The sequence below is a fragment of the Neoarius graeffei genome, chromosome 20 (assembly GCF_027579695.1).
Source record: "Neoarius graeffei isolate fNeoGra1 chromosome 20, fNeoGra1.pri, whole genome shotgun sequence".
Taxonomy (NCBI): domain Eukaryota; kingdom Metazoa; phylum Chordata; class Actinopteri; order Siluriformes; family Ariidae; genus Neoarius; species Neoarius graeffei.
In genome coordinates, this window is record NC_083588.1 from 4,231,992 (window position 1) to 4,292,939 (window position 60,948).

Genomic DNA, 60,948 nt, shown 5'->3' on the forward strand with positions numbered 1-60,948 from the left:
TCTCTGAATCAGAAAGAGCCAGAGAATGTCTGAATCACAGAGCCAGTGAATCTCTGAATCTGAATCATGGAGCCAGAGTGTATCTGAATCATATCTCCAATGAATCTCTGAATCAGAACCATAGAGTCATAGTATCTCTGAATCATCTCTCCAGTGAATCTCTGAATCTGAATCGTGGAGCCAGAGTATATCTGAATCATATCTTCAGAGAATCTCGGAATCAGATTTGTAGAGCCATAAAATGTCTGACTCTGAATCACAGAGTTATAGAATATCTGAATCATATCTCCAGTGAATCTCTGAATCATCGAGCCAGAGTCAAGTCAAGTCAACTTTATTGTCAAATATGCTATACATGCTCGACATAACAGCACAGATGAAATTTCAGTCCTCTCTGACCCACGGTGCAAACAGGCAATGGAATAAATAAAAAACAGAATAATTGAAATAAACAATATAAACAGTATAAACACTCTAGATAAGAAATAGACATAGACTAAACACACACACACACACACACTATATATATATATATATATATATATATATATATATATATATATATATATATAAAACCCTGATTCCAAAAAAGTTGGGACAAAGTACAAATTGTAAATAAAAACGGAATGCAATAATTTACAAATCTCAAAAACTGATATTGTATTCACAATAGAACATAGACAACATATCAAATGTCGAAAGTGAGACATTTTGAAATTTCATGCCAAATATTAGCTCATTTGAAATTTCATGACAGCAGCACATCTCAAAAAAGTTGGGACAGGGGCAATAAGAGGCTGGAAAAGTTAAAGGTACAAAAAAGGAACAGCTGGAGGACCAAATTGCAACTCATTAGGTCAATTGGCAATAGGTCATTAACATGACTGGGTATAAAAAGAGCATCTTGGAGTGGCAGCGGCTCTCAGAAGTAAAGATGGGAAGAGGATCACCAATACCCCTAATTCTACGCTGACAAATAGTGGAGCAATATCAGAAAGGAGTTCGACAGTGTAAAATTGCAAAGAGTTTGAAAATATCATCATCTACAGTGCATAATATCATCAAAAGATTCAGAGAATCTGGAAGAATCTCTGTGCGTAAGGGTCAAGGCCGGAAAACCATACTGGGTGCCCGTGATCTTCGGGCCCTTAGACGGCACTGCATCACATACAGGCATGCTTCTGTATTGGAAATCACAAAATGGGCTCAGGAATATTTCCAGAGAACATTATCTGTGAACACAATTCACCGTGCCATCCGCCGTTGCCAGCTAAAACTCTATAGTTCAAAGAAGAAGCCGTATCTAAACACGATCCAGAAGCGCAGACGTCTTCTCTGGGCCAAGGCTCATTTAAAATGGACTGTGGCAAAGTGGAAAACTGTTCTGTGGTCAGACGAATCAAAATTTGAAGTTCTTTATGGAAATCAGGGACGCCGTGTCATTCGGACTAAAGAGGAGAAGGACGACCCGAGTTGTTATCGGCGCTCAGTTCAGAAGCCTGCATCTCTGATGGTATGGGGTTGCATTAGTGCGTGTGGCATGGGCAGCTTACACATCTGGAAAGACACCATCAATGCTGAAAGGTATATCCAGGTTCTAGAGCAACATATGCTCCCATCCAGACGACGTCTCTTTCAGGGAAGACCTTGCATTTTCCAACATGACAATGCCAAACCACATACTGCATCAATTACAGCATCATGGCTGCGTAGAAGAAGGGTCCGGGTACTGAACTGGCCAGCCTGCAGTCCAGATCTTTCACCCATAGAAAACATTTGCCGCATCATAAAACGGAAGATACGACAAAAAAGACCTAAGACAGTTGAGCAACTAGAATCCTACATTAGACAAGAATGGGTTAACATTCCTATCCCTAAACTTGAGCAACTTGTCTCCTCAGTCCCCAGACGTTTACAGACTGTTGTAAAGAGAAAAGGGGATGTCTCACAGTGGGAAACATGGCCTTGTCCCAACTTTTTTGAGATGTGTTGTTGTCATGAAATTTAAAATCACCTAATTTTTCTCTTTAAATGATACATTTTCTCAGTTTAAACATTTGATATGTCATCTATGTTCTATTCTGAATAAAATATGGAATTTTGAAACTTCCACATCATTGTATTCCATTCTTATTTACAATTTGTACTTTGTCCGAACTTTTTTGGAATCGGGGTTGTGTGTGTATATATATATATATATATATATATATATATATATATATATATATATATATATATATATATATATATAAATTGGAGCAAAAGGACATAAACAGTCAAGGGCACTTGAGGTATAGCAGGTAAACATGAAGGCAAGGCAAGTTTATTTCTATAGCGCATTTCATACACAGTGGCAGTTCAATGTGCTTTACAGAGGTAAAGGCAAAACAGTAAACAATAGAAAATAAAATTACATAAAATAAAGGGGGAAGAAGAGAGAAAAAATAATAAAAAATGAAGTAAAAGTTCAGTAAAAAACAGCAGAATAAAATAGAATAAAAGTTAAGTAAAGTTTAAAACGTAAAGATGATGATATTTATCAGTGAGCAGAAAGCATCTGAGAACAGCTTGGTCTTTAGTCTAGATTTGAAGCTGCCAACAGCAGGAGCATTTTTGATGTCCTCTGGCAGTTGGTTCTATAGCTGCACTGCATAGTAGCTAAAAGCTGCTTCACCACACTTTGTTTTAACAACAGGTTTTAACAGTAAATTTTGCTGCTGCGATCTGGTAGATCTGATTGGGTTAGGCCGCTGCAACATATCAGAGAGGTAATTGGGCCCTGTACCATTTAGAGATTTGTACACCAGCAGCAATGCTTTAAAGCCAATTCTGTAGCTTACTGGAAGCCAGTGAAGGGACCTTAGAATTGGAGTAATGTGCTCTGTTCTTTTTGTTCGTGTGAGAACCCTTGCCGCTGCATTTTGAACCAGCTGAAGTCGTTTGATGGTCTTTTTTGGCAGGCCTGTGAAAAGGCCATTGCAGTAATCAACCCTACTAGAGATGAAGGCATGTATACGTTTTTCCAGATCATTTTTTGACATAAAGCCTCTTAGTTTGGAAATGTTTTTTAGGTGATAAAATGACGATTTAGTGATTGCTTTCATGTGAGTGTCAAAGTTTAGCTCGCTGTCAATGAAAACACCAAGATTTTTAACCATATCTTTTGTTTTAACCCTTTGGTGACTGACCCCTTGAAAATGGTTCCTCCAGGAACGATGACTTTTCAGTTGTCAAAACAACGGAAAAACTAAAATGCAAAAACAGAAAGATACGTCACAATGCTCTTGTGCACAAAACAAAATGCTCTTGTATTTTAGTTTTTCCGTTGTCTTGACAACTGAAATGTCATCGTTCCTGGAGGAACCATTTTCAAGGGGTCAGTCACCAAATTAATCCCCTTTGTGTCAAGAATAGTGGTAATCCTGAGTCTTTCATCTTTTTTCCCCAAATAGAATTACTTCTGTTTTATCTGTGTTCAGCTGGAGAAAATTTTGTGACATCCAGTTGTTGATTTGGTCGATACACTGGTAGAGACATTCAAGGGGGGCATAATCATTAGGGGATAGAGCAAAATACATTTGGGTGTCATCTGCATAGCAGTGATACAAAATTGAGTTGTTCTTGATAATTTGTCCAAGTGAAATAACCAGTATAAACAATAAACTAATAGCTGTTAAGGTGAGGTAGTGCGGAATAGTGCAAATGAGCGAGATAAAGTGAAATGTGCAGTCCCTGAGTTCAGTGTGCGAATGAATGTTGAGAGTGTGTGTGTGTGTGTGTGTGTGTGTTGGGGGAGGGAACTGTGAGGGTGACATGATGTCAGATGCTGAAGGGGGGGCAGGGGGGTGTGCGAGCAGAATCTGTGGCAGGGGGCAGAAGGGGGAGGAGGGGCAGAACAGGGAGGGAGTTGAGCCTCTTGACCGCCTGGTGAAAGAAACTGTCCTTGAGCCTGCTGGTTTTGGCCCGGAGACTCCGCAGTCTCCTCCCTGATGGCAGCAGGCTGAAGAGGCTCTGAGATGGGTGGGTGGGGTCACCTGCAATCCTGATGGCTTTGCGGGTGAGGCGGGAGTTATAAATATCCATTAGAGAAGAGAGAGAGACACCAATGATCCTCTCAGCTGCTCTCACGATGCGCTGCAGAGTCTTGCAGCAGGACACGGTGCAGGTGCCGTACCACACGGTGATGCAGCTGGTCAGGATGTTCTCGATGGTGCCTCTGTAGAATGTGTGCATGATAGGGGCTGGGGCTCTTGCTCTCCTCAGTTTGCGGAGGAAGTACAGACGCTGTTGGGCTTTTTTGGCCAGTGATGCGGTGTTGTTGCTCCAGGACAGGTCTTCAGAGATGTGCACACCCAGAAACTTGGTGCTGCTCACCCTCTCCACTGCAGCACCATTAATAGTTAGTGGAGCATGTTGGGTGTGCGCTATCCTGAAGTCCACAACAATCTCCTTCGTTTTCTCCACGTTCAGGCGGAGATTGTTGTCCTTGCACCACATGGCCAAGCGGCTCACCTCATGCCTGTAGATTGTCTCATCGCCATTGTTGATGAGACCCACCACAGTCGTGTCGTCCGCAAACTTAATGAAGAGGTTGGAGCTGGATGTTGGTGTGCAGTCGTGGGTCAGCAGAGTGAAGAGGAGGGGGCTCAGCACACATCCTTGGGGGGCCCCCGTGTTCAGTGTGATGGTGCTGGAGGAGTTGCTGCCGACCCGTACAGACTGTGGTCTCCCCGTCAGGAAGTCCAGCAGCCAGTTGCACAAGGAGGTGTTGAGTCCCAGCTGGTCCAGTTTATGAATGAGCTGCTGAGGAATGATTGTGTTGAATGCTGAGCTAAAGTCTATGAACAGCATTCTGACATACGAGTTTTTTTCTCCAGGTGGGTGAGGGCTGAGTGGAGGGTAGTGGAGATGGCGTCATCGGTCGAACGGTTGGACTGATATGCAAACTGGAAAGGGTCCAGGGTGGGGGGAGGGCAGACCTGATATGCTGCATGACTAGCTGCTCAAAGCACTTCATGAGGATGGGAGTGAGTGCAACCGGGCAGTAGTCATTGAAGCAGGAGGGAGACGGCTTCTTCGGGACCGGGATGATGGTGGTGGCTTTGAGGCACGTGGGGACAACAGCCTGGCTCAACGAGATGTTGAAGATGTCTGTAAAGACATCTGTGAGCTCCTCGGCACAGTCTCTCAGGACACGACCAGGAATGTTATCAGGACCCGGGATATCTGAATCATATCTCCAGTGAATTTCCAAATCTGAATCATCGAGCCAGAGAATATCTGAATCATGTCTCCAGTGACTCTCTGAATCTGAATCATGGAGCCATACAATGTCTGAATCTGAATCACAGAGTCCAGCGAGTCTCTGAATCTGTATTGGATCCAACAAAAGAGGCTGAAAGTTTGACTTGGAATTAGCAGGCACACAGTCACTTCTTCTATTGATGTTCTGATCCATGGTGTCGCATCAGTGCTCTGTGGAGTCAAAGTTCAGGAGAAGGTGATCACTGCTGTTCTGCTGCAGAACGATTTATAATCAGAACACGGCTTTACTCCATAGTGACTGGCAATGATGGCCATGACATGGCAACCTTTCATGTGCCATTGGGCTTCTCTCCATCTCACTTCTCCCGACATTCCAGTTTTTATGGAATACACAGAAAATGAACTCATTGTGGCCCTTTTTTGTGAAGATTTAAACCTTTTTTTTTAAGGACTAAAAAAGTAGCATCATTCCACCTGGACCTCATTAGGGAGAAAAGTGCACTCAGTGAATAATGGTTTCGATCCAGTTAAAAGCATTGAAGCACCATGGTTTTCCTGTTCATATCTTCTTGCCATGGTGACAATGCCCTGTAGTTCCTTTGGTTTCTGTTCTCATCCTTTCTCCACCTCTATCATGTGTTTGGTTTGTTACCTGACTGTGTTCACCTTTTCTGTGTTTGGTTTGTCTTTTTACACCCCAGTGTGTCAAAATCTATTTTGCAAAGTTTTATCATGTGTTCAAAGTTTGCAAAATCTGAAAATCCCGCCTTGTTTGTTGTATTTCGAATTATTACATCCTTTCACACTTTCCTGGTTTAGAGTTTTGCTTGCTTCTGTTTGGGTCTGATGATGGGTTTTGACTCATCCTACCTGTGTTTTACTCTGGATATGGATTATGATTGGGTTGTCAATTGACTCAGAATAAAACCTACATCAAACAGAAAGTTCTGGGAAAATATTCCCCCGGGTTTGGTCATAAAAACTTCGCAAACTTTGAACAGTCCTCCATGCGTCATTAAATCCAATATTAAAACCAGAACGAATATGGCACAACGATGACTCTTCTGGAGGAGGCCATCCACTAAAAGACAGTAACAGGGTAAAGAGAGGATGAAGCAGAAAAGCAATCAAGAAGCCAAGGATAACGCTCAACACCATGCTCCCACCACCATGCTTCATCAATCCCAATGAATTTGATTTCAGTTGGTCATGTTACAAAATGTGGAAATGTTCAAGGTGGGGTGTGAACACTTCTATCAGCCACTGTATCGAGAACTAAAAGATGAAAGGTTTTTCCTGTTACTGTGGGTGGAACCGCAGCCTCAGCAGCCACCCTGTGGTTGTCAATCACAACTTTGCAGGCTGAACTTGAGAAGAATGCTGAGATGAATCAGGTTGAGATGAATCTCGCACTGTATATCTTTGTACTTTCAGATAAAATCCAAGCTTTTGATTTTGAGAGGCACGAATAAAATGTCAACTGATGATTATTACCTCATCTGCAATGGAGTAAGTGGGGCGAGGTATTGTTTTCGGTCAGGTTTCTTTGTTTGTTTGTTTGTTTGTTTGTTTGTCTTATTATTAGCAACATTACAGGAAAATGGCTGGACCAATCTTCATGAAAATTTCAGGATAGATGAGCATTGGTCTCAAACAGAACCTCCAACATTTTGAGGGTCATCCGGTCAAGGTCAAGGTGACCAAAAAGGTCAAAATAATTTTTTCCGTGATATCTTCCTTCATATTCATCACAAGTGCTACCGGGCGAGGTTTGTTTTGCCTGGCAACACTTTTTGTTTGTTTGTTTGTTTGTTTGTTTGTTTGTTTGTTTGTTTGTTTGTTTGTTTGTTTGTTGGCAACATTACAGGAAAATGGCTGGACCAGTCTTCATGAAACTTTCAGGATAGATGGGCATTGGTCTCAAATAGAACCTCCAACATTTTGAGGGTCATCTGGCTAAGTTCAACATCGCCAAAAAGGTCAAAATCGTTTTGTCACAATAGCTTCCTTCATATTCATCATATTTACTTCAAACCAATTCTAAAATGTTCATCTTTCAATTCTGCTTCCATTGATATGTTACATAATGGGGTATCTCTCATAGTTTTTTTTTAGCATTTGAGAGTTAAATGTCGGGGGGGTCAAGGTCATTGCTCAAATTTGCATATTTTCCATTCCAACTTGAAAACGGTTAGAGACAAAGAGGTGTTTATCATGATCAACATATGGGAAGTCATATATGGGCTTTCATTTGGCACAATGACCTTTGACCTTGGGTGACCTTGAAAGGTCATATGCAGGGTCATGGATTTTCAGAGGCTCATAAGTGGGAAACAGTTCAAGATAGAGAGATACTTAATATTATCGGCATATAGGAAGTCATATATGGGCTTTCATTTGGTACCATGACCTTGTTTCTTTGGGTTTTTTTACCTCCACCAAGGAGGTTATGTTTTCGGTAGCATTGGTTTGTTTGTTTGTTGGTTTGTCTGTTAGCAACATTACGGAAAAAGTTATGAATGGATTCCTCTGAAATTTTTTCCAGAGGTGTGACTGGGCACAAGTAACAATCCATTAAATTTTGGCGGTGATCCGGATCACCTTTTGGATCCCAGAATTTTTTAAAGGATTCTTGGCGGAGGTCTGCGCTCTCCGAGTGCTTTTCTAGTTTTTGTTGTTGTTAGCAACATTACAGGAAAATGGCTGGACCAGTCTTCATGAAACTTTCAGGATAAATGGGCATTGGTCTCAAATAGAACCTTCAACATTTTGAGGGTCATCTGGTCAAGGTCAAGGTCACCAAAAAGGTCAAAATCATTTTTTCACGATATCTTCCTTCATATTCATCAATAAGTGCTACCGGGCGAGGTTTGTTTTGCCTGGCAACACTTGTTTTAATTATTATTATGATAATTATGAGCTGAAATTTGGTGTCGTAAGTAGACGGCAACGTGTATGAGTGAAATAAAAAACATGGCCGACATCAGATGATCAGATTTCAGGATGTATTTCAGTGTTCGCATTAAACTTACCATCACGAAACTTTGCATTCTGTGAAACTTGGCAGGAACTTGGCACTGGGGGCGGTGTTTATGAAGCATGCTTGACCCCTGCAGATTGGCCCTATTTATGATTATCATACTGTATGCTGCTGATGATTAACCATCATGGAATTTGGTAGCTGTGTTCGTTAGGGCATGTATCAGATAGAGGTGACATGTTAATCTTATACAGTCTCACAACAGAGGTTTTTCTTTCGCTCCTTAAGCTCCTGGAGCTCTATCAGGATGATGGATCTGAATTTTCTCCCAGGGTTAATTAAACAGTAATTAACCTACACATTTAATGCTGCAGGCTCGTCCTTACTCCTCACTCCTCACCTGGCGATATGGCACGACAGCTGTTTTCTTCTACCTTCCAGCTCACCATTTAGGAGATTCACTCACAGACACACACACACACACACACACACACACACACACACACACACACACACACACACACACACACAGATGCAAGAAAACCTTTCCACAGCAGGAATGTGTTTGCTTCACCCAGCCTTCCGGAGCTCAGAGTGACAAAAACCTAATTAGAATTGACTGGTGGGCATCGATTAATTTATTTCTGGAGGATTCCGTTTTATTTATCAAGCCGTAATCAGTTTGTGTGCTGAATTTGATTAACACTAATCATACAAGCTCAAGTTTTATATTATTCACACCAGAGGGCTGCGTTTGTCATGCATAAATGAAACCGGCGCGATGCCTCGGAGACAGAGACGTCAAGGAAGCTGATAAACAACCAATAAAGCAGCTGCGGTGAAAAAACAAAAAAACCTTCAAAGTATTTTTGAAGCATCGGAGGAAACAACAAAAGAAATCAATTTAAATAAGAGTTTGAGAGGACACTGGCTTTGGAGGAAGATCAGAAATGTTCCATCAACTCAAACATATCATAATTTTTGAATGAATAATTAAAAAAATATAAGCATATATTGATTGAGAAGCTATATAAAGCTAAGCATAGATTTAATTTTAAATCATAAATCTTGCAACATTGCAGCATTTCATATTATTTTTATGCATCAAACTCATCCATGATTAAAAAATACATAATCTTGTAAAAAAAAAAGAAGTAGGAAGAAAGCTGAATATAAAGTCTATCATTGAACACAAAAAATTTCAGAATTAGAAGCATATTGGATAATATTTATGCATATTAATAATGTCTGCAAAATTGAATTTAAAAAATGTTTAAATTTTAAAAATGAATCATTTAACATTTAATTCATTAATTGTTAAGCTTTCACTTTTTTCAAGCAAGAATCTTGAGATATTTATTGAAATGGTATTTATTAATTCACATATTAGTTTGTTAAAATGTTTTTACATCATTTTTATAATATTGTTAATGATTTCTGTTCATGATTATTTTTACGTTGCTGTATAATGATGTTTTGATGATCTTCATGGCCCTGGATTTGTTTCTGGATCAGTTTCATATGTTAAGTCAAGAATCAAACACTTTGGAGCAACTTGTGTTGGTGTGATGAAGTGAAGTCACCTTGAAGTTGTCGATTTTCCATGAACAGCAAGTTCTGAAGTGTTTTATTCCTCTTACGCCAAAGTACTTTGCAAATTATTTCAATTTTTTTTTAACAAAGAATGTGACCTTCTTTGTGTCGTCACCATTTTCCAGTGACATTTTACTTTCCAAATGAATGAGAAATCCAAAGTCGTGGAGACGTTGGCACAAACATGATGCTACGGTGAGGTATCCATCATCAGCAAACTGGACTGACAAACAGGCTAAAGTGCCGCTGCATCGTTTTCTTTTCATGGATGCTTTATCCCAATGGTGCTTCTGTCAACCAAAATGGATCTTGGTTGTGATTGAAAATGACATATTAAAGCTGGACAGCCTTTCGATTTCATAAAACTGGTGAAATTTAGTTATTTAATTTGAGGGCATTCCAGAGCAAAAATCATGTCCTCCATTTTTCTCTCCTTTTTCAAATTTGTATCCCACAATGCTTTGCGTGAACGGGGAAAGCCCACCACGTGGTGTGATGCATGCGTAGTATCTTGAACTGGGTCATGGTGAAGCAGGAAAAAATAGCAGAGAATTTAGGGCCATGTGGCTCTAAATTCATTGATTATTTTTAAAAAACGAATGAAATTGGAAGTCTGTGATTCGAATTCAGTAGCTTTCGGTCACTAAACAAAAATAACTGGGTGTCAGGAAAATTCTTTTTATGATCTAGACTTAAACTCTGAAAGACTATACAGCTTTAATTGTAAAGATGAATATTTTAGTCATTCATGGTGGGGTTTTTTTACCTTTAAGTGAGATGAGCAACAGAGAAAAGGAACGCTGGGAGATTGCTTCAAGGCTGTGTGTCTGTTCTTCACAGATGAACTAATTTCAACTGATTTCGATTCAACTTTACCAAACATTTCAGCATCATTAACAAATAACAAATGAGCTGGAGTGTCGCTCATTATCATTTGGAAGATGGGGGCAGATTGATCTCTCTGAGTGAAGTGGATGGGTAGGAGAGACGAGAGTAAAGGTGTCCATTCAGTTCATGCTAATAAAGATATCGATTGCGTATCAGCACTGGAAAAGAGTGTCTTGTTGTAAAAGTCCTTGGACATCAGGTCAAAGTGGCAGATGACTCGCATCAGGAGGGACTTAAAGTCTCGATGGTGATGATGTCCTTGAGGCCTCAAATAATTGTTTCAACACAAGCTCATTCCAGTAAGTATTGAAAATCAAGAAATCAGGGACGGACTGAAGAAGGAATTTTTTTTCTTTGCTGTCAAATTGATTTGATGGAAAGATTGATCTGATATTTACGCATATTAATCAGTTTAATTGAAAAAAACAGCTTCGACACTAATTATCGAGCAGCACATTAAAATAGCACTTGATCCAGCGCATACTACAATTTTGAATCTTATTGAAACTCATGAAGCTACGAGATGCTAAATCGAGATCCTGAAATCGTAATACAATCCCAATTTCAAAAAAGTTGAGACACTGTATAAAACATAAATAAAAACAGAATGTGAAGATTTGCAAATCATGGAAACCCGATATTTCATTGAAAGCAGTCCAAAGACAACATATCAAATGTTAAAACTGAGAATTTTTTTTTTTTTAATCTATGCTCATTTTGAATTTGATGTCAGCAGCACGTTTCAGAAAAGTTGGGACGGGGCAACAAAATATTGAAAAAGTTGTGTAATGCGAAAAAAAACCCTAATTTGGTTAATTGGCAACATGATCGGGTATAAAAAGAGCATCCCAGAGAGGCGGAGTCTCTCAGAAGTAAAGATGGGGCTGGGTTCAGCGCTCTGTGAAAGACTGCGTGGGCAAATAGTGCAACCGTTTAAAAATAACGTAACATTCTCAATATAAAACTGCAAAGAATTTTGGGATCACATCATCGATGGTCCATAATATCATTAAGAGATTCAGAGAATCTGGGGAAATCTCTGTATGCGAGAGACAAGGCTGAAAACTGACATCGGATGCCTGTGATCTTCAGGCCCTCAGGAGACACTGCATTAAAAGCAGACATGTATCTGGAGTGGAAATCACTGTATGGGCTCAGGAACACTTCAGAAGACCATTGTCTGTGAAAACACTTCATTACTGCATCCACAAATGCAAGTTAAAACCAGATATAAACAATATCCAGAAACCCCACCCCCTTCTCTGGGCCTGAGCTCTTTTACGATGGACTGAGGTGAAGTGGAAAACTGTCCTGAGGTCTGACGAATCAAAAGTAGAAATTCTTTTCAGAAATCATGGACACCACGTTCTCCAGGCTAAAGAGGAGAGGGACCATCCGGCTTGTTATCAGTGCACAGTTCAAAAGCCAGCATCTGTGATGGTATGAGGGTGCATTAGTGCACATGACATGGGTAGCTTGTACATCTGGGAAGGCATCATTAATGCTGAATGATATACACACGTTTCAGAGCAATATGCTGCCATCCAGACAAAATTTTCTTCAACGAAGGCCTCCTTTCTTTCAGCAAAACAATGCCAAACCACTTTCTGCACAGATTAAAACTGCATGGCTCTGGAGTAAAGAGTCGGGGTGCTAAACTGGCCTGCTGCAGTCCAGACCTGTCTCAAATATTTGGTGCATTATGAAGCACAAAATACGACAAAGGAGACCCTGAACCGTTGAGCAACTGAAATTGGCAAGAAATCAGGCAAGAATGGGACAACATTTCTCTTTCAAAACTATAGCAACTGGTCTCCTCAATTCCCAAACGTTTAGAGTGTTGTTAAAAGTAGAGGTGATGCAACACAGTGGTAAACACGCCCCTGTTCCAACTTGTTTGAAACATGTTGCTGGCATCAAATTCAAAAAATTATAAAATTTCTCAGCTTGAACATTTGATATGTTGTCTGTACTATTTTCAATGAAATATAGGGTTTCCATGATTTGCGAATTATCGCAGTCTGTTTTCATTTACAGTTTACATAGCGTCCCAACTTTTTTTGGATTTGAGATTGTACGTGTACAGGATATAGTCCAGTATTCTCACACTTCTTCTTTTCAGTGATTTGTATTTGTTAACTACAATGCCAATGGTATTTCTTTAAACTAGTTGACGTATTATTGCAGAATAATCAGGACGAGCGTCTGTGTACACATTTATAAATCTTCTCCATCATTCAGCAGGGGTCAGTGATGCAGCGCAACACAAAGGGTGAAGCATTGATGCAAACCCGATCACAGCAGATGATCGTGTATCATTTGAAGAAGGTTTTTCTGATTAAAAAAAAGGTCGTTGTTGTGGCCCTGCGACGATCTGGCGACTCGTCCAGGATGGACCCTACCTCTCGCCTATAGTCAGCTGGGATAGGCTCCAGTTTGCCCACAACCCTGCACAGAATAAGCAGTGATGGATGGATGGTTTTTATTGTTAAATAGCAAGAGTTTTTCAACTCGGTTCATTTTTAGCCTTGAGTTTGGGAGCGCAACTGTCCAAGTCCAGGCAGGTCCCTGTATAAGAGCGGTTATGATGGAAATGATCATTTCAGAGCTGCTGTTGGAGAAAATGAATCGACACCTTCTGGCCAATTGGATTTGAGAATTCAAGAACAGTTCTGTTGTCCAGTAATAAAGTACTTCATCCTGAATGAAAGGAAGCTTCTGATTGCATCTTCATTCACACTAAACCTGTTGACTTTGACACTGGTGATGGAAGACACTTATGTATGAATATTAGTTGGTGATACTTTGGAAAATAGACTTGTATGAATGAATTTTGTGCATTTTTGATTTGTAGTACTTACTTACTGACTTACTGAAACTCCCCGAATGCTCCTTGCAAAAGGTTGAAATCAAACAAAAAAGAAAACTTGATTTCAAAAGATGTTTTGTTCGTACTTAATATTCTGGAAGTCGAATAAAATCAGTGTCCAACTGTGTATTTTAAGAACAAGATTTCAAGTCAATGTATTTCTGTATTTGCAGCATGTACATCCTCCCACCTGCCAAATGGTGAGAAGTGTCTTCAACTAGTGGAGCAGTTTGACCTCCGAGAACTGTGGAGAACCTTCCAGGATTTTCAGTTTTGAAGAATTTTATCTTCCTATAATGCTGTACCCTGATAAGAGAGTCAAGGAAACGTGTCCATGCAAGCAAAAAGACCACACTAGAAATTAATTTGGAAACCGTTTCATGCTAATAGGCTGCATTTTTCATATCCTGCGAGCACTTTGTCATGGATCCAAATGAACTTTAGTTCGCAGAAGTGAAAATTATTCGTCACATAACGCAACCATGATGAATTTCCCTTCATTAGGACTCTGTCTGCGATCTTAAATGCCACCCCATTATCGGTTCATCTCCAAGACTGAAACTGAGCAGCAGTATCATGAGGTCTAATGAAATGAAATTTGCACCATTTCAGGATGTAAAACTCAACAGAGCTAAATGAAGTCCTCTTTATTTCTGTGCTCAGAGATAATCGTCCATCGTTGTTGTCAGACTCCATTTCTTTAATTGGAACAATTCCCTCGGTTGTTATCACGCCTCAGTCGGACAAACGGTTCCTCTGTTTCTCGTTAAGCTGTGGATAAAATCTGACAGTTCAGGCATGGGTCAAATACTGAGACGGTGCTTTAAGAGGCGAACACGACACCGTTTTCCAGTTCAGTCTGATTGTTGCTCAAGTCAGGAATAACACACACTGTGTCATGCTGTTCGAGGAAAAGAATCAGCGACAGGATGGTGTGACAAAGCGGAGTCACTCTTCCCACCCTGTCAGAGCATTTCTCATTTTCTCTTACCGGTACACCACAACTTTCTGCCAATGCTTACAATTTTAGTTTGTTGATGAAGGGTGTATTTTTATACATTTTTAGCTACATTAATTGTTTTGAAACGTCCACAAAGGAGCGGGTCTTCTTCTACAGAGACTGCCATGTTGGGCCTCCATGTTTCTACAGGAGCCCAGAATGGACAAAACTCTCAAGAGTACCTTTTGCATTCCGCGTTTTGACAAGTAGCAGCATGAATCCAGAAGGAAGTACGAGAAGGAAGATGAAGAAGAAAGAAAAGGAATCGGTGCTTGCTGGTGCTGGCAAACAAGTACTGTATAAGAACCCAAATTTTGAAAAATGGAGGCTCATACTTATTAGCACGAGAAAAAAACAAAGGAACATGAATGAGTATTGAGAAGTTTGCGACTGGCACCTTCGCGTTGGAATACACACTTAGAGGAGTCATTCAGGGGTGTTCAATTGATTGAAATCTGCTGCCTCACCACTAGATGCCACTAGATCCTACAGAGTATCTCATCTCATCTCATTATCTCTAGCCGCTTTATCCTGTTCTACAGGGTCGCAGGCGAGCTGGAGCCTATCCCAGCTGACTACGGGTGAAAGGCGGGGTACACCCTGGACAAGTCGCCAGGTCATCACAGGGCTGACACATAGACACAGACAACCATTCACACTCACATTCACACCTACGGTCAATTTAGAGTCACCAGTTAACCTAACCTGCATGTCTTTGGACTGTGGGGGAAACCGGAGCACCCGGAGGAAACCCACGCGGACACGGGGAGAACATGCAAACTCCGCACAGAAAGGCCCTCGCCGGCCACGGGGCTCGAACCCGGACCTTCTTGCTGTGAGGCGACAACGCTAACCACTACACCACCGTGCCGCCCCCTACAGAGTATACTTAAAGCCTAGGTCACAACCGGACGTACGATTTTTTGGCCGTGCGATTTTTGCCGTTTCCCAAATCGCTGCGTTTTTTTTTTTTTGTTCGTGGCGAAAGACGCACGTTGGCCGTAAGTTTGTCTTGCAACCTGAAAAAAACGTAAGCACCCGTAGAGTTTGTTTGATATGACAAAGAACCTCTGCGGCCGGTCTGTGGCCAGTCTACGGCTCAAAAATCAGCACGTCACACGCGTGCCCTCCGTGCGTTTCTTGTGTTTTTTGCACGTAGACCAGCCGTAGGAGCACGTACGGTCAGTTGTGACCGAGGCTTTAAAGAAATTCCCAACTAACCAAATAATGTTATGATATAAGCCATGATGTTTCCATGTCAAGTGTCTAAGTTTCGTGGTTGCAACGTAAGGTTGTGACAATGTCACGTTGCTACAACGAGAAAAGTGCAAATCTGAGCAACAACGTACTGTATATCCAGTGTTGTGGCCTTAAATTCATTAATTGTTCCATTAAAAAAAACCTAATAAACTTGGACGTCTATGATTTGAATTCAGTAGCTTTCGGTCCACTAAACAAAAATAATTGGGTGTCAGGGAAAATTCTTTTTATGACCTACACTTGAAAAATCGGGTGGCACGGTGGTGTAGTGGTTAGTGCTGTCGCCTCACAGCAAGAAGGTCCGGGTTCGAGCCCCGTGGCTGGCGAGGGCCTTTCTGTGCGGAGTTTGCATGTTCTCCCCGTGTCCACGTGGGTTTCCTCCGGGTGCTCCGGTTTCCCCCACAGTCCAAAGACATGCAGGTTAGGTTAACTGGTGACTCTAAATTGACCGTAGGTGTGAATGTGAGTGTGAATGGTTGTCTGTGTCTATTGCCGCTTTTCCACTACCAACGCGACTGAGTTGGGCCGTGCCGTGCTGAGTTGGGCTGAGTCGAGCTGAGTGGGGCTGTTGGAGTTGCATTTCGACTACAACCGCGCTGAACCGTGCTGGCTGGAAGTGGGTGGACACATTGGGTGGAGTTAGCGAAGGTGGGTGGACGTCAGGTGATGTCGTTAGGCAGCGCAAACAGTGACATCAATGACCTTTTAAGCGGTAGTCTCACAACCCGGAGAGTAAACAATAAACATGGAGGACATGGAGTCGTTAGTGTTGCTGGTCTTGGTGCTGTGGCTTGTTGTCGCCGACAACGCCAACAGATACTGGCAAGAGCGTATAGATGAGGCGAGGCGCATAAGGCTTCATAATTCTCGTAATTCTCCTTCTTCCGGGTTTACGGTGTTTACAGATCCCAGCATGCTCGCGGGGCGTGTGTGGGCGTGTGAGGACACTCCTCCTCACCAATCAGTGCACAGGGGAGTGTCTCCTCACGCCCCCAGCCTCACTCAGCTCGGTTTGGCTCGCTTCAGCCCCACTCCAAAACCGTGCGAGTTTTGGGGGCTGAGCAGGGCTGAAGCGAGCTGAGTCGTGCTGTTCTTAGATAGTCGAAACGCGAGCCGTGTCGGGCTGAAGTGAGCTGAAAAAGGGTAGTGGAAAAGGGCCATATGTGTCAGCCCTGTGATGAGCTGGCGACTTGTCCAGGGTGAACCCCGCCTTTCGCCCGTAGTCAGCTGGGATAGGCTCCAGCTTGCCTGCGACCCTGTAGAACAGGATAAAGCGGCTACAGATAATGAGATGAGACTTGAAAAATCTGAAAGGCCGTTTACCTTTAATTCTTCCTTGGACATTTCAGTTCTGTGATTTTCAAAGTTCTTTGAGCTTTTGAATAAAAAAAAAAAATCAACAAATTTTAATGCTTAAAGATGAAGAATGGAAACAAACCGGCGAAATGACAGGAGCAATTTGTGAAAAATGCTATAATAATAATAATTCTTGAAAAATAAAAGACATGTTCTTACCATCAAATACTTTCATTCTGTATTTTGTTGCTTTTTGTTTTGTATTTTTTTGGGTTTTGTTTTCGAGTAGAGTTTTTATTTCGTCCTCAATTGGTTCAGTAACATGCGCCGCCATTTTGTTTTTCTCTGCTCATGGTATATGAGCTGATAGTCTCGTAGTAGAGAAGCCAATCAGAGCATGTGATTGCTCATATCCAGTGAACATGGATTGAATAAAATCCTTTCGCTAAGTTATTGCATTTGCAATTTGGAAAAGAACTCAGTCGACTAAAATTTACAGTTTGTCATGAATTCCCTTCTCAGCACAAACCGTAGGTTCCAGTGTGATGAGTGCTGCTTCCTTGTCACGGGTTGTGTTTTAGGTCCTTGGTGTGCTTTTGTTTACACTGTCATGTGCCTTTGTTTCTGTTATTTGTTACCCTATTGTGTTCACCTGTTCTGTGTTATAACCCTCAATTAATTTATCCGTTTATATCCTGTTGCGTCTTTGCATTTTTTGCAAAGTCATTTTTGCGTGCGTTTCGATGTCAAGTTCCGAGCCTTGCTTTCCTGTTTTTTTGTCGTTTTTGACTCTTGGTCAGCGGCAATGATGTTTTTCGATTCGCAATAATTGATTACATTATTCTTGCAATTTATTGCACATGCTGACTGTTTGCACGTGTATTCTGCCTTTAACAGAATGAAATACAAGAGCTAAATGACAAAACTTGTACAACTAAAACTATTATATATTTCTGCCAGAGATTAAGATTACAACTGAAACCAGTTAGCTGTTAAAGTGAACATTGGGAGGACTGATAGATAATCAGATGAAGAGATGAAAGGACAGATCAGGATTTCAAGGTTTGAGGGTTAAGATGATACACACAGTTTCCTCAGCAGCAGATCTTCGCTGTATGACCATAAAACATGACAACATCATGCGTCCTCATCAAAATCCCTCGGCTGGTCCACTATGAGTGTGTGTGTGTTACACAGTGATTGAGAGCAACTGATGAAGCGAGAGGGAATGTAATCAAAACAGCCCAAGAGGATATTCATCAGCCTGACAGTTGCTTTGTGAGCATGACGGGACAAAATATGCCACCATCTGTGTCACAGGTGCGGGAAGGATTGTTCGTTTCTGGCACAAGTTCCGTAAACTTCTGAAATCGGAAGCAATCGTATTCTCGGTCCAAGTCATCAAGATAAAAATGTTTTCATGAAAACTGCTCAGTTTGCTTGGACACCAAAAGCCGCACCCATCATTGTGCTGAAGCTGCAACCATTTGTATGAAATGGTCTCCGCACCAGTGATTGTTGAAGATTCTGTTTCTTGTATTCGTCCCCTTGAGCTTAAAGGTAGACCGCCTTTCAGATTTTTCACGTTCAGGTCATAAAAAGAATTTTCCCCAACACCCAATTATTTTTGTTTAGTGACTGAAAGCTACTGAATTCAAATCACAGACTTCCAATTTTATTCGTTTTTTTTTTTTTAAACAGAACAATTCATGAATTTAGAGCCACGTGGCCCTAAATTCCCTGCAATTTTTTCCTGCTTCACCATGGCCCAAGACAAGATACTACATCATGCATCACATCACATGGGGGGCTTTCCCTGTTCGCGCAAGGCATTGTCTCATCTCATCTCATCTCATTATCTCTAGCCGCTTTATCCTTCTACAGGGTCGCAGGCAAGCTGGAGCCTATCCCAGCTGACTACGGGCGAAAGGCGGGGTACACCCTGGACAAGTCGCCAGGTCATCACAGGGCTGACACATAGACACAGACAACCATTCACACTCACATTCACACCTACGCTCAATTTAGAGTCACCAGTTAACCTAACCTGCATGTCTTTGGACTGTGGGGGAAACCGGAGCACCCGGAGGAAACCCACGCGGACATGGGGAGAACATGCAAACTCCACACAGAAAGGCCCTTGCCGGCCCTGGGGCTCGAACCCAGGACCTTCTTGCTGTGAGGCGACAGCGCTAACCACTACACCACCGTGCCGCCCGCAAGACATTGTGGGATACAAATTTGAAACAGGAGAGAAAAATGGAGGACGTGAGTGTGCGAATGAAACGTGAAAGACCGACTACAGTAACGGAAAGAAAGCGAGAAGGAAAGACGTTATGTTATATACGAAGGAAAGGAAACACAGGACCAAACTAATAAATATCGGCGGTTAGTGAGCACCTCGGCGTGGTTTCATGCATATTATTTGCTTTAATCCCCTCAAATTAAATAACTTCCCAGCCACAGAATGGCCTGATATTTTGTGATATATTACAGAAATAAACATATATCACAATGACCACATTTCAGATGGAACTAAATTTCACCGATTTTATGAAATCGAAAGGCCGTCCAGCTTTAAATGCGTTTATACTCTGTATGTTATGAATCGACACAAAATAACCTCTAATATTCAAATGAAGGGAGAGGAAACTGTCAAAATTTGGCCATAAACACACATACAAAAAAACAAACAAAAAAAAACTGACTGGGTAAAATTGGGATTACCCAAGGATAATGCTGAATGTGATGCCGCCACCACCATGCTTCATAAATCCCAATTAATTCCATTTCAATTCCAGGATGTAACACTGCAAATATTTCAAGCAGTTCATGTAAACCCAAGATGACGTTTAGTCTGCACGGTTCTGCTGAACACATGCTGCTTCTCACTACTTTTATGCCTTCCTGTAAATTTTGTGGAAAGCAAGGGCTCACGTGCGATAAATCCTTTTTAGAAATGAAACACACACACACACACAAACAAGTATTACTTGGCTGGAGATTCCTGCATGTGATAAATTTAAGGGATAAACATTCGCAGAGCTGGAAGAGAAAGGTGTGCTCGAAATCCAACGTGAAATGTCGTGACGTGACATAAATTCTGTGTATCTATTAAACATATTTCACACATGGGACACTTTAGAAGAAAAAACACAAAAGCGAGAAGTCATTCTGAAAGGTTTTTTTCATCAAATGGTTGTAATGCATACATAGATAAATAGATTTGAATACGTTCGAAAGCAGAAGAATGTATAGTATTTTTCATGACTGATACATGAACAAGAAGATCATAAAAACCATTGGAAGTCAATAAATAAATAGTTCAATAAATAAACAGGCTTGGGCACTGAGCGCCGTTGGTCAACCATTCAACAGTGCATATGAAAGTCACAAAATCAAGAACAGGCTAATCTAATCAACGATGCTAATCGAGATGCTGAAACGATCAAGTCTTGGGTTGTTGTGGCTCACAAACACCGCACGCTGTGCTTCCTGTGGAGATCGAATGTAAACACGTGGCGAATCGTCTATTTTCTGTTTTCAACACAAAGGCATATTCAGCGATGGAGGACATTCGATATATATATTGATATATATTTAGAGAGAAGATAATACATGAAGTGCTTGCATGTTTGGCAGTGCCGAGAAAAGCGTTCTTCAGATTTCTGTCCAACAGGGTGCCTGCAGGGAACCTCAAGATATTTTCATGAAAGTCAATTTTTTTTTAAAAATGGCGTCCTGAGAACATCCTCAAACGCTGTCTCAAATTAACTTGCATTGAAAGAAAGGGTTAAATTTGACGATTTAGTCTTTTATGCTGTGAACTAAGAACCTGCAGGCACCCTGTCCTGTTTGCCTTCCCAATGCTTTATTTGTGTGGCAGTGTTGGTGCACTGTTCAGTTCCCAAACCGTCCCTGTTCTCAACTCAGAATCAATCAACAATCGATTTGTCACACTTTCAGCCTCATTTTCATCTCCTTCCTTTTCACATATGCAGAAAATATTTCACCTTTTGTTCATAGAATCAAATATAAACTCGTTTTTGTACCCGTCCCTCGAAAATAGGTCTCATAAATCAGAACTGTCTTCCGGAGAGTTCTCAGTCCTTCGTGCTTTTTTTTTCCCACGACTCCATGTTGGAATATATCCAGACCATGAAAAGGTCCTTGTGAGGAACCTCAGCACTGCTCCTCTCCGAGAGAATCTACGTTTTCTGGCATGTCCATGGAAGCTGAAGGAGCACGCATTTTCCCCCGACTGCTATAAGCGCTGCTATGGGCGCTCGTGTGGCCTGGGAACAGGTCCACCGAGCTGGAGACGGACTGCACAGAGCGATCTTGGAAGTAGTGGAAGGCTTCTTGGTCGAGGAAGGCCTGTTCTTCACGGAGACCCTGCTCGAAGAGCTTGCGCTTGTGCCTGAACTCGATGACTGTCTTCGTGTAGGAGTTGAGCGTGGTGACGGAGGCGGCCATGCAGCAGGTGAAAGATCCCCATGCCATGCTGAAAGAAGACAAAACAGAGAGATTTTTCATCTTAGTATCTCGGTCATCTGGAACTTGTGTGGATGATTCATGAAAAGCGAGTGGAGTTAAGTCGATGGTGCAATCGGAACTAGGGTTAGGGTTAACCCTAACCCTAACTAACTGCGACGAAACCATGAAATGTTTTCAAAGAGCTGGAGATGACCAATCGTTCAAGCTTGTCAGTATTCAGGCTTGAGGTGTAACAACAGATTTGAGCAGCATGAAGAATTTTATTTATGCATGCTTATCCTTCAAATTGTATTGTTTGTTCTCATCACCTAAGGTTTTTTTTTTTTACTTACAATTGCTTAATACTGAGTTATAGTCAGCAGGATCAAACCTGACAGTCACTAAATTAAAAGAAATTAAATTCTTGCTTTGTTTCCTTCAACTATTTTTTTTTTCCTTGATGAAAAAAATCTGTCTTGCATGACTTGAGTCCACGCTTGAGAAATTCACCCTGTCTGAAAGACCCGAAAGTGCCGGAATAGCTTGCGAGTTTGAGAAAATTAACACAACACCCTGACGGATTTCAAGCAGCTTGAACTGCAATTACGTCCTGATTTACAGGTTGCGAGCTTACAGCTTTCAAAGAGGCAGGGAAAAAAAACTCACACGTGAGAAAGAAGTGAATGAGAGGGGGAAAAAACCCCAGAAAGAAATTGGCCAGATGGCAAAAAAACCAAATGAAGCAATTTTATCCTGGGCTAATGGGTAGCAGGAGAGCATCTGTGGTAATTCAGCCAATGTAAATACCACTTTCATGCCTGTCAGAACCCAGTGCGTGTCTCAAAAGCTCTTATCCAAGCAGCAAAATAACACAAATCATTCGCACAATACAAGTTTCATCGCTATATGGACGTATATTTTCTCTGCTGGATTCATTTCCTCCTTTCGTTGATGGTATGTGGCATCGATCCGAGAGAAGCCGTCCTGGGGTTAATCCTGGAACGGTCAATTCAAGATGAAACATCAGAGATTTTTGAATTAAACTTTTTTTTTTTAATGCTCGACATTTTATAATACTTCAGGGCGGCATGGTGGTGTAGTGGTTAGCACTGTCGCCTCACAGCAAGAAGGTTCTGAGTTCGAGCCCAGTGGCCAACAGGGGCCTTTCTGTGGAGAGTTGCATGTTCTCCCTGTGTCTGCATGGGTTTCCTCCAGGTGCTCCAGTTTCCTAAGTTAGGCTAATTGGTGGCACTAAATTGACCGTAGGTGTGAATGGTTGTTTGTCGGCCCTGCGATGACCTGGCGACTTGTCCAGGGTGTACCCTGCCTCTCACCCATAGTCAGCTGGGATAGGCTCCAGCTTGCCCGCGACCCTGCACAAGACAAGCGGCTACAGATAATGGATGGATATATATTTGAAGAATGCTGTAATTCGGGATGCACCGATACCATTCGTGCAATTTGTGAGCAAAGTGTCGATCCTGGGCATGAACTGCTCTCATTCATTATGTGTACAACCCCGATTCCAAAAAAGTTGGGACAAAGTACAAATTGTAAATAAAAACGGAATGCAATAATTTACAAATCTCAAAAACTGATATTGTATTCACAATAGAACATAGACAACATATGAAATGTCGAAAGTGAGACATTTTGAAATTTCATGCCAAATATTGGCTCATTTGAAATTTCATGACAGCAACACATCTCAAAAAAGTTGGGACAGGGGCAATAAGAGGCTGGAAAAGTTAAAGGTACAAAAAAGGAACAGCTGGAGGACCAAATTGCAACTCATTAGGTCAATTGGCAATAGGTCATTAACATGACTGGGTATAAAAAGAGCATCTTGGAGTGGCAGCGGCTCTCAGAAGTAAAGATGGGAAGAGGATCACCAATCCCCCTAATTCTGCGCCAACAAATAGTGGAGCAATATCAGAAAGGAGTTCGACAGTGTAAAACTGCAAAGAGTTTGAACATATCATCATCTACAGTGCATAATATCATCAAAAGATTCAGAGAATCTGGAAGAATCTCTGTGCGTAAGGGTCAAGGCCGGAAAACCATACTGGGTGCCCGTGATCTTCGGGCCCTTAGACGGCACTGCATCACATACAGGCATGCTTCTGTATTGGAAATCACAAAATGGGCTCAGGAATATTTCCAGAGAACATTATCTGTGAACACAATTCACCGTGCCATCCACCGTTGCCAGCTAAAACTCTATAGTTCAAAGAAGAAGCCGTATCTAAACATGATCCGGAAGCGCAGACGTCTTCTCTGGGCCAAGGCTCATTTAAAATGGACTGTGGCAAAGTGGAAAACTGTTCTGTTCTTTAAATGATACAATTTCTCAGTTTAAACATTTGATATGTCATCTATGTTCTATTCTGAATAAAATATGGAATTTTGAAACTTCCACATCATTGCCCGAGATACTTAATGCCTGAGAGACCATACCTATGGTCATGAGCTTTGGGTAATGACAGAAAGAACAAGATCGCGGATACAAGCGGCTGAAATGAGTTTCCTTCGCAGGGTGGCTGGGCGCTCCCTTAGAGATAGGGTGAGAAGCACAGTCACTCGGGAGGAGCTCGGAGTAGAGCCGCTGCTCCTCCACATCGAGAGGAACCAGCTGAGGTGGCTCGGGCATCTTTTTCGGATGCCTCCTGGACGCCTCCCTGGGGAGGTGTTCCAGGCATGTCCCCCCGGGAGGAGGCCCCGGGGAAGACCCAGGACACGCTGGAGGGACTATGTCTCTCGGCTGGCCTGGGAACGCCTCGGTGTTCTTCCCGAGGAGCTGGCCGAGGTGTCTGGGGAAAGGGAAGTTTGGGCTTCCATGCTTAGACTGCTGCCTCCGCGACCCGGTCCCGGATAAGCGGAAGAAGACGAGACGAGACGAGACACATCATTGCATTCCGTTTTTATTTACAATTTGTACTTTGTCCCAACTTTTCTGGAATCAAGGTTGTAATTCCTGGCACCTTGTACTCATCTTTTAAAGAACACGATTCACTTTTATCTGCGTCGTGCTTTTAACCAATACTTTTTATTCAACTCCAAGCTGTAACATAACTCATTGAGGAAAATATCATAACTTTACGTCGTTTGGTTCACAGGTTACGTCAATTTAATCTGAAAACTCGCACACACAATCTGTATGTCCATTTCCACCAATTATTTTCACTTTTATAAATACTAAATATTGTCATTAAATAAATGAATTATAAATATTAATCATAACAAGAGTCATCAGGAGATGACGTATCCCCCCCGGCCCCCACATGAAACCCCACTCCAAATTTTCCAAAGTTGAATTGGTTGCCATGGAAATACGGAAAAGATAAAAATCACAGAAATCCCACAATGGCAAAAGGCGCAACTCCTCAAGTCACTTAACATAACTGTCAGGTTTCGTGAAAAAAGTTCCGAATAGTTTTTGAGTCATGCTCCGGAAACTAAAACGTTTATGGACAGACAGAGTGATAGCTACGTATATCCCCTCCCACACTATATGCCAAGGGGATAATAAATGATATTTGTTTTGTTTTATAAATATTTTTGTCACGATCAGTCGTCATGAAGAGCTTACGCAGGTGTTATGTCGCCCTATGAACACGACCCTGAGTGGAAAGTGTGATCATCTCATCTCATCTCATTATCTCTAGCCGCTTTATCCTTCTACAGGGTCGCAGGCAAGCTGGAGCCTATCCCAGCTGACTACGGGCGAAAGGCGGGGTACACCCTGGACAAGTCGCCAGGTCATCACAGGGCTGACACATAGACACAGACAACCATTCACACTCACATTCACACCTACGCTCAATTTAGAGTCACCAGTTAACCTAACCTGCATGTCTTTGGACTGTGGGGGAAACCGGAGCACCCGGAGGAAACCCACGCGGACACGGGGAGAACATGCAAACTCCACACAGAAAGGCCCTCGCCGGCCCCGGGCTCGAACCCAGGACCTTCTTGCTGTGAGGCGACAGCGCTAACCACTACACCACCATGCCGCCCTATGATTCAAAATCTTTTTCAAAAAGTTTTTTTGTCCAGTTTTCAAGCTTTTCTCAAAAAGTGCCGTCAGAATGAGAAAAAAACCCAAACTATTTAAACCTGCACTTTATGATGTGAGTGTTTTATTCTTGGTCACGATTGTGAGGAAGGTGCATTTAATCCACGGGAATGGATTTTCAGCGATAGAAGTCCGTTCGAGCGAGATGCGTGTGCTGCACAATCAGATCCAAACACCCACGCACTTGTGACTGCTCCTTCTTTAGCATGATTCATTAGCCCAGATTTTCATTCAGCGTGTGGCACAAAACGCCTTTGTACTTCTTTTCCTTAGCGGTGAGATGTTGGCACTCGTCGGGTGGAAATAAAACTTCGAGCCGGTTGCCAATTCAGAGTGCATCTGAATCAGAGACACTGCTTATATCAAGAACCAAATTTATGATAAACAGCGCTTAAAGTGAGCTGTATATATTGAAGATGAATGCTCGGTCAGCTTTTCTTTCAAACTGTTGGCAGGTTTGCTTTCGAAGAGAGTGCATCGAATGAACAAAAACATTTAAAAGCATTAAAAAATCAATTGTTATCCATGCAAGTGTTATGTTGATCTTTCATGATGCTGATTTAGTATCTATGAGCTTCACTTACATATGGGTCCGTCTCAGAAACTGCTCTCTCATTTGGGACCTTATGGTCAAAAAATCATTCATCATCTCTAGCCGCTTTATCCTGCTCTACAGGGTCGCAGGCGAGCTGGAGCCTATCCCAGCTGACTACGGGCGAAAGGCGGGGTACACCCTGGACAAGTCGCCAGGTCATCACAGGGCTGACACATAGACACAGACAACCATTCACACTCACATTCACACCTACGCTCAATTTAGAGTCACCAGTTAACCTAACCTGCATGTCTTTGGACTGTGGGGGAAACCGGAGCACCCGGAGGAAACCCACGCGGAGAACATGCAAACTCCACACAGAAAGGCCCTCGCCAGCCCCGGGGCTTGAACCCGGACCTTCTTGCTGTGAGGCGACGGCGCTAACCACTACACCACCGTGCCGCCCTGGTCAAAAAAAATAAATTTTCTAATTTTACTATTTTTTTTTTTTTGCATTTACCTAACACTCAATGTTTCTTTTGTCATGTTTAATAAGAATAAAGATAGCATCTTGCTTTATCTAGCCTCCACTGTGGAAATTTTTTTTTGATTACAATTCAAATGCTTTTGTAAAATTGAGTTCCATATAAAATAACTCGGGGCGGCACGGTGGTGTAGTGGTTAGCGCTGTCGCCTCACAGCAAGAAGGTCCTGGGTTCGAGCCCCGGGGCCGGCGAGGGCCTTTCTGTGTGGAGTTTGCATGTTCTCCCCGTGTCCGCGTGGGTTTCCTCCGGGTGCTCCGGTTTCCCCCACAGTCCAAAGACATGCAGGTTAGGTTAACTGGTGACTCTAAATTGAGCGTAGGTGTGAATGTGAGTGTGAATGGTTGTCTGTGTCTATGTGTCAGCCCTGTGATGACCTGGCGACTTGTCCAGGGTGTACCCCGCCTTTCGCCCGTAGTTAGCTGGGATAGGCTCCAGCTTGCCTGCGACCCTGTAGAACAGGATAAAGCGGCTAGAGATAATGAGATGAGATAAAATAACTCCATCATGAAGAATTAAAGCCCCTCCTTCACAGATGAGTGAAAATATTGAATAAATTTCCTCTTTTTGATTGCTTCGGTTAAAAATCTCAAGTTATGATGACTGAATTGATTATTCACTTAAATATGAATAATATGATACAGTTTGGGTATTTGATACGGCGAAATAGGACACAATGGAAAAATCAAGAACACACCGGAAAGACGAGAATAACGGTGGTGGTAAAAGAACAGCGACTGTACCGGCTGAAGGTCGCGCGGGTCTCTGCTGCGGCGCGCGAGCAATGGGACATCACTACCGCACCGGACGGAGCGCGAGGTGGGGGCGGGGCAAAATGACTGGCCGTAGATTCTATCAAAAGTTCGATCTAAATTGACCATGGTTGCAAAATATTGGCCAAAAATATGCAAACAATACAAAATATGAAAGTAAGATGAAAAAGAAACATTCCATTGCCTTATACTGCAAGACTAAAACAAAATAAAACTGTCAAAACTCACCTTTTCAGTGATAACGTACGAACAGATCACCCGCGTAACAGAGAGACCGCAAATGGAAGCACGATCAACTTCTAACTGTTGGAGTGGAAAATTCCATTCTGCACATGCAAATTGTTAATGTGTGTCCTTCCCCGCACACAAATAACACGCTACGGTAAAAAATAGACCACGACTCATTTTATAGCTCAGAAATTCATACAAGACCAGCTACCATCGTAACATATTCTGTAAGAAACATATTCTATACCTAACTTTCAGCTTTCGTTTTAAAAAACAAAATCACAGATTTATAACTAAATGTTTATACGGCGTAGTGATTTTAAGTTACTCCTTTTGGTGAGGTCGTGACCTCGACCCTGAGGCTTTCCGTTTAGATCAAAACACACGATCGTATTGGTTTTGGGTCTGCGGAAAACGGAGTTATGACGGTAATCAAATATTTTGCATAATGTTTTATTACGGTTATGATTATTCTGTGAGCGCACCAATCCTTAGGTGTATAAAGTTACAACTTAAAATACAATTAGTGATAACTGTAGACTCTTCAGTGGACTACAACCTTTTTAAGGGAATGCGATGTAGTCGACCGTTTATCATGTCCCAGATCAAGCCGCCATTTTTCCACAAATCTGCAGAATTTTTGCCAAATTCTGAATAGAGTATTCACATCAATGGTTTAGTTTTATCTGTATTATTTCTTTCATCATTTTATTTCAAATTAAAACCAACATCACCATTCAAAACCGTATAGTTTATTGACTGTGAGTATATTTAGTGGGGGCCCCCACAGTACCCAGTTTCTGAGACAGACCCGTATTTAAAGACTGGTTACCGATATGAATACGGATGAACTCCATTTCATTCAACATAAAAATGTTAATGCGACTGCATCCAGAAACAAAGTTGTTCAAAGTGTCTGGTGTGTAACACTGACCAGAAGGACCAGCCGTAGTCCCAGGTGTGTGGTCTCCAGTCTTCAGGTCCCAGACTGACTGTGATCTGGAACACCTGGGTGTACATCATGTGAGCCACCATTCCCAAAAGACCTGGAGGAGAAACATGCAGTGACACGTGACCCATTTATAATTATACATCAGTTCTAGTTAAAGAATTAGCAACAATCTGAGAGTTAAATTGACACCAAGAGGCCGGTTTATATGGATGGACAACCAACGAGTGTCAAAAAAAAAAATCATCAATGGTGTAGATGCGTGCCTTTCCTTTCTGTAAAAATGATGCCAAAATTGCTTCGTTATGTTGTCAAATTTGGAGCCAGAGTTTACACAGTAGAGACAAGAGCCAAATTCAATTGGAAGCCCCACCCCCTTCTCCAAATACCAAGGTCCAAGACTGTCAGTCACTTCATCCCAAGTGTGTCCGGGCCATTCTCAGAAAATGTGACATTCAGTTTTCAACATGAAGTTTGTTTTTTCTCTAAAACCATTCATTCTGGCGGTCTATTATACATTTACTTTAAGAAAGAATTTAACAGAGCAGTAAAAAAAAAAAATACTGAGGCAACTTGTCTGCATTTGCAAGAATTTTATTTTGCCAAAATATACCAAAATATCATTACCGCCATGTGTCGAAATGAGGATTAGTGAAATTTGAATGAAAATAATTCCTTTGTTTTTAATTTTATTTTCACTTTTCTTTCTGAAATATTACCTCTATACCTTCACTTTTTATTCTGGAAAATATCACGATCTTTGCTTCAACGGTTTTTGCTGTATAGCCTAAAATATATGCGCAAGAATGTGTACTTTCTTGATGTCTTTACCGTTACCCAAATAGTAAAATCATGCTGTAACTCAGGGCTTTGACAATAGAGGGCAGTGCAGCTGCATGAGGAAGGACCAGGATGTTGAGCAGCCATTTTGAAAAAAAAAATCACTGCTGCATGAATGTTGGAATCCAGGATACTGATCGGGTAAATATGAAATTTTGAGAGGTCAGGAAAATTAACTGTCTTTGCCGTTACCCCCCGAATGATAAAGATAATGATGCTGTATTTTGAAAAAGTTTAGTTCGCCAAGTAGCAAGGTAGGATGGGATAATACATGCATATTTTGTAATTTGTTGATCTTTTTTTTCTGCACTCAGTGACCCAAAAATGCTGTTACTCTATAGGGTAATGGTAAAGACATTATAGGTAACGGTAAAGACAAAAACTGGGCATTATTTTTTCATAATAATGATATCTCTTGCTTTGTGAATTCATGAAATATGCCTTTTTTGTCTATTAAATATATTTAGAGGGATTGTAAGTAAAATTAGTGTCTATAAAAATTTTTTAAATGTCTTTCCCATTATTCGTCACATTTTCTGAGAAAGGCCCATCCATTATCTGTAGCCGCTTATCCTGTACAGGGTCGCAGGCGAGCTGGAGCCTATCCCAGCTGACTATAGGCGAGAGGCGGGGTACACCCTGGACAAGTCGCCAGGTCATCGCAGGGCCCCATCCATGCCTTCTTGTGATATTGTCGAATAATGTTGAAAAAATTTATGGGGGAAAATACAAAAAACATGCTGATGAAAAGACATTTTAGATGAGAAAAGTGACCTGGAAAAGGAACTCTTTTTTTGTCATTGGAACGCATGTAGATCAGCTGTGCTACGCATTGTACTGCAGCCAGCCAGCAGGGGCGCTAGACCTGTGGGTGCTGAATTTTCTTTTTTAGAAATGTTACGTTGTCCATGTTCGAGTCAATGGATGCAACAAGAAATTTCTTTGAGTTTGATAAAACAGATATTTCTCGTTTGTGTACCTCGCTTTCACTTGGCTTTAAGAATCCAGCTAGCTATTATTTGCTAAATAGTAGCTTGGAGTATTTTTGATCTACTCTGAAAGGTCATCACGAAGTTTGTCCAGGTGTTCTTTTATTTTGGATGAAAATGTTTCCCACCATAAATGATGAAGCTACGAAGTCAGGTGTTATCAGAAAAACCAAGAAACCTCATAAAAACAGCGAACGTGATTAAACATTGCATATTTAGTGCATTTCAAATTTAGTGTCCAGCTGGACTGGAGGTGTAATTCCACACTGGGGATTTCTCAGTGGAGGGAGGACTCAGGATTCGGAGGATGTGGGTGTGTGTATGCCTTGAGCAGTGTGTGGCTTCAGGTTTATATATTCAATATGCCAGAAGCCTACACAAAGCAAGGCGTGATGAGTCACTGTAAAAACACTCTTTCTCTGGGTTTTTGAGATACAGTAGCTCACACAGGATAGTGTTCAGAAGTTAATTAGATGAGAAGAACATGTGCATTAAAACTGAAAATGTTCAAATAACCTGACTCTCATCAACTGCTATCTTTAGTTTCTCAAACTTGGGGTTAAAACCCAAACTTTGTGTGTCTTCTCCAGCACAAAGTGGATGAAATGCCTAAATAAACCAAATATTTGTGAGCACACACTTATGAGATGCAGGCTTCAATCTTTTTTCTCAGCATCTAACCAAAGGAAAGCTCTAGGTTGGATGTGGCAGCCAAGATAGGATGCACGCTTTGGGCTCCATCATGCCCAGTCCACCAGAAGTTTGGTGCTTTAAAATGGGGTCCGTGCACAAACAAAGCTCGAGAACCCCTGGATTACGTATCTGATCATGTGACACAAGTTAAGAGCTGGTAACTGTTATCAAAGCAGGCTGTAATCCAGGATTTTGAATCAAGATTGCAGTGAGTATCAAAGATGAATATGGATCTCAGACTTCTGACAAGAAGTAAGGGCGAGCCAGCATATGCCCACTCCTCCTTTTGATGCTCATTGATAGCACCAGCGTGAACCCCTTTAATCTATGTCAGCTGGCTGAACCGAGGCTCATCTCTGGGTCGGAGATCTCTCCCCGACTGGATACTGCATCTGGAATTAGCGAGTATTAAAGGCCCAAATGAACAGAGCTGGGGGCCAGCTGGGCAAATGGAATAATCTCAATTCAAAAAGGAGCAGCTGTTCCTGGCAATCTGACAGCGAGGGATCAGGGAATGAGGCAACCAGGGCAAAGATGCATTCTTGCTTTTAATTTCAAGAGTTAAACAAAATCTTAAGCAAAGAATTTGACACATTGCTTAAAAGCTAGATGTATCTCTTCATCTGAGTAAGTCTATCTTCTTTGGATTCTTTGAACCTTGGTTACCAGCGAGCAAACCAGCCTGTATTTCCACCAGTTTTGTGCAGAACCACTGTAATCAAGGATGCATCATCAATGAAGGGCATTGCATAACAGAAATCAACAGTCGGAGGAAGATGGTGGATCGCACTGATTAATAATAATAATAATAATAATAATAATAATTTCAATTTATATAGTGCCTTTCTCACACCCAAGGTTGCTTGACAATTAAGGGGAAAAAAGACAATCCGCCAAAAGATGGCCAGGATGTAATTCCAATGGCGTAGATACCACAGTCCCACCAGGCGCATGAAGATAAATCCCACACCGCCTGCACAACCACCGCGATGCCACTGGGCAACATTGCTCAGAACACCGCGCCATGGATCCACAAAGCGAGCACAGAAGCACTGCCACACAGAGCGCTGGTATGTCCCAAACCACCTGTACAGCCAACACATTGCCACTGGGCAACATTGCTCGGAACACCGCGCCAAGCACAAAAGCACCAGCACACAGAGCACTGAACAACCCTGATGTTAAAAAGAGTAATGAGCTCACTGCAGTGCATAGCGAGAAGCACAGGTATCACCCACGGCGCACCAAGGGCTGAAGGAAACCGACGCCAAAACTGGGTCTGGAGCTACGCCACAACTGGCAGACAAAACACTCAAACAAAAAACAAACTACACAAACATGTGAGATCACCTGTGAGACTTTGATCTGTTTTTGCAGAAATTTGTTTTCATCCAAAAAACAACCACAGACCAACTCCTAATCATAAGAAGATGTAGGAACTCACCGAACTAATGACACACCCACTGATGTCATCATGGTTCACACTGGGAAAACCAGCTATCTTTTGGTTCCAGCTGGGAACCGACTTTTCAGGATCCGAACCAATTTATTTTTGGCCGAGATTCTCCGAAAAGTTCAAAACTTGGTGCGAACCAAACCGGAACCTGTTCCCTGCTAATGGAAAAGGGGTATCTCTGAAAACAAGGTTGTATCTTGTGCCATAATGGTTCTTTAGTTTGTCACTCCTGGAAGGTGATACACAGGTTCTAGGTTTTATTTTAACCTTTCAAAAGACCCCTGAGGATCCATTTACTTGAAGTACGTAGATCTGTGTTGACCTTTCGGGGGGGTCAAGTCAAAGAGTTTGCCTGAGAGTGTGGAGAGATGGATGGATGGAAAGATGAACTTTATTGACCTCCATGTGTATAATATCTCGGCTTGTCTTCAGTGTACCCTTCTGGGGGAACGTTTAAAATTTCTGTGTAGAACCCATAAACAGAGGGCTGTTTCCAAATTGAACCTCTTTAGAAAGCAAGAATGGTTCAACATTCAAAGGATCTTCAAGGATCCCTTTTTTCTCAGAATCTACTGTACTGTATATCTGTCAGTCGCCTCTTGGGTGGGGAAGGGGGAAATCTTCGAACCCTTAAGGCTTGTTCAGATTGTCTCTCTTGGAGAACCCTGAACATTCTCTGTCGAACACTAACAGTGTTTCTTGAACAGAGAAAGTTCCAAATAAACCCCCTTGAACAAGCTAAGGACTCTTGATAAGTGTTGATGGATGGATAGAGAGATGAACCTTCAAAGGAACCCTGAGTATCCTTTTTTGTCAGAATGTATATTGATAGATAGACTCTGTCGACAGTGTCTTGGGGATGGGGGTTGTGGTGATGGGTTGGAATTAATTCTGAAACCCTGAAGGGTTTTTCAGCTTGCTTCTCTTTGTTTCCCAAATAGAATCCTTAAAAGAGATAGAATGGTTAAACATTCAAAGGACCCCTGAGGATCCTTTCTACACTGAGGAAAAAAAGTTAAATCGAGAACTCTGAAGAGATTCTTCATTTTGTCATGTTCTTCAATTTATTTAAAATAGCCAACATGCACTTCAGGTCAATGTAGCTTTCATCACTTGGAGCTGCAAGGAGGAAATGTGTAATAAGGTTTTTTTTTTTTTCTGGTTACCTGACAGCACCGTGAAGACGGCAGCGAAGGCGTTCAGCTTCAAGCCATCGATCACGTTGCTGGAGTGAAAGAGCTCCAAGCACATTAGACTGAAGCCAACCACCAGCAGCATGATGTATAACACCTCGGAGACCACTGACAGCCAAAGGACACCTGCAAACCCACACACAACACACACACTTGTAAGAACTCCACCACTCCACTGCACAATCAATTTTATAATTTCTGTTCACATTTGACACCATGAGCTCAAAGTTTGTTTTCGTGATTTATTTTGTTGAAAGACCAGTGAGATGCTGGATACCTTCACATTTTGTGATTCAGCTCAGGATTAGCACTGGGAGTGGCAATCTGAGATTGTCTGTCTTCTCAAGTGCCACTTTCCTCTTTTCAGGAATGAGAGTGGGTGGTCACCAAAAAAGCAGAAAACAAGATGGCGCCCGAAGCCGGGGGTCTGGGAGGGATACCCCCCCCCCAGGAAAATTTTGAAAAATAAGGCCTTACAAACCACTTTTCCTGCAATCTGAGCTGTAGTAGATAAAAAATCTGTTGTCTTTTTTATATATTTACATGAAAATATGTTTCAAATCAATAGGAGTATTGTTTGAATTCAAAATAAAATCACATTCTACATTCAAGGGTATGGTTATAATTCATGATCAACAAAAATGACAAACTAAATTCACATTAAACGTAAGTTTTATTAATTATCAAAATGTTCATATATTAAATAAAATTTCTTAGGGAGAAAAGGTCAGTCACCCTATGTCCTCATTAATTGCATATGATTTCAAAAAGTCTTTTGAAATATTTAAGTTTTCAAAACTGTCAGCATTAATTCAGATTTACTGACCATCATATACATGTTCAATGTATTAAATCAAACGAATGCTAAGTTTATGGGATAATGTCTATGTACACTTTATACAATTATTTATAGTTCACAGTCACTTCTCATTTTCATTTAATCATTTCGACTTCTTCTTCAGCTTTTTGGCCAAAGACAAAAGCTTGTCAGCTTGTCTCTCTGTTTTTTATACCAGCATCGATTTCACGTACCTTCGCTTCGTCTCGCTTGTCAATTGTATTCGGCATTTTGAGTAAAAAAGCCGATACGAAAGAGAAACGTATTTTTGAAGCGCAGCGACGATGAACATGTGCAAGTTTTGATAAAATAGAACAGATGCGGGTACTTTTGTAAGAACTGTTATGATTGGCTTTTGTTCTCTCCCACACTCTTGTAAGAACTGTTATGATTGGCTATCATGCTCTCGCCAGCGATGTTTTGGCCAATTACATTGTAGAAAACACGTATTCTACCGCGAGACTTAGCGAGACTAAAGATGGCAAAACTGTAAACATGTAACATTGTCGTACGCTTAAGTATCACGAAGGAACATACCCCAACCCCCCTCAATGAAAAAAAAAATCTCAACGGATTTGGCATAATATCGATTTTTGCTCAGAAAAAGCGGAAATCCGCCGAAAAGCGGAAAACTCTCTTCCCTGTCTTTTACGTCATGATCACATCCACATGCTCGTGTTTTTATTTCTGGTCGAGTTCTTTCTCCACCCCTGCCCTGACGTTGCTTGTTATCTTATTGTGTTCACCTGTTCCGTGTTAAATTCTTTTATCGGTTTGTCTTTATATCTCACCTTCTGTGTGATAGCATCTTGGGGAAATCGTGCTCCACATTTTCTCGAGTTGAGTCCGAGTCCTGTTTTCTTTGGACTTCCTTATTTTGAATTTTACATTTGAATTTTCATGGATGAGACACTTCCAATTTTACAATTTTCAAAGCACCAGTTCCACCTACTCAGAAACCCAACATACCACCCTTTTGATAGATTTTTTTTTTCTTTCAAATCTGGATTTGAGGGAAACCATGGCCTAATGGTTAGTGAAGCAGCTTTGGGACCAAAAGTTTGCTGGTTTGATTCCCTGCACCAGCAGGATTGGCTGAAGTGCCCTGGAGCAAGGCACCTAATCCCCAACTGCTTTGGCAAGAGTGGTGGCATACCTTGTGTCTGATTAGTCAAAGAAAAGCTGATGATTTGATCATCAGTTTGGTTGGTGTCTGAATGAAAATCTGGATTTGCTTATGATAAACCTAATTCCACCCTGCTTCTTTGGTAAAGAAGAAAGATACCTTGAGACAACATGACCCACCTCTCTGTCTGGCTTCCATACTGTATATTGAGAATTTTTTTTTTTTTTCAGGGGAAAATCTCTTATCAGACAGTCCCAGGAGTGTTCCCAAAGGTATCAGTGTTCTACATCTGCTCATCGCCTCATAAGACAAGTGAGAAGAAAGTCATTTCTTTCATCTTATTCAGATGGTATTAAGTTTACATGGTGTACCTGATGCCTTTTGACAAAATATCAGTGTCTGATCATTTTATTCCTGTCCAGATAGATAGATATCGGATTTTCCAAGCAAATCTAGGATAATATACACAAGATGTTTCCTTTAACACCTTAGTTCTTGATTAATTATCTGTTAGCACAATAAGCAAGCAATGAAATTGTAATCAATCCAAAAACATATTGGGGACTAATTATTCATTTTCTCCTTCGTAAATGGTTCATGAGTTAATTTGGGGAAAGGCCTCTATTTGTTCCAGCTAATCCCATCCAGCTAATCCCATCTCATCTCCAGGGCTTTGGTTTGCTTCTTATTTTTCTTCTCTTTGCTTACGCATGTAGATCCTTGAAGGGTTTGGACCTTCTCATGCGTCCTCTCGGTTCAGAGGGAAGTTGATGAGAATTAGAAAAGTGGGAGAAGAACTGAGTGTTGGAACGGGCTGAAAAGAGCATGAGATGTGACAGCAACGTGTAATATCTATGTCTGAAAGCAGTTGTCTTCCAGAGTTCAAGCCGCATTTGTAGATCTTTGAGAATCAAACCTTTGTTATTCAAAAGCCATCCAAAAAATGTTCAATCGTCCTTCAAAGCTTTGAGATCTTCTTGATGGATTGATAATTTCTCCGGGAGAGCAAAAGAAATGGCATGAGCGAGATGGTCAAGAATCGAAAGTTGGAATCCACTACTAAGAACGATCACTGATCAGAGTGGAAATTGAAAAGTGTTGCTGAAGTCTGAAGTGGGTGTGGCTGTAACCAGATTTCAGGGAAAAAACAAAATAAAAATAAAAAAGGGAGCTGATTTAGGCCTATGATGGATTGGATTGGCGGCCTGCCCAAGATGGACCCTGTCTCTTGCCTGAAGTCAGCCGGGACTGGCTCCAACTTCTCTCCACGACCCGGATGGATAACTGGTCTCGATTAAAGGATGGATAGATGAATAGTCAGCTAAATTAAACCAGCGCAGCCCTGACAAGGCAGTTACTGAGGATGCTGTAATCCTGGCATTAACATCACCGTGGTCTTTGTTTATTCCGTGAGCTTGATATCTGACAGCTCGTTCTTGTACGAAAGTAAAAACCTCGCTGATTTGTTGCATTCCGCAGGATTGTGAACTAACAGTACGGCTCATATTCATTCGTATCTTTATTTGTATTCGTTCAGAACACATGATCGTTCGTTTCCATTAAATTATTACAAGCAATATGAGCATTTAGTTTCATTTAGATATTGTGTCGTATTATGAATAATTCATGAGCAAGTTTCCTGCGGAGGCAATCTCACCCCAGAAACGCACTGGACAGTAAACAAAACAATGACGCCAGCGTTGCACCCAAGGTGAAGCCAGACCGCCTGCCTGTGGCTGGAGAACGATAATTTCGCTGAGCAACCCAGGCTTGGCAGCTCAATCGAAGCTAGATAAGAGCTTCTGGAGGAAAGCACTGAGACGACAAATGGGCTGTACAAGAGTGATACCACGCATTAATGCTTTTCTCTCTCGCTCCCTCTCTTTCTCAAACATACACTGCCCTCCAGCATTGCACTGAGAGTTCTAGTCTTCATACCTCTTCATGAACACTTCCTGCATGGATGCGCCAACACCAAACACTTCAACACAAAAAAACAAAGCAGAACAAAAGTAAACACCCCCCCCAGGACGAACCTAATCTCGGTGGCTCTTCACTGCCTTAAAATATTCATCTCTGTTGCTTGATATACAATATGCATGGATCTTAATGCTGACTGAGGCATTGACGTTATTCACAGTCAGCAGGTTCTTCGAGAACTTACCACACCAGTTCAGACGTCCTCATTTGTAATGTTTATATCTCTCATATTTCACTCTGGATAGTTGCTGAGGTTTTGCATATTCTTAAGGAGCCGTCGGAGCTGTCGGATCAAATATTCATCGTAATCAATACGCCTCTGTCTCATTGCTTCCTCCCCCGTCTTTCCACAGAACATTGGTTCTCTTCCGCAGCTCCATGATGAACAACGTGAGCAAAGGATTACACAAATTAGAAACTAAAAATGTTGTTCGTGCAAAATTGCACTTTTGTAACTCAATAATTGTAGAATTCAAACAAATAGATCTTCATTTGCTGGTTTAGCGCCTGCTTCCTGTCTTCTTCCTTGAGTTCGACCCTGAGCGATTCTTGGACCTGATGTATTCAGGATTGTTGTTTTCCACTCTGAAAAGGGTTCCTCACGAGATCTTTGAATGTATCATGTTTCTACAAGCTTCAAAGGGGTTCCTGAAGGGATCTTTGGATGGTTGTTTTGACTACAATCTTATGAACGGTGTTCCTTGAGGGTTCTTTGGATGGTTGATTTTTCTACCATCTTTCAAAAATGTTTCCTCATGGGTTCTTTAGATGGCTAGGTTTAAAAAAAAGCTTTTAAAACTGGTGCTTCAAATGTTCTTTAGATGGGTCATTTGAGTGTGCCTTTGAGTGGCCAATGGTTCTAAATCCTGAAGACAAGGGTTCCTCAAGGGTTCTTTGTTTGGCTGATTTTTTTTCTTCAGTCTTACAAATGGGTTCCTCAAGTGTTCTTTGGATGGCTAAATGTTCTATGATCTTGGAAAAGGGTTTCCTCAAGAGTTCTTTTGATGGCTAGGCTTTTTTTTTTTTACACTTTTTAAACGGGTTCTTCAAGAGTCCTTTAGATGGGTAATTTTCTGTGGTCCTTTGAGTGGCTAATGGTTTTCAAGACTGAAAACAAGGGTTCCTGAAGGGTTCTTTGGATGGGTAAGTTTTCCGCAGCCCTAAAAATGGTTCTTTAGATTGTTAATTTTTTTTACTATCTAACAAAATCGGTTCCTCAAGAGTTCTTTGGATTGATATGTTTTGTACAATCTTGAAAAAAAAGCTTCCTCTGTGGTTCTTTGGGTGGCCAATGGTTCTACACTCTTAAAAAAATAGTTCCTCAAGGGTTCTTTGTATGGCTGATCCCCCCCCCCCCCGTCTTACAAACGGGTTCCTCAAGGGTTTTTTGGATTGCTAAATTTTCTACTATCTTCCAAAAAGGTTTCCTCATGGGTTCTTTTGATGGCTCGTGGTTTTGTTTTTTGACACTTTTTAAATGGATTCTTCAAGAGTTCTCATCTCATGTCATTATCTCTAGCCGCTTTATCCTGTTCTACAGGGTCTCAGGCAAGCTGGAGCCTATCCCAGGTGACTACAGGCGAAAGGCAGGGTACACCCTGGACAAGTCGCCAGGTCATCACAGCAAAACTGGTTCTTCAGGAGTTCTTTGGATTGATATATTTTATAGAATCTTGAAAAAAAGGGTTCCTCAAGAGTTCTTTGGATGGCGAGGTTTTCTGCAATGTTACAAAAAGGGTTCCTCATTGGTTCTTTGGGTGGATAACGGTTCTACACTCTTGGAACAAGGGTTCCAGAAAGGTTATTTAAGTCCATTAATTTTCTTCAGGGTTCTTTTGTTGACAACAAAAATGGTTTCTCAAGAGTTCCCTGGATGGCTAATTTGTTCTCCAGCTGCAGTCTTACCAAAGGATTCCTCAGTAGTTTGTTGGATGGCTAATAATTTTACATAAAGGTTCCTAAAGAGTTCTTTGGATAGTTAAGGGCCCTTGTCACCATTTCTCATGTGGAAATGCGACCGCAAAGAACTTTTATGAACCAAAGAACCCTGAAAAGTGGTATGCTGAGTCAAGGAGAAAAACCACAGCTTGGCATGTTCTCATCTCATCTCATTATCTCTAGCCGCTTTATCTTTCTACAGGGTCACAGGCAAGCTGGAGCCTATCCCAGCTGACTACGGGTGAAAGGCGGGGTACACCCTGGACAAGTCGCCAGGTCATCACAGGGCTGACACATAGGCACAGACAACCATTCACACCTACGGTCAATTTAGAGTCACCAGTTAACCTAACCTGCATGTCTTTGGACTGTGGGGGAAACCGGAGCACCCGGAGGAAACCCACGCGGACATGGGGAGAACATGCAAACTCCTCACAGAAAGGCCCTCACCGGCCCCGGGGCTCGAACCCAGGACCTTCTTGCTGTGAGGCGACAGCGCTAACCACTACACCACCGTGCCGCCCCTTGACATGTTCTGTGATCGAGAAAGTGCAAAGCGGAAACTTCTCTGTCCTGAAGTTACACCTTTGCCTCTGACTGTGACAAAGCCCTGACACTGGAGACTCCTTCCATGAATGATAAATAAACATCTGTTTCAAGGAAAAACACTATCGAAGGTCATAGATTTATAAAATCTGCTTATCTGGAGAGTTCGCAGTACAAATCCTTGTGAAAAGAGAATGTGTAAACACATATCTTAAAAAAACAAAACAAAAAGATGCTGGTGTTTTTGTTTTAAAATGCAAATCCCTAAGAGAGAGGAGAAAACGTTGCTTGAAAGCTGCGATTGCTGCATTTTTCTTCTCCATCTTTCTTGTCAAACTGACTGAGTTGCAGGTTTGCATCGATTGGCTGTGATTTAGCAGCAGTCATCTGACACGGCGCTTGACCTCCGAGAATCAATCTCTCTCTCACAGACTCACGAAAAACCTGTGCAAAGTAAGCTTGTTTCGTCTTTACGTTTTTAGCATTGCACAGATTTCAGTGGTCTTAAATATACACTCGCCGGCTACTTTATTAGAAACACACACCCATCCACCTGCTGTTTGATGCAGTTCTCTAAGCAGCTGATCCCTTGATGCATCAGATTATGCAGATACAAATCAGTTAATGTTCACAGTGTTCAAACATCAGAATGGGAAAAATTGTGATCTCAGTTTTTGTGTGACTTTCTTTCACTGTGGGCATGGGTGCTGGTTTGAGTATTTCGGATGGACTGCTGGTCTGAGTATTTCAGAAACTGCTGATCTGATCTCCTGGGGCTTTCACACACAACAGTCTCTCGAGCTTACGCAGAAAGAATGGTGCGAAAAAAAAAACATCGAGTGAGCGAGTGTGTGAATGAGTGACAGTTCTGTGGGTGGAAGCAAACGCCTTGTTGATAAGAGAGGGTCAGAGATCAGAAAATGGACAGATTTTAGGTGTCTCAAGCTTTTTTTTTTCCAGGAACGACATAGTAACTTATAGAATCACTCTTTACAACCGTGGTGAGCTGAAAAGCATCTCAGCATGCAACAGAAAACAGACGAACACATTGCGTTCCAGTCGTGCAGCCAAGAACAGGGATCTTAGAATCAACAACAACAAGTTCCTATTAAAGTGGCCACTGAGTGTTTGGCATGACTCAGCATATTGTGAATATTTTGGCTTGTAGAATGTATTTCATTGCCTTAATATGGATCTTCTTGCTAATATGGATCATAATGGAACGTTTAATATCCAGAATACAACTTTTCTGAGATATCACCCAAACCTTTTCATAACATCAGGGACTGAAATAGCGGAAAAAAAAGTAAGTAAGATGTGTGTGTATATATATATATATATATATATATATATATATATATATATATATATATATATATATATATATGTATGTATATGTGTATATATATATATCTCCCCAATCGGAACAGATATTAAATGTGCTGTTTTTTGTGGAATGTGATAACAGACGAGCCTTGACGCTGCTGTGAGGACACTCATTACTCACCTCTTTCAGATGCTGGAGCCAGATCAATAAAGCTCCTGCATTTCTCACCTGAAAGAAAAAAAGAAACCTGTGGTAACCATGGTGTTAATGCCTGTGCTCTTAGAACATCAATCCACACCATAAAAAGTGCAGCTCAGTTGATTGGTGAATGGTTTTTCTATTACAGCACTTCCTGAAGTGTTTTATTCCTCTTACACCACAACAATGACAAACTTTCACTGATGAAATCGCGACACTTCATCCGACATGTTGTCCATGGATGGTTACGTTTGTGGAACATCCAAGAAACAAATTAGCCCATGTTCTTACTTAGATACATTATAGACGCGATCAGTGTTGTAGTCGAGTCACTCACCCACGAGTCCGAGTCCAGCCTCGAGTCTCCAATGTTCAAGTCCAAGTCATTTAAAAAATTTCGAGTCGAGTCCACTATTGATCCAAGTGGAGTCCGAGTCGAGTCCAAGACTCCAACTGCACCATGTGACGGTGTCTGTTTCAGCGCCATTAACATGAGGTTGTTCCTGAACATGATGTATGAACAGGTGAATGTGCTTCTCTTTGTCAGGGAGTGTGAAGTATTCTGTCAGAGATGGTTGGGAGACGGATGTAAGTGCAGAAGGTGTGTTTATTAATACAAATGAAGACGGTAAACAATCCAGAACGGCAGGCAAAATTGTAAAATGGTGAAACAGGCGATAGGTCGAGCGAGGCACAAACAGGCTATTGTAGACTCGGCAGGATCAAAGACGAGAATCGGGGTTCAGGAACCCAAACAAGGAAATAAGGCTCGGGAATCTATCAGCAGCGCAACTCAATACTTCGCAAAGTAAGTGTGTTTTCATAGTTTTTATATTGGCGCGCTGATTGCACCTTAATCCTGTGCAGGTACGAGTAGTTTACAGCTCACGCACGAGAGTCCACTTGGCGTACGTGCTGTCCGGCGCGCGCCCGAGAGTCTATCTGATCCACACACCAAGGCGCGCAGGTGTGACACTCTTGCACGAAATTAGTACAGAAATTAATGTAGATACAAATATCTTATGCCAAATTATTATGGCATGTTTCAAAAATTAAAGAAAAAAATCAGAGTCCGAGTCTCCAATTTACGAATCCGAACACAGTTAGCGCACGAGTCCGAGTCATCAGTGCTCAAGTCCAAGTCGAGTCACGAGTCCTTAAAATTAGGGCACGAGTCCTGGGTTCGAGTACTACAAGCCTGGAAGCGATAAACAGTTGTTTTCTTACGAACCACTACTTTTTTTTTTAAACATTAATAAGACAAAAAACCCCGCAGGTTGTCGTTGAACCTCGAGGCGTTTTTGTTTTGCGTTCTTTCTGGTCATTGGTTTAGCTTCCTCATGTGTCTTCATTTGTTCTCACCTGTTTTATATTCATTCTCGATTAGTTTGTGTACTGAAGCTGTTGTTTGTTTGTTTTTCATTCGTCGAGTGCCACATGGCGTTCATTTGATGCCCGTTACAAAGCCTTGTTTCTCAATTCATGTTCATCTTCCTGTCTATGTTTGTCTTGACTTCCTGTTTGGTTTTGACCCACACCCTCGTTTCCGAATCCGGATTATTCCTGTTCAGTGTTGCCTACATGTGATGATTCTTGGATTCGTCTTCACACAGGACAGGCTGATCTTCCACAATTTGTGCCCTGTTTCTTCACTTCAAACTCACACTTTACACTACCAAACAAAATACTTTCAAATTTGAAATACATTTTATGATTTCATTGAAATTGTTTTGATCAAAGGGATATCCAATGGTTTGGTACGAGTATGCAATAAATAACATTATTATCCATACAGGACACTTTTTCGGTGGAATAAAAACGTGTTCGATTCCCTTCTCGTGGGTTTCATTCATTTGGTTTGATAGCATACAATATTGTTCGCATATCGTTTATCCCACGTGTATTACATCACTCTGTCCAGTGGAGAATGAGCGTTGAATATGGTTTACGATATTGCATGGTTCAAAGTTCAAGACAACATGACGTCACACGTCGGAGCTGATGCGAATATTCAGTGAGAAAGTTTTCTGCTGTGAATTCACACAACCATTTCTGTGTTCGCCGGGAAAGAGAAAGACGCATTGAACACCTGAAAGGCTCCCAAAACTTCACTAGATATCCTTCACGTATATTTACAACCAGTGTCGAACCGTTACTATTCGAGCTGGGACTTGAACTCAGCCAAAACTTTGCCAGACACCAAAAAAGCAACAGGGTAAAGGATTTTGTAAGGGATTAGCGTCAGGCTGCCAGGTTGCTCCGTTGTGTGTAGCTGTCGATGTTGATTTTAAAAGCAACTCAGTAAATTACACAAGGAAATAAATACTTAAGTCTGAGTGAAAAATACCATGGTGAGGAAGAAGAGTCTGGTGACAGAAATCTTAGTTTTTTGGTCGTTAGCCTGTAGCTCTCAATAGCATTGGCTTGACTGCTTTATCAGCATCCGCTAACACTACTGATGAACACTACACCGGCTGGAAGGTGACTTCACTGCTGTGCTGATTTGTGGTTAAGCTCGCATTGGCCTTCAAGAAGGCCTAGGGCGATAAATGTTTGGTCCCTTGCACTATAAATCAAAATCTAATTGGCGAATTAATCCGTCACTTCCTACAAAAACATACACTGCCATGGCCTTCTGTCCCAGCAATGAAGTCTGAACCAAAGACTGAGCAGCTCGAAACTCTTATCAGCCTAGAGACAACAAACAAAACAATCTCATTGGATAACTCGATTTTAATGTTTGCAGGACAGTAATTTCTGTCTTTTCGTTTCTGAAGCACATTTGATAGAAAATGAGGCCAAATTGGAATTAGAAGAGAATAATGAGAATGAGGGCGGCACGGTGGTGTAGTGGTTAGCGCTGTCGCCTCACAGCAAGAAGGTCCTGGGTTCGAGCCCCGGGGCCGGCGAGGGCCTTTCTGTGTGGAGTTTGCATGTTCTCCCCGTGTCCGCGTGGGTTTCCTCCGGGTGCTCCGGTTTCCCCCACAGTCCAAAGACATGCAGGTTAGGTTAACTGGTGACTCTAAATTGACCGTAGGTGTGAATGTGAGTGTGAATGGTTGTCTGTGTCTATGTGTCAGCCCTGTGATGACCTGGCGACTTGTCCAGGGTGTACCCCGCCTTTCACCCGTAGTCAGCTGGGATAGGCTCCAGCTTGCCTGCGACCCTGTAGAAGGATAAAGCGGCTAGAGATAATGAGATGAGATGAGATAATGAGAATGAAAGAAATGAAATATGATATTTGAAATGCTGATATGTTTGGGCTTCTCTGAAGGACTAGAAGGCCCTGATGGTTCGCGACTGGTGTATGTATTATAATAAATAATAATAATAATAATAATAATAATAATATTGGCTGGCTTTTTTTCATGGTACTGTACATCAGATATATTCCATTCAGCTACTCGTCTTCGTCTCATTCACTATCATGCTAGCTGAATGGAATATACCTGAAATACCACTCAACGCCAGCCAATATTATTTAAATATAATATCTCCATGAGGGGAAAAAAAAATCAGAATTACACTCCAGCTGTAATCTTGTTACAACTGTATATTTCTGGAGACAGGAAAGTAAAACCAACTCAGACGACACAAGCAAAAAGAGATAACTTGATTGAGTTTTGGCAAGCACCCCAATCTTGTCTCGAGCTCGACTTCCAATTATATTTGTGAGACCGATGAGCAGGACTTTTTTTTTTTTTCTTCCCAGACCTTTTGCTTCCAAAGCTGTAATGGAAAAGTCAGCCCATGGAGCCATCGCTCTCCAAGGATGAGGGCTGAGGTCAGACAGAAGTCAGCTCGACACGAGCGAGATGCTCCTCCTTCAGCGCTCCCTAAACAGGATACCTACAGACCAAAGGAGCTCCATATCGACACTCCGTCACTGTCGGCCTTCAGGAATGTCTCCGGAACTGCAAACACAAGATTCAGATTCGTACAAAGCTCGAATTTGGATTCAAACAGCCTCAGGTGCAGAGGACAAGATTATATCAAGCTTTTTTTTTTTCTGACGTCAAGTTCATCATCTAATGCATCATATTTTACAGGAAAGTCGTTTCAAATTTGGCTGTCCTTGCAAGGTGAGATTCTTTAAGAGACAGAAGCTTGTTAAAGTATTTTATTTCCACAATCCGCCCTGACTGCTGAAGGAACACTTAAACACTTAAAACTTGGCGGGATGTCAGCAAAGTGCAAAATACATCAACAAATCGAAGCATGTTATTTAATGCACGGGTCTTTAATACGCGCAATTTAACGGATGTTCGACTGGTTTGGAACATGATTTGAAAAATCTCAATCCCTGTTTGGGAAGTTAAAAAATGTCAACAATTTAAAATTCTTTGAAATGTATAAAGCAAAAAAAAAACTGTACATTGTTATTAAAAATCTGTTTTATCCAGGAAATAACAAGATCAACTGTGAGCTACTGCTCACTTACGTATCCCCCTGCTCTCGTTTATATCAGAACGCAAACAATCGAAGACATTCACTTTATTATGAATGTTGACTTCAACAAATAATTAACCCTGAAACAAGTAAGTAAAGAGCAGTGTCTCTCCCCAGGGATTTCAAATAGCATCCTGGTAAAGTGTCATTTTGAAATTGCATTTTGCTTCTTGAAAGAGCATCAAAATCCACCCTATATGTTTCGTAAATACATTCGGTCGGTAAACAGGAAGTCGATGTGCGACAGACCTGAAAACATTACACACGGTATAGAACCCAAAGCTGAAGCTCGGTACCAAATATCAAGCAGTTGTGATTTGTAGTTGCTGAGAAAATGTTGCGAAAATTTTGTAAATCCACACTATATGTTGCATAAATACATTCAGTTGGTAAACAGGAAGTTGATGTGCAACAGACCTGAAAACGGTATGCACGGTATAGAACCCAAAGCTGAAGCTCGGTACCAAATATCAAGCAGTTGTGATTTGTAGTTGCTGAGAAAACTGTTACAAAAATTTTGTAAATCCATGCTATATGTTCCATAAATACATTCAATCGGTAAACAGGAAGTCAATGTCGGACAGACCTGAAAACGGTATACACGGTATAGAACCTCAAGCTGAGGCTCAATACCAAGTACCAAGTGGCTATGATTTGTGGTTGCTGAGAAAAAGGGTGTTTCGGACAGATGGAGATACGGCGATACGAACAGACAGAGGTAAACCAGTATTCACCCCCCCGGAGTGGGGGTATAAATATGTGTAAATTATTTGAATGGTTTCTAGTGATACTTCGGAGCATGGCTGAGATTTTCTCAGTTGAAGTTTGGAATTCTTGGGTGGAAAAAAAAAATTGTGTTCGTTACAATAAAACGTAATCCTTCCACCAATACGCAAGAACATATCGCACTTTCTAGTTTTTATTTTTGATGGATTCGTACTGTTTTCAAATTAACTTACTTTCCGACATCAGAGTGTTTTATTCGTCTTATACAAACTACGTGCTTTTTTTATTAATAAAATATTCCATTGATTTATGAAAGAATGACTTTGATCAATTTGTCGGATTGTCGGTGAAACAAGTCAGCACCTGTTCTCGCGAACATTATAGCAGCTATAAACAGTAGTTTCTTCATCTTCTGCTCTTTTTTCTCTCTCTCGACTGATGTTATAAACAAAAAAAAAGTAAGTCATGATCTGTCTCATGGCGGACGGGAAAACAACGACAATCCGACAGCAGACTGAACACCCGTGTCAAAATTATTTTGAAAAGATTGCGATGTAGGCCGTAACCTTATCAGTGTTGTTTATCCCCGTCTCATGGTCATTTTTCCAGATGACAAAAGTCTCCGAACCTCAGTCCCCTCTCAGGCTAGCATGCACACAAATAAATAAATAAATAAATAAATAAATAGATTCAGCTCACGTCAAAACAAAATGTTTGGTCAGGTCAAATCAGCCTTGAAAGCTTGCAACTTTGCAAACCTATCTCAGCTAGCTTGTAAAAAGTTGCAGTGTACAATGTATATACTGTGTAATACCACTCTGTCCCTGTATCATCCCACCAACAACATTTTATTCGATTGCACACACACTTCCAGGGTTCTCCAGAAAATCCAAAGGAGCCAGCTAAAAAAAAAAATCGTAGTAGGCGGCTCTGGAATTTGGTGGCACGCCAAAGTTGCGCTAATGCTCAGGGGGTCTGGGGGCATGCCCACCCTGCCAGAAAATATTGAAAACTGACATGCCTTCTGGTGGCTTCTGGTGCATTCTCAGCTCATAAATTACTCACAATTTCCCTGTAAAATACTTGCAAAATATGTATGAAATTTCCCTCCAGGTGTGTGTGTGTGTGTGTGTGTGTGTGTGTGTGTGTGCTTGGCTTTCTCAGTTACCCTCTGTAGGTTAGTCCTGGGTACGACTTTAAACTGCAACCGGTGGTGAGTCTCAGGTCTGGGAGGACTTGACTATTGGGGAAAGTGGAGTTACCCCTTAATCACCATTGCTCCCAGGTCCACTCTGACCCAGAGTGGTAGCACCTGCCTGGGTTCCAGCTATGGGTTCAATAGTACATCACCAATAAGGCACTGGCAGCAGGGCGCTTTTCAGTGCGACGTGGCAGATGAACCCAACAGTGTCAATGGCGCACCACCAGATGGCATGCGGTAGAGCCACTCAAATGGCCAACGGATGGTATCACTTACTCGGCAAGTCAGTTGTCACTGCAGGGCAACTTCCATACCCGTCAGATTTATGGCACTTTTGTGCACCACTTGGCATCAGGTCTGGAGGTCCAGAGAGACAACACGATGGGGGCATGACATCGTTTGTCTTACCTTACTGTGCAAGGTGCTTCGTTAGGAGAGGAGAATAGTGTGCAGGAGCTCACAAGGCCAGACATTCCATGGTGGCTTGGCCGGTCCGTTCTTGCCACCGCTGCAGACGACTCTGTCGCTCGCAGCCCGTCTGCGTTTCTGCACATCCTAATGAAGCAGTCATCATCGCTAGCGATGGACAGCTGATGACAACCCTCTGTAGTACGTTGCCTGGCTCTATAACATAACTACACATGCTACAACATGGTCACGAGGTCCAGCTCAGCCAATCAGAGTGCAAGAATCGATCAACAAATATGGCGTCGCTTCCAGTCAAGCAAGATCCAAATCAAAGACAATTTTGTGGTGAAATGATTGGATTTACAGCAAATTATGGGTAGTGGAGACGATATAAATCGCTTGAACATTGAAAGGCAAGTTTTTATTTTTGTCTGGGATCGAGTAGCCGGAGCAAACCATCTGTGTAGGCGGAGAAAACCACCAGTCACCGGGGCTTGTGGACATCTCTATACTTCGCATTCAAACACTTAAACAACGTATTGGGCGTGAAAATTTACTTTAAAATTGCTCGACTCGAACTTGTCAGTCGACATGATTCTTTAGCTTCTGGTTCCTTCAGCTTGTCAACAAATAAATGTGTCCAGCTGTCCATAAAGAGGTGTCGCAAAGTGTGATTTGTATTTACGACAATTAATTATACTCTGCAACTGTAAGGGGAGCCCAGGAGCAAAAACAAACAATTCTTGCATCATTCATCAGTATGAATGATGTCTTCTTCCTGTCGTCATATGTCAGAAATCCGTGTTAGATGTTTAGTTTCGGGTTCCTCACAAGCTTTTGTTGATTGTGCATGCCTTTGTTTCTCTTCTAGTCCTGTTTTAGCTTTGTAATGGGTTTGCTTTCTTCGATCCTTTGTTCTTTGCGAAGTCTTGCCAATTGCCTTCTGAAATTCATACCTTTCTGAGCCTCTTTTGGTTTTGATTTCGGTTTTGGTTAGTGTCTGTGTATTTTACCTACAAATAGGGATATGCCTGACTCCAGATGCAACATATATATATAGTCCTGAAGCACCAGGATGTCATGGGCAAACTTTTATAATCTTTCTTCACTCTCGAGAAATGTGTTGTAATTCTAACATCATCACACATACACTGCAGATGCTCAGATGCTTAGATGAGAAATTATGTTGCAAACACTGCAACATTTCTTGAAATCAACTCCAGCTTTTAATGTTTGAAGCTTTGAAGCATGTATTCCACTCTGATGATGCTACGACGACTTGTGTGATCTCTCGCTATCGGTGCCATGCTCAATATCAATTAAAGAGCTGCGTGATAGTGACTCCAGCACAATGTGTAACGAATCAATCTCATCTTGGTTATATAATTCACTGCCCAAACACCTCACATGGAGAATTAATGAGGTTACCTGGCCTTCGATCGGGTTATGATGCCTTAATCTCCTGTTTCTGAGAGGGCAGCTGTCTAAATAATGAGCATGACTGATTGCAAGTGCGACAATTTTTTTTTTTTTACATGCTTTTGAGGGAGAATATGATCCAGGATATTGATAGTGCTTCTTTTATCTAATAAGAAGCAATACAAAGTATGGAAAAAAGAAAAGTGCAATAAAGATCATGTAAAAAGTTACATAAATTCCAAGTTATGAGTTTACAAAGGCTGGTGTGTGTGTATATATATATATATATATATATATATATATATATATATATATATTTTTTTTTTTTTTTTTTGGAAAAAAACCCATCAATTCCTCCAAGGTAATCCTTATCCATATGATCACTTCATGGTCTTCTCTCATTTTTTTCTCTCTCTATCTTCCTTTAAGCCTGGGTTAATGGATTTATTACCGCGTTGGATGTCATTACCATCAGTCAAATGTGTTCAGTGTCTCGGCGTTAGACTATTTTCACGATACGGTCATGTAAAGTCATGGATATTTCTTCCTTCCTCAGCCTGTGGCTTGTACTAGATCATGCCCTAATGAACGCTCAGGGTGTAATGTCAGTATACAGTCGGCTCTTCACACCATGTTCACCATTAAAACCCATCTGACAGCAATTTGTAGGCATTTTCTGCAAAGATCCTGTTGTGAAAATCCATTTTTCCCACAATTTCTGCCAGTGTTTTGACCATAATGAGTTGCAGTAACACTGGGAAAAAAAAGTGAAATCTGGACCAAGTGCTGTTTCTGCAGTTCAGAGACAACAAAACTTCCTTTACCTGTTCTGCTACATAATTGGCCCACTGGCAGCCAATCAGCATTCAGCACATCATCGCTGATGGTGCACAACTCTCACATCCTGTTTCGTACATGAGGAAGTTGGGATGATTCTCACAGCTCTCGAGTTCAGTCTTAAATCCACAAACTTCAGTTCAGGTTCAAAACACTAGTAGAATCCAAAAGAGATTTTTTTTGTTTGTTTGTTTCGACCTCCAAAATCCATTCGTCCATCAAATCATCTGTTCATCCATCCACTCATTTATCTACTGCGACAACAACATTGGGTCCATCCATCTGTTTACCTATTTATCTATCTTTCATTCCATCCTTCCATTATTCCATCCACTGTTTGGCAATACTGCATCCATTTCTTTTTGATCCATTATTCTATCCATCCTTCCATCCAGTCATTCATTATTTTATTCATTCATTCATCCATCCATCTATCTTCCCTTCTACTGTTTTGATCATACTGTATCCATCCATCAGTCCACTGCTTTGACAGTACTGTATCCATCCATCCATTATTCCATCCATCAGCCATTCATTCTTTTCTTCATTCATTCATGCATTCATCCATCTATTATACCTTTTACTGCTTTGACAGTACTGGAGCCATCCATCCATCCATCCATCCATCCATCCATCCATTCTTTATTCCTTCATTCATCCATCCATTTATCTCCCATTTCATCCATCCATCTATCTATCATCTCTTTGACTGCTTTGATAATAATGTATCCATCCATCAGTCCACTGCTTTGACAGTACTGTATCCATCCATCCATTATTCCATCCATTACTCCATCCATCCATCCAACCATCCATCCAACCATTCATTCTTTATCTCGTCATTCATCCATCCATTAATCTACCACTTCATCCATCCATCTATTATGCCTTCTACTGCTTTGACAATACTGTATACATCCATCCATACATATATCAGTCCATTGCTTTGGCAATATACATCCATCCATCCAACAGTCTATTTATCATTCTTACCATCCATCCATCCATCCATCCATCCATCCATCCATCCATCCATCCAACAGTTTATTTATTATTCGTACCATCAATCCATCCATCAGTCTATTTATTGATCATTCCATTTATCTATCTGTCCATCTATTTATCCTTCCTTCCACTGCATTTGACAAAACTGTATCCATTCACCCATCATTCCATCCATTCATCCAATTTTGTTTTGGCAATGCAGTATCCATCCATCCATCCATCCATCCATCCATCCATCCATCCATCTATCCATGCATCTACAGGGTGGTCTTGGGGAAAACTGGCTGTGAGTTAGAGTGGTTTTTAAAAATCTTGGAGCTCTGATTTTTTTTTTTCAGTAAAATGCAGGTTTCTGCCAATCACGAGTGATCATGGCGCTGAATGTCAGTCAGGGGATGTGATCTGGCTGCGAACTTTTAAGTTGTTTGCCAAATAAACTTTGAAAGAGTATTTCGTTTGGGCAAATCTCATTTAAGATGTGTGAGGGACAAGGATGAGAGCAGGGATCATTCGGAAAAAGGTTACCATGACAACCCTGATGTAAACACACTTCACATTCAGTCCAACATTCAGACTGATAACAACTGTGTCACGAAGAAAACTGAACTTGATGATGAGCTGAGAGTTTGTCCTAATTTCATACAAATTAAGATACGGTGGAAATGTTCACCGCTGATCCTGTCTACACACAAATAAAGCCATGTGATTCGATTTTCTTTTCAAAAAACTTCGGAATGGACTTGGCAAATGGGGAAAAATTCCAATCAGAGGAGGACATTTAATCCCACAGGATGATCGAAATCCCTCTGCCAGCTGGGTAAGTGCTCTCCGATGTGTGTTAATTAAAACCGTGAGATCATTCGACATCAAGAAAAACACATGAAAACAAAATACATGACTAATTGGAGGTGAGGATGGGCTCTCGAGATTTAGTGACTTTCAACTCGGATATTGAACAATTATTTGTGACGATTGCTCCAACCTCAATTTTGTCTGAACTAGTAACAAATAAAATACAAAAAAAAAATTAAAGGAATTAAAAAAAATACAAAATTAGAATGAATTAATTATTAAAAACTACAAGTAATACAATAAATACAATAAAAAATCAATACAATCTTTTTAAAAATGCAAGTTATACAATAAATCAACTAAAATAAAATATATTTTATTATATTTATTCTATTTTATTTCTGATAAGCTTTTGCTTTTAACATGTGATTAAAATTAGTTAAAATAACTTTGATGCAGATCAAGTTCCTGTTAAATAATTATAATCAAAAACTTATTTGTCTGCTGATCTGATTTTACTTTCAAATTTTAATTTAATTTTTGATATTGATAATAACCCTCCCAAAGGGATCAATAAAGTTTTATCTAATCTAATCTAATCTAATCTAATCTAATCTAATCTAATCTAATCTAATCTAATCTAATCTAATAACATTAGGTTTTGGTCCGTGGACGTCCCAGTGCATGATGAATGATACGAATGGAGGTGATTTAAAAAAAAAAAGCTCCCATAATGCACTTTGTGGTTTGGAGGGAAGAGGGACGAAGGTGCCATTTTGGACATTTTTCAAAATTGTTGCTTTGGGCAAGAACTGAAATATTAATGCTGTTGCTGCTGTCTTAGCAAATTCAGCAGATTATTTCCGTTAGCAGCAGCATGAGAGTAAAAGTGTGTGTAGTAAGTAATAATGACACACTGCAAGAAAAGATCATGAGTAAAACTATGATAATTGAAAAACTTTCTGACTGAAATGCAAAAGAAAATAAATTTGGACAGAAAGTCAGCATGTGCGACATGGCAAATGTGACATTTGTTTTATGGGTGATGAAATAATCATAAAAGTTCCTACAAGTCAAATTTAATAATCACTTTATGGTTGCAGGAAGCACGTCAGGGTTTACCTTCAGTGTTAAATATGATTTTTCTTTAGCTAAGGAGAGATATAAACTGTGTGTCTCAATTTTACTGTCGTAAAATTACACCTGACTGTGACTATGTTTACAACCCTGATTCGAAAAAAAAATTGTGGCGCTGTGTAAAATGTAATAAAAACAGAATGCAATGATTTGCAAATCCTTTTTAATCTCCTGAATTCAATCCAAAGACAAGATATTTAATGTTCAACCTGATAAACTTTATCGTCTTTTGTAAATCTACACTCACTCTGAATTCGATGTCTGCAACACGTTCCAAAATTGTTGGGACAAGGGCGTCTTTACTGCTGTGTTACATCACCTTTACTTTTCACAACACTCAGGAAGCGTTTGTGAACTGAGGGCACTAAATGTTAAAGTTTAACATTCATATGTGGCGTGTTAAACATACCACATATTATCAAAGGAAGGAAGGCAAGCCAGTTTAGCACCTGCACTCTTTTACTCTGAAGCCACTCTGTTGTAACATGTTCAGAATGTGGCTTGGGATTATCTCGCTGGAATAAACAGGGACGTCCCTGAAAAAGACATCGTCTGGATGGCGGTGTGTGTTGCTCCAAAACCTGTATGTACCTCTCAGCATGAAAGAAACCTTCACAGATGTGCAAGTTACCCCTGCCATGGGGCACTAACACACCTCCATACGGTCACGGATACTGCTTTTGATCTTTGTCTTGGTAACAGTCTGGATGGTCCTTTTCCTCTTCAACCTGGAGGACATGATGTTCATGATTTCCAAAAGCAATTCAAAATGTGGACTCGTCAAACCGCAGCACATTTTTCCACTTTGCGTCAGTCCATCTCAGATGACCTCAGGCCCAGAAAATTCAACAGCATTTCTGGATGTTGTTGACGTACAGCTTTCGCTTTGCACGGTAGATACAGTGACGAACTGTGTTCTGGTTTTCATCCTCGCCCCGACTTGCTGAGATTCCTTTGCCGTCTCTGAATCTTTTGATGATGATATGGATTGTTGATGGTGAAATCCCAAAATTCCTTCCAATTGGACATTGAGAAACTTTGTCCACGCAGTTTTTCACAAAATGGTGAACAACTGAGCCTTTCCAACTTACAATTCACCTGGAGAAAGTTCCAAACAGGTGTTTAAGCATTCCACGACTTTCCCAGTCCTTTGTTGGACATGCTGCAAGCAGCGACTTACGGGGTCCAAGCACATTTCAGAAACATCGCCTCCAATAGCTAGTTCTTCCCAAATTACACAGACCACTCAAAAGAAAATGAACTAACATACATACTGTTCAGATTTTGATCCAGTCGCTCAATACTAATCCTGTTCAATGTCTGCTGAAAGCTGATTGGCTGATAGTGGCCATGATTTATGAGTAAGCCAGGCCAGTTTCGTCGGAATCCATTTACAGGACTTCCATGTCACTTCCATGAAAGGCAAGTCAGCCTTTCTTCCAAAAATTGAGAGTTTGAATCCCAATCCGAGTCCAAGAGAACCAAATTCGTCATGTTCTCTGAGTGGGAGGGGCATACAATGTCTCCCTTGTCAATCACAACAACCCAAGCCAATCATAAGCTCATGTACCGGTATGTAGAAGAGGGTTGATATACAGGGTATAACAGGAGAATATGGACCATTACATTTTTGTATTGGCACCATTCTGGCTTTTTTTTTTTGGACCTTGAAAGAAGTTCTCATCTCATCTCATTATCTGTAGCCGCTTTATCCTGTTCTACAGGGTCGCAGGCAAGCTGGAGCCTATCCCAGCTGACTATGGGCGAAAGGCGGGGTACACCCTGGACAAGTCGCCAGGTCATCACAGGGCTGACACATAGACACAGACAACCATTCACACTCACATTCACACCTACGCTCAATTTAGAGTCACCAGTTAACCTAACCTGCATGTCTTTGGACTGTGGGGAAACCGGAGCACCCGGAGGAAACCCACGCGGACACGGGGAGAACATGCAAACTCCGCACAGAAAGGCCCTCGCCGGCCACGGGGCTTGAATCCGGACCTTCTTGCTGTGAGGCGACAGCGCTAACCACTACACCACCGTGCCGCCCTTGAAAGAAGTTATATGGTATAAAAAATATGTAGATTAGAAACATTTTTATTAACAACTTTACTGTTCATTTATATTGTTTTTCTCTGACTGAGATTTATTATTTATGACTATAACAACTTTGTGAGTAGTCTGTTGAGATCTCCGCGACTGGAGAAAAAAAATACACCTCATAAATTTTCTTTACGACTCCTGGAGGTCTCATCTTTACACACTTCCTCCAAACACTCAGCGATATACAGATGCCCAGTAATCATAAAATAAAACTTTCCTCAATTTAATTTATCCTCAGGGACATTAAAGTTCAAACACGGGCTTAAAAGGTTGTTGCAGGGAAATTGAAGCACGCATGCACGGAAGCTCCAGTGAAGGCTTTCTTGAGCACTACAATTCTGATTAAAAAAAAACCACATGAACTTGACATGCGAATTATCAGAAATTAAAAAAATGAAAATTACATGTAGCTTTAGACACTTAACCGTTACTTTTTTGCACTTTTTTTGACGTTGTATTTTTTCCACGTGCGATTTCTTTTAAATCTCCTGATTCAGTCATTTTCACACGCAGTTGGTTTTTCATTGCACGTGAAAATAATTCAATCGTGTGATTTTTTTAAAATTAATGACATTCACAGGCCGATGAATATGATGTTTCATTTCAGATGTGATTTTCTTTTTCAAATGTGATTGTCTTGTTTCCATGATGTCATGTGTTTACTGAAGTCTGCAATGGGCATTCCACGTGATCACATGTTATTCACGTGCAATTTCATAATTTCATGACATGTTGAAGTGCAGCCCCCCCCACTGAGTGATCACGTTATTCACAATTCATTTTCCTTCCATGTAATCACACGTTATGCACGTGATGTCACGTGCACTTCGTGGCATATCTTCACGTGTCATGTATGATTAGTCACGAAACTTATGATCACGTGCGAAATGTGATGCCGAAGACGTTGAACGCGATGAGGCGCGTGCGTTTGAGCAGGCAGGTCACCCCTGTGATGCAGCGCCGTCCTGTGATGAGTGCTGCATCAGGACCAGCACTGACTCCAGCTGTGCTCACTGGAAGTCATGGCGACAATATGAGTTATAACGCGTTATAACAAGTTAGTGAAGTGTGACTCGTACCTGCTCCGTGGATGTTCTCCTCGCACGAGTACCAGATGCCCGCGTGGAAGTGGCGGAACAGGAAGCGGTCGTCCCCGGTCTCCCAGCTGTAGTGCACTTTGCTCGGGTCGGTGTCATTGGCTCCGTAGTCGATGCAGTGGTGCCGCCTCTCCTGGCTGCAGCTCGGTTTGGGGACCCGCTGCGTGCCCTGGCACCAGTACGCCGTGGCGAACGCTGTGCTGGAGAGCAACAGCGCGAGCAGGTTCAAGCCCACGGAGAGCAGCGCGCGACACCGGCGGCTCGTCTTCATGGCACGCAAGAGATGAAGCGCGCGGGGCTCGTGCGCGGGACGGGTGAGACAGGAGACGCAGAGAGAGCGCGCGCGAGCTCATTCACCGACGCGTTCCAGCGTTTCGGGGACCGGAAAGGAACGGGCTCCTTCAAGGGCATGAGGAGCGCGCGCGCCACTTCCCGGGAGGAACATGGAAACGTGGAGATGTGAGTTCAGCAAGAGCGCGCGCACATATGAGGCCGGAGGAGAGGCCGCTCTCTCTCTCTCTCTCTCCCCCCCCCCCCCCTTCTCTCTCTCTCTACAGCTCTCTCTATCTCTCTTCCCTTCTCTCTCTCTCTCTCTACAGCTCTCTCTCTCTCTCCCCTTCTCTCTCTCTCTCTCCCCTTCTCTCTCTCTCCCCTTCTCTCTCTCTCTCTCTCCCCTTCTCTCTCTCTACAGCTCTCTTTCTCTCTCTCTACAGCTCTCTCTCTCTCTCCCCCTTCTCTTTCTCTCCCCTTCTCTCTCGCTCTCCTTCTCTCTCTCTCTACAGCTCTCTGTCTGTCTCTCTTCCCTTCTCTCTACAGCTCTCTCTCTCTCCTTCTCTCTCTCTCCTTCTCTCTCTCCCCCCTTCTCTCTCTCTCTTTCTCTCCAGCTCTCTCTCTCCCCTTCTCTCTCTCCAGCTCTCTCTCTCTCCTTCTCTCTCTCTCTCCCCCCTTCTCTCCAGCTCTCTCTCTCCAGCTCTCTCTCTCCCCTTCTCTCTCTCTCTTTCTCTCCAGCTCTCTCTCCCCTTCTCTCTCTCTACAGCTCTCTCTGTCCCCCTTCTCTCTCTCCAGCTCTCTCTCTCCCCTTCTCTCTCTCCAGCTCTCTCTCTCTACAGCTCTCTCTCTCCATCTCTACAGCTCTGTCTCTCCCTCTCCCCTTCTCTCTCTCTACAGCTCTCTCTCTCTCTCTCTCCAGCTCTCTCTCTCCCATTCTCTCTCTCTACAGCTCTCTCTCTCCATCTCTACAGCTCTGTCTCTCCCTCTCCCCTTCTCTCTCTCTCCAGCTCTCTCTCCAGCTCTCTCTCGCTCTCTCACTGTCTGTATCTCTCTCTCCCTCTCTCTCTCAATCTCTCTGTGTCTACATTTCTTTCTTTCTCTCTCTGTCTACATATCTCTGTCTGTCTGTCTGTCTTCATCTCTCTCTACATCACTCTCTCGTTTCACCCTATTTTTCTGTTATTCTCTATCCATGTCCATCCTCTCTCCTTTCTTCTTCTTAATTGTGTCACTCTTTATAACTCTTGGTCTAGGGGTATGATTCTCGCTGAGGGTGCGAGAGGTCCCAGGTTCAAATCCCGGATGAGTCCAAGCTTTGGCGGCACGGTGGTGTAGTGGTTAGCACAGTCGCCTCACAGCAAGAAGGTTCTGGGTTCGAACCCAGCGGCCGGCGAGGGCCTTTCTGTGTGGAGTTTGCATGTTCTCCCCGTGTCCGCGTGGGTTTCCTCCGGGTGCTCCGGTTTCCCCCACAGTCCAAAGACATGCAGGTTAGGTTAATATGGGACGGCCTTAGGCTGAGGTGCCCTTGAGCGAGGCACCGAACCCCCAACTGCTCCCCGGGCGCCGTTAGCATGGCTGCCCACTGCTCTGGGTGTGTGTGTGTGTGTGTGCTCAGTGCTCACGTGTGTGTTCACTGCTTCAGATGGGTTCACTGCAGAGATATTTCGCAAGTGTGTGATGAATAAAGTTGTGCTTTTTCCTTTTCTCAACCTCCCTCTCTTTCTGTCATTGTCTCTCATCGCTCTCTTTTTTGAATCTCTGGCTCTATTTTTTTCTGTCTCTGTTTTTTAATCTCCCTCTCTTTCCTCATCCATCGAAAGGAGGAAAGTCATTCCTTCTTTGTTTGACTCCCTCTGTCTCTGTCTCCCCCCCACTCCCTTTCTCTAGATGTTTGTCTCTGTTTTTTGTTTTTCATCTGGCTCCCCTCCATAATTACTCTTCCTCCCATTCTCTGCTTCTCCCCCCATCGCCCTCAAACTGTTTCCTCTCTTTGCTACCTGTCTAACTTTCTCGCACACCATCTCTTTCTCTCCATCTCTCTTCATTTTGTTTCATCAGTCTTTCTCCCGTTACCCGACTCCCCTCTTCACTCCCTCCCAGTATCTTCTTTTCTTGTGCCATAATTGAAATTGAAGAAAGTCGAACCTCAGGTTTTTTCACTCAGATTCATACAAACTTCTCATGAGGTAATGTTTCACCACAAACCGAACAACAGAAACAAGAGAATGTTAATAAAGCCGGATTACGGTGAGGAGAAATCAGCCTTCAGACATGTTTATATTTGTGAATTAATCGAGTTCCAGTGCAGACTGGAGATCACAAGATGAACAACAAACACATTCATGAGCTTTTTTTTTTTTTTGTACCAGAAGCCAAAAAATGAATTTGTGCCTGTTTTGGGCGTGTCCGTGTTCAGCATTGAATCTCATTCTGACGTCACAGTCCACAGTAGATGTCATGGTTCAGATTAAAGTCGACACTCACGGCTTTAAGAATTTGCAGGGGGTTTTTTGGTTTGTTTTTGAGAAGTACAGCACTGTGCAAAAGTCTTAGGCCCCCTGTTTTTTTTTTTTTTTGGGGGGGGGGGTTGTTTGTTTTTTTCAAACAAACTTTGTTATAGATTTTTATTTTATGACTTCTACATTATTGAGTCAGGACAAAAACATTTTAGAGTTCCAAACGTGTTTTTTTTCCCCAGTACAAAATTAAATCTTACAGAAAAAAGTTTGTATCTGAGCAGCATATTCCATAACAGAGCACGTTTCAGATTAAAAAAGAAAATAGAACTCGATAGATTGCGCTAACTGTTACAAACCGGGACGTCTGGTCACCGTATCCTCTGGATAAGGAATGGTCAGAGGTAGAGAAGGACACTTTGTGAGGAAAAGTTGCGCCCTGCCACCCTGAGCAAAATCCAAAAATAAACTGATTGAAAAAAATCATAAAAATTGACAGAGTTATGAGTGATTGAAAAAAATCCCGTTTTTCATGGATCATTCCGAATCAGTGATCCAGATCAGCACCAAAAGTCAGAGCAACATCATTCAGCCCAGAGGTATTCTTCATGTGAAATTTGGCGATAATTGATTGAAAACCGAGGGAGAAATAGTATCCTAAAAACGTTCAGAGAATAATAATAACAACAAGAATAACAAGTGTTGCCAAGCTAAAACAAACCTCGCCCGGTAGCACTTATGATGAATATGAAGGAAGATATTGTGAAAAAATGATTTTGACCTTTTTCTTGACCTTGAACTTGACCGGATGACCCTCAAAATGTTGGAGGTTCTATTTGAGACCAATGCCCATCTATCCTGAATGTTTCATGAAGATTGGTCCAGCCATTTTCCCATAATATCATTAACAAATAAACCCCACTGAAAACAATACCTCGCCCCCTGGTGGACTCCGTCCCGGGTGAGGTAATAAAGTTGAAAGATCCTGAGTGAGAATAGCAATTTGCGCCAATGCTCCTTGCGCAAATTAATGAAGGCCACTGGGTTTTGGTGCAAAATTGAGAAGCGAGTGTGACAGTCAAAGTGTCCAGAAGAACTGTGTCTGGTTCTGTAAGACGCTCAGTAAAACCTACAGCTCATTTCCGCATTAAACTGCACTCACTGGACCGGAGACTAAAGCAAAGAGTCG

General features: G+C 41.8%; 1 protein-coding gene across 1 annotated transcript; it reads right to left on the minus strand.

The window, feature by feature from the left end:
• Positions 1 to 21,333: 21,333 nt before the first annotated feature.
• gsg1l (gsg1-like) lies at positions 21,334 to 57,304 on the minus strand. Its single transcript, XM_060902478.1, has 5 exons — positions 57,016 to 57,304; positions 41,836 to 41,883; positions 33,874 to 34,026; positions 28,715 to 28,826; positions 21,334 to 21,655 (listed from the first exon to the last, which is right to left on the minus strand). Exons 1-5 carry the CDS (start codon positions 57,302 to 57,304, stop codon positions 21,334 to 21,336), a joined length of 924 nt encoding a protein of 307 aa, XP_060758461.1.
• Between the last annotated feature and the right edge of the window lie 3,644 nt (positions 57,305 to 60,948).

What these genes read in the sequence shown, in the direction of transcription:
- gsg1l (XM_060902478.1), bottom strand. Translation starts at nt 57,304, where the DNA reads ATGAAGACGAGCCGCCGGTGTCGCGCGCTGCTCTCCGTGGGCTTGAAC. An exon ending in CGTCTTCACGGTGCTGTCAG is followed by an intron (nt 28,827 to 33,873) that starts GTAACCAGAAAA and finishes TTTCTCCTCCAG; the next exon opens with GTCTTTTGGGAATGGTGGCT. An exon ending in GACTACGGCTGGTCCTTCTG is followed by an intron (nt 21,656 to 28,714) that starts GTCAGTGTTACA and finishes GTCTTCTTTCAG; the next exon opens with CATGGCATGGGGATCTTTCA.